Source organism: Lactuca serriola, chromosome 5, assembly GCF_051521515.1.
Source record: "Lactuca serriola cultivar US96UC23 chromosome 5, Lser_US96UC23_V15, whole genome shotgun sequence".
In the NCBI taxonomy this organism is placed as follows: Eukaryota; Viridiplantae; Streptophyta; class Magnoliopsida; order Asterales; family Asteraceae; genus Lactuca; species Lactuca serriola.
In genome coordinates, this window is record NC_136412.1 from 266,410,407 (window position 1) to 266,482,495 (window position 72,089).

Genomic DNA, 72,089 nt, shown 5'->3' on the forward strand with positions numbered 1-72,089 from the left:
GAGTGCTGGATTTGGCCCTATTGCTCAGCTCTTGTCTGAGTCTAACCGTTGTAGGGACGAGTCTGTTACTCGAAGGATTATCCGAGCCTCATCACATGTGATGGTATCCAGGTGATGGATAATTGGCATTACAAGGAGGCCTTCAACAGTTGGGGACCGGTTTGGGTAGGGCCAAAGATTTTCCCTAGAGTAAGCCTAGGATGAGGATAGCAGTGATCAACAGTGGTAAAAAAAAGGAAAAAAAAAGGGATCTGGTGGAGTCAAGGCAGTCCTTGAAGAAGGTACGGATAGATGTGGAAGGTAGTATGGGCTCGTACTACTGAAAGCAGAGGATCCGTACCCGAACTGAGGAAGGCTGAGATAAGACCAGGGAACTTGTAGTAGATGTGATCCCTCAAGAGGTACCAGTATCACTAACGGTTGTTATTATGTATTGTAGAATGGTGGTACTACGTTCGAGGCCAGCAGTTGGCAGCTCAGGATAGGGATCGGGATCAGGCTCGGGATCTGGTTCCGAGCTAGTAGATGAGGGGCTACGTGAGTTCATAGCGTCAGAGATCACCAGAGGTATCCTTGAGTCGACCCCCATCATCTTCGGGTCGATCAAGGAAGGGATAGTTGAGTTGATGGAGGATCGCCTCAGGGCGTTCAGGAGTGACCTGACATCTGGCCAGTCAGGATCTCGCACACTATCCTTCAAGGACTTCAGGGGTAGTGGTGCGCCGGGTTTTCATGGGGCGAAGGACCCCATAGCTGCCAGACGATGGATTGCAGACATCGAGTCTGCACAGTTGACTAGCTTCTGCCCCGAGGGGTCGAAGGTGAGGTTTGGAGCAGGGTGTTTGAGAGACAGAGCTAGAGACTGATGGGAGTCTGTTGGTGACTCATTGGGAGCCTCGGCTGTTGAGGCTATGTCATGGTCAGACTTTGTGACCAGGTTCCGAGCAGAGTTTGCGCCAGCTGTGGAGCTTCAACAGCTGGCCAGGGAGTTTTTGGATATGAGGCAGACCACGGAGACTGTGGCAGAGATCACCGCCAAGTTTCGGGAGAGGGCGTTGTTGGTGCCCCAGTACGCGGGTGATGAGGATATGAGGAAGACCCGCTATCATGACATGCTATGAGCTGATATTCGGGAGCATGTCGGTTTTTCCGCTTGCCCTACTCTGTAGTCCATGATTGCCAGGGCCAGGGAAAGGGAGATCGACCTGGAGCACATCCGGAAGAGGAAGGTTGAGGAGGGGTAGGCTACGGGGGCTTCGGGGAAGAAGCCCAAGGGACCAGACGCAGGGTCGAAAGGCCAACAGGGCGAGGCCGCTGCAAGAAATACGGCAAGACGCACGAGGGAGCGTGCAAGTTGGGATCGTCAGGCTACTATAAGTGCGGCGAGATGGGGCACTTCAGCAGGGATTGTACCGCCCCTGCACCTATGATACAGACATCAGAGTTGTTGTGTTTCCACTACAACCAGAGGGGCCGCAAGAAGGCCAATTACCCCAGTTGACATCAGCAGTGCCAGTGAAGGCGCCAGCTCCAGCGACCCTGCAGATTACTAATGGCCGACAGGGCAAGGCAAAGGCTCCAGTGGTGAGGAGCCGGTCATTTCAACTGACTACCGAGGAGGCACGCACTACACCCGATGTGGTGATTGGTATGATTCTTTCCCTCTGTTTTATTTAGATGATGTTATGATGTTGATATGTGCTCTGTGTATATGCGTTTAGGATCATTCCATGTGAACAGTATCCCAGTTCAGGTGTTGTTTGACTCGGGTGCCACCCGATCGTTTGTTTCTCTTGCACTTAGCAAGAAGTCCACTGAGTCTTCGGGCATGTTGGACTGCCCTTTAGAGGTAGAGATTGTCGATGATCGATCAGTACGAGTATCAGCAGTGTTCAGAGATTGCGTTTTGAGGTTATTTGAGGAGCGCTACTTAGTGGATTTGGTTCCCATTCTGTTGCGTGGGAACAAGGTGATTATAGGCATGGATTGGTTAAGCCCTAATGGGGCGGTGATAGATTGCGCGCAGCAGATGGTGCGAATCAGGGCCCCAAGTGGGGGAAAGTTGGTGGTCCACGGCGAGAGGCCACAGCGTGGACCCACAGTATGTTCGACAGCGAGAGCTAGGCGCTACCTTCAGCAGGGTTGCGTGGGATATGTCGTGTATGTTATGGATACCCGGGAGGCGGGTAAGGCAACGGTGAGCGAGGTCCCGGTGGTGCGGGACTACGCAGACGTGTTCCCAGAGGAGCTTCCTGGGATACCTACGGAGCGACAGGTGGAGTTCAGGATCGACCTAGTCCCTGGTGCGGCTCCAATAGCCAAGGCACCGTATCGGTTGGATCCTCCTGAGATGCAGGAGTTGTCTACACAGCTGCAGGAGCTGTTAGACAAGGGATTCATTAGACCGAGCAGTTCAGCCTGGGGAGCCCCAATTCTATTTGTGAAGAAGAAGGACGGGTCCAATCGGATGTGTATAGATTATCGGGAGCTGAACAAGGTAACGGTGAAAAACCGTTACCCACTTCCGAGGATTCATGACCTCTTTGACCAGCTTCAGGGAGCATCTTGGTTCTCCAAGATTGATCTACATTCAGGATATCATCAGATGAGGGTCAGAGAGGAGGATGTGCAGAAGACCGCGTTTCGGACGCGTTATGGCCATTACGAGTTTGTGGTGATGCCCTTCGGGCTCACCAATGCTCCTTCCGCGTTCATGGACCTCATGAACCGCGTGTGTAGACCGATGTTAGATCGTTTTGTGATAGTGTTTATTGATGACATCTTGGTTTACTCCAAGACGCAGGAGGAGCACGAGGAGCATCTGAGTGAAGTTTTGGAGACTTTGAGGAGGGAGAACTTGTATGCTAAGTTCTCCATGTGTGAGTTTTGGTTGCGCGAGGTGCAGTTCCTCGGACATCTCGTCAACCAGAATGGGATCTTAGTGGAACCGGCCAAGGTTGAGGCCATGATGAGATGGGAAGTTTCGAAGTCTCCATCTGAGATTCGGAGTTTCCTGAGATTAGCAGGCTACTATAGGAGATTCATTTAGGATTTCTCCAAGATAGTCGTACCTCTGACGCGGCTGACGAAGAAAGTCGTGGTCTTTCGATGGGGGCCTGAGCAGCAGGCAGCGTTTGAGACCTTGATACAGAAATTGTGCGAAGCGCCAATCTTAGCCATTCCAGAAGGCGTAGAGGATTTTGTGGTATACTGTGACGCGTCCATTTCAGGTTTGGGCGCGGTGCTGATGTAGAGAAGGCATGTCATTGCTTACGCTTCGAGGCAACTGAAGCCTCACGAGGCGAACTACCCGGCGCACGATTTAGAGTTGGGGGTGGTTGTCTTCGCCCTCAAGATTTGGTGGCGTTACCTCTATAGAGTCCGGTGTACCATTTACACAGACCACAAGAGTTTGAGGTACCTCATGGATCAGCTAAATCTGAACATGAGGCAGCGTCGGTGGTTGGACGTGGTGAAGGATTATGACTGTGAGATCCTTTATCACCCAGGGAAGGCCAATGTGGTGGCCGATGCACTTAGCCGCAAGGCAGCGCCGATCAGAAGCGTGTGCATGAGGATGTCAGTGATGACTCCGTTGTTAGAGCAGATCCGGGAGGCTCAATAGGAGGCTATGAAGGAGGAACATCGGAAGAGCGAGCGTATAGTGGGTCAGGTTTCCTCCTTCAATTATGATAGCCGAGGGTTATTGACACTACACCGCATGGTGTGGGTACCATATCACGGGGGTGTGCGCCAGGTCCTGATGGAGGAGGCGCACAAATCCCGATTTTCCATTCATCCCGGGGCGACGAAGATGTATAGAGATCTTCGTCTAGACTATTGGTGGCCCTGCATGAAACGTGATGTAGCTTGGTACGTTGAGAGGTGCTTGAACTACAGAAAGGTCAAGGCCGAGACGATGGACCCTCTTGGAAGAAGTTCCATGACGAACTGGGCACTCGTCTGCATTTTAGCACCGCCTTTCACCCGCAGACAGATGGTCAGAGTGAGCGGACCATCCAGAATCTGGAGGATATGTTGCGGGTGTGCGTGCTGGACTTCGGTGGTAGCTGGGATACTTATCTCCCTTTGGCTGAGTTCTCATACAACAACAGCTACCACGCGAGTATTGACCGTCCTCCCTTCGAGATGTTGTACGGGAGGAGGTGCAGGACCCCAATATGTTAGGGTGAAGTTGGCCAAAGGGTCATGGGGAGCACCAAAGTAGTGCTCAAGACGATCGAGAGGATTCAGCAGGTTCGGAGCAGGCTTCAAACTGCATAGATTCGGCAGAAAAGTTATGCCTGATGGGTTTTGGCCATAAGAACATCTTATGTGCTCATGCAAACCCTAATGCTTGGATCTAGGTTTCTCTATTGTACATGCAATTCATCCAAGACTTTAAACCCTAGATCTAGCATACTATTAATCATATTAACATAAGAATGGGGTTTAGATCTTACCTTGATTGTTATGTAGCAATAATAATCTCAAACCCTCCTTGTAATGACTTTAGAAAGCTTAGAGTCACAATTGTCACTCCTCTAATGGCTCACAAACACCAAGAGCAAGAGGATGAAGAATAAGGAGAAAGGAGGCTGCCCAAAACGTCCAGAAACCCTAGTGGTACTCTTATCCACGTTTTTGGGGCTTAAGGGTACTATATATACATGTAGGCTATTAGGGTTTTCAACTAGGAAACCCTAATATGACTGCTTAAGCCCTAAGCAGCCCATGGACCCTTTTAGAATATCCCTTGGACGATTTCTAATGGGTTTCCCCACAGAATTCGTCCAACCTATTATTCCAAGGTGATCCATAGCCCAAGTGCAATTATCTTATAATTACAGTTCCAGTCTCTTAAGTTTAATTAATCTCTTTTAGTCACAAAACTAATTATCAATTAATTCTTGACTAATATTAATTAAACAATATGATTTCTCCTTTAATATATTATTCTCATAATATATTAATAAATCATAATTAATCTTCTCTCTCCATATCAAGTTGCTTTGGTGAAGGCAACCCAAAAGGACCATGCACAATCGGGTCTAGTACATACCAAAATACTTATGGACTTAGACACTAATCCAACAGTCTCCCACTTGGATAAGTCTAATAACTATTATGCATATGACTTCAGATCCTGATCTGCAATCGTAGATTTCAAAAGCCGCTGTCAACTCTGATCTTATCAGATACGCGTCCTTTAGATAAGGGATCATATATTCCTCCATTCTAGATATCGTATAGACTGAGACATGGATTTAAATCATTCTCTCTGTCTATGTATTGTTTCCCGATTTCCGATTTATGACGAATGACAACAGACTATAATTGAACACATCAAATTAGTCTCGGCTTGGCCAAGCGCTTAGGTGCCATCACTAAATCATCGAGGGGCCCAAAGATATCGCTTTTATCCCACTTTGGATAAAAGGAACGAAAAAACTTTGATTCAATGCTTGCTTGCACTCACTTACCGAATCACACACAACAATATGTTTTATGACACCAAGTTACTGGTGCGTTTACATATTATCAATGTGTAACCAACTCGCAAGATACAACTCGCACATCTCGGTTTCAAGAATATAAGATGTTATCGTCTCACCAATCACTCGTGATAAAATCCATGAAGTGATCCAAGTGAGCGTGGGTTTAATCCATTGCTCAAATCATATTCATAAGCACTCATGAATGTTGCAGCAAACATTTGCTTATGTATAATACACTTTAGACAATCCACACACATGCACAATATTCTTCATTCATACCTACTTCCAACATATGAACGACTGTGGTCCGTTCGAATAATTTGATTGTTCTGAACCAATTTAATTATTCAGGAAGTCAAAACATGCAAAGTGAAACACAAGAATAATATTAATCCTATATGGTCCCAAACCTTTGAGTATAAATAAAACATTTTATTTAATCACCATATTGATTACTCATTATTTGTTGTTTCGGGTAATCAACTTCTTTCTTGAATTATTACTACACTTGTCCCATGCTCTCAGCATGCACACAATGTTTACTTATGGTCCTTACTTTGTGAAACAGATCAAATGAACACATTTCCAACCATACTCATTTCACAAATCTCAATCCTTATCACAAGTGTAAGAATATCAAATACTTGCCACTTATAGAATATGCTAGATTCTAACATTTTATGCAATGATCCTTTCGTAAAGTCATAGCTCAAAATCATCAAGATTTGGCCAATCTCTATCAGAAACAATTCTATAGATATGATGTCTCTCACTCAAGGTACATTCCTTTGAACATCCTTCTTGCATAAAAGTTTCTAATCTAGACATAGATTCTCAATAATCGGCTCCCAATATGGAAATATTTCCATATTTTCCATATGACAAATCATTCTTAATAGAATCTTATCTATTCATAATAATGTCGATATGGTCCATCCAATACCATACTTCCAACTACTCACAAGCGACCAATCCTTAGCGAGCTTTGGATCGTCCTTTGATAGTTGTTTAATTATTTTAGTCAAAATAGATTCTTGTCCTTTATCCCTCAAAATGTGCTAGACATTTGGAAAATTTTAGAATGGTCAAATATTATAGCATTTGCAATCGATCCTATATTCAAAGCGTATGGGATACGATGCATAATGTCTTACATGCTATGTATTCTTGACTAAATTTATTAACATTCCACAACCTAAGTCTTTAGATTTGAAATGAAGCATAATATTCTCTCCCTTAATTATAGCAAAACAACTATTCAATCCTTACGACTTTGCAAAGTATAACTCTTGTTTTCTATAATTAATATTGCTAACTTGCAATACTTGCCTTAATAATCATACAAGCACAACATTTATGCTCCCACTATCATGATGATTATTATCATATAAGCATAACACTTATGCTCCCACTAGCTTTGACATGTATTCAGAAAACAACTAAACTTACAGAAAACAATACCTATTGAATTTCTTAAGTTTATATTTCTAATACCTAATGCTTTGATAATCTTTTATCAAAGCTTCTTAATTTATACACCTTTGCCTTAGATAGCTCATATGTGTGTCTTAAACAATTCAGACTAATTGCCAAATCTCACAATTCTAATTATGAAAGGGATACCGTAACCATAATCAAATTCAAGAATACAATTTTCACAATCACTATCTTCTTAAAATCTTTCTTGGTGAAAGCATTTCCTCACAGTCATCTTCATGAAAGAGGGAATCTTATGACATCTAGATTTTAATGGTGTATGTGTTCCTATCCATGCGAATTTTTCAAAACCAAAGTTTGCGACAAATCGAAACTCATATGGACCGAACTTTCTCAATCTTGATTTCTTGCCTTATGGTAACACGAGTGCCCACCATGTCTTCCAAGCACTTAAGCAGCTCACCCTTTCCTATCAATGTACTTTTTCATTGATCAAAGTGCTTGCCTTTTATGCGTTCAAATGAGAACTCATAGAACTTACATGCATAATTAACTCAATTGGAACGACACAGAAACAAGATAGTGTCAACACGATAGGTTGTAAACCTTAATTCGTGTGCCAATGATGATCGATAAGGTTTATTCTTGATTTGTTCTTGAAACCATTCAAGACCATTGAGACTCCCACTGACTCCTTGACATATAAGATTCTTTTGTCAATAAACATTTCTTGACAAACAAATATTCAAGAGTTAGTGTAGCTTTTATCCAGACAAAACACTTCACAAAATTGGTCCTAGTTGGTCTTTGTCTTATCCAAGACATCACAACTTTCCACATTTGATGAATGTTATAAACCTTCTTAAGACTTGTCACTCAATGTCACAATCTTAACTCTAAGACTTGTTTTTGGAACGAAGTATGATTTACTTTTTGATTTAACCATTTCATCAATTCTTGATTCCTCTTCTTAGACATACAATTGCACTAAGACTTACTTAGAGTATCAATTGAGATATGGTTCTTAATCATTAAGACCTATCATAAAAAATAATAAAAGTTACTATCCCTTCTTCTTAGAATAGAGAAACTTTTATCTTTCTACCTACTTGATTCTTCTTATTCGTTCTGCTATTGATTTGAACTCTTTCAATCAACTCAGAATTACACTTAATCTTATAAGTATAATCATATCTACTAAACCATGACGAATATCTTTGCCACTCTTGTGGTGGACTTGATCAACACACAACCTTGTGTTCTTGATCTCCTAGTCCTTCACTTGACACTTTGTCAATGAATTAGTCTAATTTCCAAATATGAAATTTCTCATTCATCATGCAACCAAGTTGCATGATTCCAAGTTTCTGTCTAATTGAAACTTGGGTGATGAGAAACTCTCCCTATTTGGTAGATTCTTGACATTTCCACAAATAACATAATTAAGAATCAAATCCATTATTGCTAATAATAGAAACATTCAAACATCAATTTTTCATACACGCCATTGCAAGGATAAATAAATAATATAAAATCAAATTTTATTTTATTGCAGAAAAATTAGTCCTTACAATGTAATTCATTGAAAAACTATGTTAATACATATTTCTCAGCAATCTTATTCTAACTCCAAGTAGTAGCTCAAGATTCTAATATTCAAGTAATGCGATTGAAATCCATTTCTTCACGATTAGATTCCGCTCACTTCTTCCCTTAAGCTTTCTCTCTTTTCTATGATTCTACAAAACACCAAATGTAATCTTATCACATCATGTATTAAGAATCTAGAATAGGAACTTAAAAGAGTTAGTTAATGGATTTTACCTAAAGCAGAGCCATACGTTTTGACTCTCCCATCTCTTAGATCTCTTAGGTAAATAGGGAAGCTTCGTCTCCAATGCCCCTTCTCTTGGCAATAAAAGCAAATTGACTCTTTTGGAACAGCACACGGAACTACTTCTGACTTTGCCTTTCTCTTATGATCAAACTTTTTGATCATGGCATGCCTTTCGTTGCCATTGCCTATATCCATAAAGGTCTGGAAGGCAGATCCACCAATCAACTTTGCTTTTCCAATGCGCCAAATCATTGTTGATTTAGCAGCAATAAGCATATAGGTGAGATCGATGAGGGTTACGTCGTGGTTCATCATATAGTACTCTCTTAAGAACTCACTATATGAGTCAAGAAGTGACTGAAGAACCCAGTCAACAGCCAACTCCTCACAGACAACAGATCCCAACATTCTTAATCTATCAATGTGTGACTTCATCTCTAGGATGTGTGCACACACTGACTTTCCTTCTTCATGTTTACTTGCCAAAAGGGCTTGAGTGAGTTTGAACTTTTCAATCTTTTGAACTTGTGGCTTAGGGAGAATAATAGGAGGAGGTGGAGGAATTGAAGCATGATCTCGTGTTCCTCGATTGAATCGTGGAATATCATCTTCATGTGAAAACCTTGTTCCACGGGATTTGGGAAGACCATAGTTGTCATACTTTGACATCTACAAAACGGGAGAAAAATTAAATTCAAGTTAGTTGATTGATTGAGTCCTTAATAAATCACCCAAATGAGATATTAAGGCTAGGACCCAACACAATACTCTACAACCTAGAAAAGGGATGTCGTAATCTAGTTGCAGAATATTTGAAGGTAAGTGAATGACGATTCACTAATTTCCACCATGAAAAAACGAAAAAGAAATTTAAGTTTTAAACTTATTGAAAATTCCTAAATCTTTTGAGATTCATTGAACTTTTCAATGGCATGTTTAAATCTCGATATGCCCCTCTAGTTTGTGACTAGGATACCAAGGATCACAAAGCGGGTGTGAATAACCATGCAGACTTACATGGTGCCCCCACATGTTACAGTCACCTATTCGATGTGCCGGTTAACCACACACGCTCCACTAATGTCTTCGCAAGGGCACAAAGTGTAATTTCATGGAATTGCATCAATTCACTTTTGCCTAAAGTAACTAAGATTGGGAATTTGTAAAAGCATTTAGTTACTTTTGTACTTCATTATACTTATAATGGAAGGTTTCTGTCCTATCCTACCTGTTCGGCTAACGACCCTCCACTAGTCAAGAGTGCGGTGGGTAAGAGTGGATACCCATTCAATCGCCATTTTATAGGCAATTTCCTTAAACACCCCTTATAGACCAACTTCGTGAATGAGGCCTACTAACGGTAAGACTGACTTTTACTCATACATATATATTAGACTTTTAATGTTATATATAGTATAGGATGTATTTTACACTTTTAAAATAGTAGGTGGTCAAATTTAATAATTATACACTTTAATTAATTAATAAAACCATAAGGGTGTGATTTAAACTTTTCAAAACAATACTAGGGTTTTAGAATTTAACATTTCTAAAATAAACTTTTAATCAACTTTTAAATTCCAAAACTTGAGGGCAAGTTTTGAAACATTTAAAAACATTAGGGTTTCAACTATTTAAATTTCAAAACAAAACCTTTAAGTTCAAATTTAAACCATAAAACTTGCATGGGCACAAATGAAACTTTTTCACAACACAAGGATCAAATAATAAATAATATAAATTAAACAATTAATTTTGTCATTATTTATTTTTGACCTAATTTCAATTTCTTGCAAGATAAGTTACCCAATTAATACAAATAATCAATCTTTAATCATATAAGGAAGTTATTATCTAATCAATTGGTAATTATCTCTTGTTTAATCAAGGATGTACTCAAATATAAGATAAAATTCGAATATTAAAGACCCAAAACAGTTAAGGCAAGTATCCTAAAAAAAAATAGCAAGAAATCCCGAAATCTGTTGTTACTGACGCTCAAACTCGTCGAGTTCCTCTATGGACTCGCCGAGTAGGAGCAATTCGTCGAGTCCACATTGGAACTCGCCGAGTTCATCGGTCAGGGAGCCAAGAAATCGATTTTTTTGAGGCTTGAACAAATAACCAAGGCATCAATACAATAGAAACCAATCAAGGATCTGATACCACTGATGGGTTTTGGCCATAAGAACATCCTATGTGCTCATGCAAACCCTAATGCTTGGATCTAGGTTTCTCTATGGTACATGCAATTCATCCAAGACTTTAAACCCTAGATCTAGCATACTATTAATCATATTAACATAAAAATGGGGTTTAGATCTTACCTTGATTGTTATGTAGCAATAACAATCTCAAACCCTCCTTGTAATGGCTTTAGAAAGCTTAGAGTCACAATTGTCACTCCTCTAATGGCTCACAAACACCAAGAGAAAGAGGATGAAGAATAAGGAGAAAGGAGGCTACCCAAAACGTCCAGAAACCCTAGTGGTACTCTTATCCACGTTTTTGGGGCTTAAGGGTACTATATATACATGTAGGCTATTAGGGTTTTCAACTAGGAAACCCTAATCTGACTGCTTAAGCCTTAAGCAGCCCATGGACCCTTTTAGAATACCCAATTGGACGATTTCTAATGGGTTTCCCCACAGAATTCGTCCAACCTATTATTCCAAGGTGATCCATAGCCCAAGTGCAATTATCTTATAATTACAGTTCCAGTCCCTTAAGTTTAATTAATCTCTTTTAGTCACAACACTAATTATCAATTAATTCTTGACTAATATTAATTAAACAATATGATTTCTCTTTTAATATATTATTCTCATAATATATTAATAAATCATAATTAATCTTCTCTCTCCATAATTCATCCTATCAAGTTGCTTTGGTGAAGGCAACCCAAAAGGACCATGCACCATCGGGTCAAGTACATACCAAAATAGTTATGGACTTAGACACTAATCCAACAATGCTGACAAGCACCGATCAGACCTGGAGTTCCAGGTCGGGGATATGGTTCTCCTAAAGGTGTCGCCTTGGAAAGGCGTCATCCGATTCAGGAAGCGGGGCAAGTTGGGCCCAAGGTACATTGGACCATTCAGGGTTACAGCCCGGGTGGGCAAAGTAGCGTACAGGTTGGATCTGCCAGCCGAACTCAGTCAGATCCATAGCACCTTCCACATCTCCCAGCTGCGGAAGTGCCTAGTGGACGACTCAGCGGTGGTACCCCTAGAGGATATTCAGGTTGATGACAGCTTGAACTACATTGAGAGGCCAGTGGCAATCCTCGACCGGAAGTCGAAGGATTTGAGGAACAAGAGGTTGGAACTCATTAAGGTGCAATGGCAGCACCGGAAAGGGTCGGAGTGGACTTGGGAGCCGATGGAAGAGATGATGGAGCACTACCCCGAGCTGTTTCAGGAACAAGCAGCAGACTTCGAGGACGAAGTCTAAAATAAGTGGGGGAGATTTGTAGCACCTGGTTCTTGGTACGTATTCTTTGTAATTAACTCTTTAAATATTTTCATTTTTGGCCTTGGACTCGGCAAGTTGAAGGACCAACTCACCGAGTAGAAGCGGGATAAGACGCAGGACTTAAGTGATGGACTCGGCGAGTCGGGTCCCGGACTCAACGAGTAGGTACTGTTCGGACAAAAACCCTAATCCGCGGATTTTCACCCTATTTAAGCAATGTTATGACGGCCATATTGTCCCTTATGCTCCCCAAAACACTTCTCATTGAAACCCTAGCCATTTGTGCTTTGTTGAGGCCATTTTTGGTGTTCTTGTGTGGTTGTTAAGCTTGGAAGGAAGGAAGGAGCTTGGAACTTGAGTTGGGACCAGTAGATCCAGGGATTTTACTTCATTTTCAGCAGTTTCAAGCCGGAGGATTTTTGGAGCAGCAACAATAGATAGACAGTTCCCGCGCAGATCAGCAACTACTTCGAGGTGAGTTACCCTCCAGTAGCGGTGGGTCTACGGCCACAATGTCGACTCATTAGTAGGAGTTGTATGATTACATGATTGTCTATGTGATATTCATCTAGGTTTGCTACTACCTGATATGTTTACGTGCTAGTATGATATGATGTTATGTGCTAGTGACAGTAGGGGAGATAGTCCCCAGATTTCCGGTCGATAGGGCCGAAGGGGCAGTCATGCCCAACCATGCTAGATAGATTATGTGATATGTGTTATGCGGTGGTAGTAGGGGTGAAATAGTCACCAGTATCCGGTCGAGAGGACCGAAGGGGAGACCAGCACCCAGATATGCTAGTCAGCATCCGGTCGAGAGGACCGAAGGGGAGGCCAGCACCCAGATATGCTAGCCAGTATCCGGTCGAGAGGACCGAAGGGGTAGGTCGGGCACCCAGATATGTCTGACAATATATGTATGTTATGTGGTACGATGTGGGAACTCACTAAGCTTCGTGCTTACAATTTTCAGTTTTGGTTTCAGGTACCTCTTCATCGAAGGGGAAGGAGCTGGCGCGGTAGCGACACATCATACACACACACTGTTTTCCGTTTTACGAACTTGTTCTGGGATTTGTACTCTAATATTGGGTTGTTTTCATATTTCGGTTTTTAGACACGATGTATGTTATGAAATGGCTTGATCAGACAATGTTTTATTTACAAATGTTTTTCAAAGTATTGATTTTAAAAATGAAATTTTTGGGTGTGAAATTTGGGTCGTTACACTTATATATTTTCTCCATTGCAATGGCATCAGAGTACTTTTCCTTCTTCATTTGTTCCATGTCTTCCTTCACCTTCTCTACTGCGGTCTTCAATGTTTCTAATTCAGCTTTCATTCCCTCCACCACTTCCATTAGAGGCATTTGTACAAGTTCTACATCCAACCATTTCCAATATTTTCAATTACCCTTCCACACAAAAAATTCAAAAGGAGATTTCAAATCTGGAATAAATGAATCAGAAAAGAGGGAAAATTCAAGTGAAATTGCTTACCTCATTGCACACCATGAAATGCCTCCCTGGATTCTTTGGTGTTGTTGATGTTAGAATACGTGCAGGGAACCCACAATCACAAGTTTTTGGATCATTCACTGTGGATTTCTTGCTTGATCGATTGAGGGAGGATGAGAAGCTGTAAGAGGAAGCCATCGGGTATTAGGGCATCGGGGTATTAGGGCACAATAAAGGAACAACATACGCCCCTCCTTTAATAACAATAACCCTACATGCCACATAGGATCAAACTGACATGTAGGATCAATAAATCCATTGAAACCGGCAAAAAACAGTCGGAAGGGGAACATTAGCACAATTCAACAAGTTAAAGGGTTAATAGAGCACGAAAAAAAGTTCAATGACCAAATGTGACCAAAAGCAAAAGTATGTTACCCTCTCAAGTCATTATCCCTAAAAGGTAAAGTAAATAAGATTTCATATGTTCTAATCTTTTAGACCAATTGTTTTTCCTTCACAAACTAAGAGGGTGTTTGGATAGGAAATAAAAAGATGATTTTTGCTTATTGCTTACTCTCATCGTAATAAGTTAAGTTTAAGTGTTTGGATAAAAATTCTTAAAAATCAGCTTATTGTGGTAGGGATAAACTAAATAAGTTGATTTTAATAAGCATCACCCCCTTGCTTATTGCTTATTGCTTATTTTAATAAGCTAATAAGCTAATTTATCCAAACACCCTCTAAAAAAAACTAAGATAAAAATTTGTTCATCGTAGGTTCTTTACAATTCAAGGTTGCATTACATAATATTCTACTTTCATATTTCTTCTTTTGCAATTTATTACATATTTTATTAAGAGTTATATTATTATGAGTTGTAGTTTTTAACCAGTTTTTTTAATAGTGTTTTGTGTTGGATTAATCGGTTTATCATAAGAGGAAATCTGGGATAATTTAGTTTTAAGGGTATTTTAGAAAACATTCATTTTATGCAGTTTTTGTGTTAGAGTATGAGTCTAGTTTTATTAGTATAAATATGATTAATGCTTAGGATGTTTAAGTTAACTTTTTCCAACAATAAAGTTCATCAAGTAATTCATCGTTCTTGTTCTTTTCTTCTTTGTTCAGTTCATACCTTGGATACCAAGGTAATATCAGGTGATATACCTACACTTGGTATCAGATCCTAGGGCTCGTGAAGACATAGGGCGGCCGGTTTGAGAGTCATTTTCAATAAATTGTAGTCTTTCGTTGCGAGGCAGACGCAACGGGAACCAGGTTCGGTTTAAAGGGGTGTGGATTGTTTTTGACCGCGAGTTGAAGCATCTCAACAGCAGCCCCAAATTTTCTTGATCGGGCTTGTTCTAAGGTAGAGAGAGACCAACCGGAGGCACAGAATAAACGGATGGGAAGACGTCAAAGCAGGTGGCTTTGATTTGGTTCGTTTTGCAGATGACGGAAGTCGGTAAAGGTGGTCGTGACCTTGTCTTGTTGTTCGGTGGAAAAGTGCTCTCGAAACAAGTTTAATTAGGTCGGGGTTGTCAAAAGGAGAATAAGATGACGTTGGTTAAAGAAGGAGGTTCAATGACGTTTCAAGTTTCGGTTTTGACTCCAACAAATTATTCGGTGTGGGGAATCAACGTCAAGTTGATTATGGATGCACACGACATATGTGAGAAGGATGAACCAGGGCGTTCGGTGGAAGAATCTCTCGGAATATGATGGATCAACAAAGGTATGGCTGTCAAGACAAGAAAGGAATGGACAAACTACACTGTGTGAACATTATGGCGGTGGAAATTCAAATTGGGTGGCTTTGGATGTGGTCGGGTAGAGGTCGTTGATTCGGGAAAAGTCGAGATGGTAATGAACATGTCCAACGGGATATCATGGTATATGTCACATGTGTTGTCACCAATTAACATGGATTGTTAGAAGACTTTGGATTTGAGCGAGATGGAGGTCGGGTGTCCGGAAAAGTCGAGAATCGAGATGGTACGAAAAGAAGGTGATTAAACATTGTTTTGAACAAGTGGCCTGTATGGCTAAACCGATTATGGGGGTGATTATTAGATTAATCGGTTTATCATAAGTGGAAATTTGGGACAATTTAATTCTAGGGGTATTTTAGGAAACATTAATTTTATGTAGTTTTTTTGTTAGAGTAGGAGTATAGTTTTATTAGTATAAATATGGTTAATATTTATGATGTTTAAGTTAACCTTTTCCAGCAATAAAGTTCACCAAGTAATTCCCTATTCTTGTTCTTTTCTTCTTCTTTGTTCAGTTCATACCTTGGGCACCAAGGTAATAACAGGTGATATACCTACACTTTTGGATTTACAACTGGTACCTTACAAAATAACAAACAGTTGCTCTATTCACGATTTATATTTTTTCTAGTTTTGTTTAGACTTTTGAGTTGATATTTCAACACATGATTTTGGAATAACGGGGCTTACATCATAATAATTAAACTTACCGGACTATTTAATAAAATTTCTAAAGCTAGCAACATTTTCTATTAAAAGTCCTAAAGCTAGTTTTATTCAATGTACCGGTAAATTGTTTCAAGTAGATGACAACATTTTTCGTTAAAAGTCCTAAAGCTTGTTTTGATCATATAAAAAGTAAAGTGAAATAGCTTATTGAAAATACTGTTGCATAAAATATAATGATTTGATGATGTGGAATATAAGAACGAGCACAATCATGAAGATGTATTTGGTGAACAAGATATTATATTCAACTATCAGGAAATTACAAAAAGAGAAGATTGTAATCTATCTTATCTATGTTAAAGAGTCTCAACTCATTCAAGGACCAAATCTTGTCAAACACACTAAATGAATACAATATGTCTATTTATAGATAAATACACAAACCAAGGTAATTAACTAACATGTCATAAAAGGAGGCCTTTGTCATCATCCTTAAATAACTTTGCATCCAACAGATATATCTTGTCTTTATTTAATCTTTACTGGAATTATATTTAATAAATATTGGTTTAAAACTTAGGGTCCGTTTGATAGTTGTTGTTTGGGAAAATTGTATGACTGGGAAAGAAATCATATTGTTATTTGTTTGATTGTACATTTGACTGACTGTGCTGAATGATGAAAAATTATCATTCAACTAAAAAAATATGGTTTTGGAACTTTCTGGAAAAGCATAGCTTACTGGAAAAACCATTTTTTTCTGCAAATCAAATGGTTTTTCTAGTTCATTCGGTCAAAAAGATCTGTTTATACCTAAAAAAATATCTATCAAAGATGTTAATTTTTTTTGTTTGTTGCAGTAACATATGAAACATGAGACTGAGTGCGTGATATAATGACTGTGGCTAGCCTAAGGATACATTTTGGGCGCTGGAGATGGGCTAACTAAAGTAGGCTTTGAGCTAGAAGTGATATGAGAATAATGGTTTGTGATAATATGATTGTCGGCTAAGGAAGCATTTTGGGCTCTCTAGATGGGCCAATTGACGATAGTCATGGACCTAAAGTGAAGATAGGTGTTGAGGGAAGCTATACAGATAAAAGTTTTATTCAATGTGTATATCCAATTTTGATATCTGCATCTATATACAAAAAAGATAAAATCAAACCGAAATGTAATGTTAGACTCGTTATTTAAAACCCAGACACATTATGGTGGACTTGTTATATAAACCAAAAACAGATCAATCATGTTATGGTTTGGGAGGAAGGGTCGTTTTTTAAATCGAAAGTTTTCATTGATCTGCTTGAAGGATTGTTTGATCACTTTCCAAATATAATAATTAGACTTTATGTTTGGGTATCTAGAAATCCATATTTTGGGGGTAATTTTTCAAGGAATGGTTTCAAATCAAAACACTAATGAGAAACTACAAACTAGAGATTATAGAATTTGAATTCTTCTAATTATCAAAGATAAAAGAGCAAATTAGCATTAAATTTTGATTTTATCACATAAATAATGAATGACAGATTCAAAGATAATCATAAAAAATATATTATGAAGATAATATTTTCTGTAAAATTTTCTTATTTTTTGGAACGGGGTGCTACCTCTCGGACCCCGCATGGGGGCGCAGCCCTTTGGCCCCCACCATTTTGTCGAACCGAGATCAGACTTGATTAAGTTACAAACCAACATTTATTATATATCATCCAAGTGATGATTGAATAAAAACAAACAAATATATATATATATATATATATATATATATATATATATATATATATATATATATATATATATATATATATATATATATATATATAAAAACTATTTCACTCTACTTTTTATATGATGAGAAGCTAAGATAGAATTCAATTACACTAGAATGATGAATTGACATCGCCAATAAGTCAAACCAAAATAAAAAACAAGTTTTGAGTTTCAAAATAATAAATCTATAAAATCAAAATTTAAAAATATTAATCTAATGGTCTTATTCGGGTTATTAGTTAACCCGAATTTTCAGAAAATCAACCGAATCTAAACCCAATAAGGTTATCTTTATCCGGTTAACCAAATCCAATAACCCACAAAATACATAACTCGAACCAAATAAAGTAGACTTGTTTTGGGGTAAAAACAAAAAAGAAATTAATTTAAAGCTAGAGGGAATGAATATTTTATTGGGGAAGGTTGAGGACTCACCTATCCTTATAGGAGTTTTGCTCATTTTCTAGTTTAAAATGACATCATTAGATTAAATTACATGATTCAAATGAAGACAAATGACAATGTTCAACTGTTACATGGTTGATCACTTTATCATATGAAGCATGCTTCGTATGAATATATGCCGATTATTCGAAGACAAATTACAATGTCCACTTATTCGATTTAAATTCTATGAACCCTTGTTAAATCATACATGAGTAAGTAATCTTCTGGTTTTGTAGAAATGCATATTGATAAATCACTTACCACCGGAAGACTCCCCTATTACCCCATACAGCTTAGTATCTTCAACAGAGCAAAACACACCACAAATAACCCAAGGATAACCATTTCCAAGACTTTCATCAAGTTGGATTTTTGGTTTTAGCTTGTTGATTTTATTTGTGGATATTATAAACTTGTTTATTTTCTTTAGTTGTGAAATCTAACATTCTGTGCTTCAGACTCTACATATTCTGTAACTTAATGCAATTGCTTTTCTAGAATTACTTTCCCAATCTTAGTAGCTTTCTATCTATCTAATGGTAGATAATGAGCATGAAGAACCTAAATAGGAATCTCATGAAAAGCATGTCTGACTTTTCATACTTTAATGTCTTTTTAAATTTCTCTCGAGTCAAATGAGAAACAGGAAGAACATAGTCAAACAAAATGTATGCACCAAATTCAGTCTTGTTGTTTGATTCGAAAGAAAGAATCTTTGTCAAATCAATAGCTAGATATCACAAAATAGATATGATTTTTTTGGGTAAAAAAAGAGAGAAAAACCATTAAACAAAAAATGTCTGAGCCCGGGTTCGAACCGGGGACCTCTAGTGTGTGAGACTAGCGTGATAACCGACTACACCACCCAGACTGATATGTTTTAAAATTGTATTAACTATTGATATTCGTTCAACCAACTTCCTACTGTTACCAACCTACACCTGAATTAATTATTTGATTCCAGTATAAACATAATAATAAATTTGAATTGTCAGTTTCATTCTTATATCATTTTATTTTGTCCAGATAAACATATATATAATATATCTTTCAATGTGCTTGTATTCATTTTTTGTGTTGTTTCTTATTAGTCTTTACCATCTATCTTCGTTTGATCCTTGAACTTCTTCGTGCACATTTCTTGTTGAATTTTATCACTTTTAGCACATGCACACTTAATTCAAAATAATATCAAAATTGGGCAATCCTTAACTAAAGTTGGTTGTTTTCTAAAGAATTAAAGGCTAATAAATATAAAGTAAAATCGTTGGATCTTTACATACAAAACACAGTCGAATCAAAATCACAATGAATAACCAAGAATCACACTGCAAATATCATACAAGTACATAATATAATATATAGAAACTTCAAACCCTTAAATAGACCCAAATACATTGCCTCACAACTATTTAACAATAATAAATTCTTAGCATATGGTCGAACAGTGCAATGGTGATTTATCTCGAAAAAAGCATTCCCGAGTTCACGATATTTGTATCTATTTTTGTGAATAACTCGAAATAAAATCATATTTGTTATCATTTAAATATAACAAATTTCAAATTTAAACACACATTATTTTCAAATTATATACCTCAAGTTTGTATTCACTTCATAGTCCAATTTGGGACTGAACCGGTTCTTTTCCACAAACCGAAGCAATACCAAACCGGTTTAAACCAAATCGCCAAATGATCAAAAAAAAAAAGCAACTTTTTACTAACATCCTGTATTGAAATTGTAGTATATGATTCTAAGCCATTGACTCGTTAAATACATATAATTCATATATCACAATCAATAACCTTCAAAAAGAATTAACTTACAAAAACCACACAAAGGTTGTAGTCCACACCCATAAATAACAGCCCGTGGGTCGACCCAATATGGGTCTCATGGTTGACCAATTCCCTTCTTTAAAAGCATGTCATACACTCTATCAACCTTAGTGGGGTCCACATTAAACAAGCGATGCGCATCCGACTTTTGAGATATATGACCATTCAAAATCTCTATAGAAAGCTTCTCCAACATACTCAAATAATGTACTGGAAGCACCCTGATCTCCGTGCACAACCGCTTTTCCTACACCCAAAAAAAAATGTCATTTTTTAAGTTATAGTAGTTGGGAGGAAAAATGAAGGGCAAATAAGTAAAATACTAGTGTCGTTTTGTCTAGATTAAGTTGAAAAGATAGAAGTTCTTACAGCTTCGTTGAGTAAATCAGCGCCCAAATGACCGGTAACATCCCAATCGTCCAGGCTGGCGATGGCCAACCCTCCACCTGTCGAAGAAGAATCTTTTCCGCCATGCGGACTGCCATCAAGATCACTTTTCAAATGATTTGCTCTTTGCAAGAATTTGCCACTAGGGCCAGGCTGTATATTACTATTACTATTATTATTATTGATATTATTAATATTGTTGATATTATTGTTATTACTATTATTATTGATTCTACGGGCGTTTTCTTCAGATTCTCTTTTTCTCTTTTGTTCGATGTATCTTTCGGCATCTGCAGATGTGCGACAACCAGCAGCTCGTGCCTCCTAAACACGTATTACAAAATTAATATTAAAAAATAATAATAAGGATTAAGTTTAGAAAAGAAAAAAAATAAGCAACCTGTAGATCCTCAATTCGTCTTCGAATGCGGTGTTCTTCAATAACAGTTTTAAGCAGTTCTTGGTGTTCTTCTTTTGTATGAAAACGCATGAAGACTCTGTATCGACGACATATTTCTTTTTCTTCAGGGGAAAGACCCTGTTCAAAAGGGTCAGCATAAAGTAAATTTCTTTCAAGAATGAAGTCTTTCCTGCGTTTCCTCTCATCTAGCCTGAAAAATATTATAAAAATAAATAATATTAATAATAATAAGAGAAATGAAGACATTCAAATTGGATTTGGATGGAATAGAATGAGTCATCATGTTTCATCATCATGTTTAATTGGTCTAAAAGAATGAAAGTAAAACATTAAAAAAAAAAGCTCAGTAAAACCATATTAAAATTAAGACATGTGTAAATTACGTTTTTGGTCCCTGAGTAAAGTGGAGTTTTTGCAAGTTTGGTTCAAAAGAGTTTTTTGTCCTTAATTGAGGTTTTTAATCCTCTTCTGAGTAAAATGAATGTATCCATTCAGGGACCAAAATTGCAAAAAATGTTGTACTCGTGGACCAACAATGTAATTTACTCTAAAAAAGTTATTTTTAGAAAAATATATATATATATATATAGTTCAACTAAAGTGATGCAATTCTTACAAAAGATTTGTCAATAAAAACGGGTTATTTTACAATTTTTCATTCCATTCTAATTTGAAATGAAAAAATAAAGGGCAAATGACATAAAAGCCCTTAAGTTTGGCAGAAATGTTCGGTTTTACCAGGTAAGCCTGCAAAAATGGTAAAACTGAAGAAAAAAAAAATTGCAAACCTCGGACTTTAATGAACCTAAAATACGAAAAAGGGTAAATCCACACATTTCTACCAAACTTAAGGGCTTTAATGTCATTTCCTTAACTACATAAATGCAAATAGAACAAGTGATGGTTGACCTTTTTGAGTATATACGCAAGACACGAAGTTTAAGTTCACGTTCAGCCTCAGTATCTGTTTCCTTAAATTCCATGTCAGCAAGTAATTGTTCAGCATCATTATCATACTCAACTTCAAATTCTTGTCTCTTAAAATTATAGCCAGTTAATTCAGTAATAGAAGGGACTTCTTCTACTGATGTTCTTAGCTTTTTCTCTCCAAAGCTTCTGTCTGCATGAGAATCTGGGAATAAAATAAATTATTATAGAATAAGTAATGTCTTTTTATTCTTCAACTACTTATATAACTGTTGCTAGTTTTCTTATTCAAAATTCACCTTCTATTTTGATTCCATCACCACCTTTGTCACTTTGGACAATGCTTGATGTTCTCTTACCTGCCCCTGTTGATGGATTAACAGTGCTAGAACCTTCAACCCTGACAAATATTACCAAAAAAAAGTAAATAAAGCTATCAAGAAGGATTTATGAGAGATATAGAGGTTAAAAAAGTTTATCTTTACTTGATTCTTGCAGAAAATGGAGATTCTTCTTTCACCAAAAGTTCCCCTCCAGTTGGGAGTCCTGATGCAAGTTTTAAAAAAATCAATCAATGTGAACATATCTCCAAAAAGAGTTAAAATCCCAAGAAACAGAAAAAAAAAATCATAATGCAATTATATACTAGGAAATAATGATAATAATAACCTTTTATGGCTTCACCATGCCCTCTGGCCATTGCAAGAAGTTCTTCTCTATTCTTTCCCATAACATGAGACATGTCCTAAAAAAGGCAAAAAAAAAACATAAGATTCTGCTAATGTACTATAAAAATAATAATAATATAAAAATGAAACTATTTTTTATACCGGAAGTGGGAAGCAAGGTGAATTCATGTATATGGTATTATAATGTTCAATACAATGTGATTTGCTTTTGGTTCCAACATGTTCAGCAACTTCATTCCAGTTTGCTAGCCCATACATTTCTATCCCCTGTTTCACAAAAAAAAATCATTAGAAAATCTGAAAACTTTAATAACAAAAAAGTTGAAGGTGGGTATAGGAGAAAATACCTCAAGTAGCAAGATCTCTTCATCTGCATTCCAATCAGAACAGAAGAGAGGAAATGACAGATTATCCTGTAGAAAAGAAAATCTTTAAGGCTTGGATAAATTCAGATGTGAAATTACTACAAATAGAAAAGGTTGTGAACCAAATCACAAAAAAAAGTAGTAACAAGAAATTACTAACCATAACTCTATATGAATGATTGCTTTTATGAGGATGAACCTCAGCACCAACAGAAAAGCACTCAACACATAGATCAAAATCAGAGCAACAAGCACATTTGATACGAATCTTTCCTGAAATGTCCTTGTTGCAGTAGTTACAATGGTACAAAGCCTTTTTCCCTTCACTCATCCCTTGGCCTATTATCATACAATAAAACAAATTGAGTTTTTAAAACTGCAAAAACATCATATATATATATACAAAACTATCACATCATTCTTCATTCTTGTAATCAAATAGATACCTGAAGTTGCAGCCTCTAGATTCTCTAGATTTGAGGTGGTTCTCTTTCTCTTTGATCGACTAAATAAAAATGAATGACAGTTACAAAAGGATTCAAATCAGAATACAATGCCAAAAATAAAAGTAGCAATACAGATTAACCAATAAAATGAACTTATGTTCATATCAACCAAGACTATGGAGGCGAAATATAACGTGTAACAGCCGCTCTAACCTTCACTCCTTAAGCCCAAAAAAACCCTACTTCATTAGTATATATAATGTGGAGATGAGAAATTACCATAAGAGTATGCACTGAAAAAATGAAAAGAAAATACAAATATGATGATGCTTTTCACATTTTTTCTACTCTAACATGCATTTATGCTATCTCATTCTAGGCTGCCTTTATGAATTTTCCACTTACAGAAAGATGTTGAATTTGGATTCTATTGATTTGTATATGACATCATTTCATTGAATGAAATTGTCAGCATATAACACTATATTACAACATTTTGCTTACTTAAAGACTGGTTATTCTAAAGGCATTTAATTCTATAAAACCATTCATTCAAACTACAACTTAACTCAACTCATACCATGTAAGGGACAACAGATGGATATAACTAAAATACAAGTAATAAGATGTGTTCATTTAAATTATGGCAGGCATTATAGAAAGACCCTCATACAACAATACATACAATGGATAATGTTCACTTTATCAGCTGATGAGAAAGAGCTAGATTTTGACTTCAGATGATAAGGGTTTAGAAATTGTGCTGACCACATTGATATTTATCAAAATGTACCATAAGTGATAATTGGTTTGTAATAAATTTGATAAAGTATGGAACTTGATATCAATTTAAAGCTGTATTCCTTTCCAGAATGATGGAAGATTATCCAAAAACTTAAAACGGGGGCATAACCACGGAGTCCAAATGGTGAAGCAGGCGAGCTTAAAAGATTTTGAAGTTGTATTACTGCACATGGTTTGTCTTCGATTCATAATCGTAGCGAATTACCAATCAGATACTTCAGATTACATGAATGTAGCTAATCTAAGCCACTTAAATTAGAGAAAAAGTGAGTCCGAACAAAATTACCGAGTTACACATATTTAAATTAAAATATAATGCATACCTCTGGCTAGAATCCTCCTCTGCAGAGTGATTGACTGCGCGTGAACGACCCATTCTTCTACAATTCTATTGAATAACTTCGGTGACGAAACCCTAGAATTTCCAAATAAAGTGACACTAATTTTCTATACAAAATCGAGAATACTTTAGTTAAATTTCGAAGGGAGAAGACCAAAACTTGTTTGTGTGTGTACAGACGAGCACGTTGTCGGAAAATTTAGAGCAAAACCCTCCTGGATCGATCACCGGAAACATAAAATATCGAAGAAGTTCATTTTGATTTTATAAGGGAACGAATCAGTTTAGTTTATTTACATTCTGACCCATTGTGTTTTTGTTATGTATAACTTCACACCAACCGGGAGATTATTTTAACAATTTAATAATATAATAATATTCATTAAAATCCTACTATGGTCCTAGGATGGCAAAAAAAAAAAATAAATAAATAAATAAATAAATGGGAAACCGAACATTTTGGGTCGGATAATAGGTCGTTACCAGGTTATATATATATATATATATATATATATATATATATATATATATATATATATATATATAGGGTTCGTATTTTTTGTTTTGATTATCTATTGTGTGCATGTATGATTGATTCTGGACCAATCATTTTAGTTATTTTAAGAAAGTAATTAATAGATATTACATGTTGAAGATATAATGAGTATTAATTACATCTTCAGCATTTAATATGTATTAATTAGTTTTCTTAAAATAATTAAAATGATTGGTCCAGAATCAATCATACATGCACACAATAGATAGTGAAAACATTTGAACCTAACTCTCTCTCTCTCTCTCTCTCTCTATATATATATATATATATATATATATATATATATATATATATATATATATATATATATATATATATATATAGATATAGATATAGATATAGAGAGAGAGAGAGAGAAGTATGTTTAAATATTTCTCACGTCTATTGTGTGTTAAAATGCACTAATAATAATTTAGTAAAAAATTAAATTATTATTTAATCAAATAAAGATTGATATTAAATGATTTTCATAATTATAATTTTTTTTTATGGAAACTAATTAAATTAATTATTAATGTTAGCAATGATATTTTTTCAGAATGAATTCGTATCTAGAAGAATGACATTGTATTCTAAAAGAATGAGAGTGTATTCTATACACTTTCGTTCTTCATATTCCATGCAATTTTATTGTATTTTAAGTGAGTGTGTCCTAAAACAAAACACGAATCCATGCAAAAAAATTAGATGCGAATTCATTCTAAAAGAGTGTTATTTGTGACATTAACGACGAATTTAATTAGTTTCCATAAAAGAATAATTATATGAATGTCATTTAATATACACTAGGTATAAAACTCATATATTATACGGGTTGATTAAATATTAAAATTTAAATAATAAGTATTTTAAAAAAATGAAATAAGGAATAAAGAAACATATTAATTACAATTTACTATCATATTTATTACATTTAATACTTTACATACATAAGTAAAAGTATCATGTGGCTTTTAAATTTTAAAAATTGAAAAACCCTATAAATTAAAATGTGGATATTATTTATTTAAAAAATATCATAAAATGACAAGTGTTAAAATTGATAAGAGATTGACAAGTGACAAAATTATTTTCATTTATTAGGGAGAATACAATTATAGAAATAATTTAATATCTATCTTTATTTAATTGAATAATTATTTAATTTTACTAAATCTATATTGATGCATTCTAGCACACAATAAATGTAAGAAACACATTAATCTAACTATATATATATATATATATATATATATATATATATATATATATATATATATATATATATAATGTTTGAATCGTTTTGATATTAATTGCACGTATTCAAAAATATAATACTTACTGTGGACAATCCTTTTAATTATTAACAATCTAATGTAATGATTTCTTTTTATGTTTTAACATATTACATTAAACTTAAATCAAATAATTTTTAATATAATGTTCAATTTATTTTATTAAAGTGATTCATCATATTTTTATTTTAAAACGGAGGTTAGAACATGTATTTTTTTTTAATAATGTAACTTTTTGTAATATTTTTATAAGACATGGTGATACCCTAAACTGGAATAAAGATTTCGTTATAAATTGTTATAAACCCGATAAGATATCTGAAACCCAATGGGAAAACTCAAAACCCGATGAGGTGCCTCGATAAAATGCACAAAAGATATCGGGCGGGTTTGGAAAACCATGCCCCGACCCATTGTCATTCCTAACTATGGAGTATATTCTAACTATGGTGTAAAAGAGTCGAGTCGATCTCGGTAGTGTCAAGCTCGAAACTCGAGTCGTCTAAAATATTCGAGCTTGAAGCTTGACTTAAACTCATCTCGAGCCTAAATTTAATGCTCAGACTCGACTCGTTAAATACTCGATATTATCAAGCCCGGCTCGATTAAATTTAAAAAAAAAAAAGTTAAAATCATCAAAAGTTAAAAACATTTTACATGTTTTTATATTGTCCAAAATAACAAAAAAAGTTACAATAAATCATATAATGGCAATATAGCATCAACCATCTATGCCATTGTATTTTACATACATTCAAAATGTTAAAAAGAGATATTATCAAAAGTTTTGAAATGCAACTTAAGTCCTTACTCATTAACGGCTTAGAATATTTTAGTAATTTAAAAATATATAAAATGTAAAAAGGTAATTTTATAAATACTCGATTAAGCTCGCGGGCTTTATATAAATTACGTATTTTGAATTCAGACTCATGACAGCTCCATCCATCCAACTTTCAGATTAAAAAAAACGATTGGTTTGTTTAAAAAAAAATTTCAATTTGGTCCAAGTTGATCTTTTTATGTTTTCTAGAATTTAATTTCTTATGATAAATAGTCTTTTCCACTTTTTTACATCTTTTTTTTTTATAGTTATGTTTTTACAAACTTGAATTTTTACAGATTTATTATTTTTACAAATTTATTTTTAAGTATATTCTTATTTAGATCTTTACTTTTAAAAAGTTTTTTTCAAATTCATTTTCTACTTTTTTACATATTAGTTTTCATATAAAAACGTAAAATAATTAGTTTTTTTAGATATTCTCTTTTCACAAACCAATATGCATTTTTATTTATAATTGTTTGTAATTTTACAATATATTATATGGAAACTAAGTAATCTAATTATTTTTTGGGTGTTTTTTTTAAAATGTAACCAAGTTTTTCATTTTGAAAACTAACCCCCAAAAATTGGCCCAAGCATAATATTGTAGCCCAATAGTCTATATATGGGGTTCACACATAAAAAATCTCAAATACGCGTTTCAGAATTTGCAAATCCGAAGCATGATCTATGTAACACCCAAAAATTTCAAACCAATTTAAATTTTTTATACATATCACGTTCATCAAAACATTACAACTTTGTTTTCAAAATATTAGTTATCAGAGTTTTTCCCAGAAACATAAATATAATAGGAGGTGTTGTACGATCACGCATTCGCCTTGCCGCGATCCTCTGATGTACCTGAAACAATAAACTGAAACTGTAAGCCCGAAAGCTTAGTGAGTTACCCCCAAAATACCGATACACATATAGTCCACATAGCAATATCAACATTAGCATATCATATCAATAAAATAGAAAAGCACGTAACGGGTCCACAACTCTACAGACTGGAATACCCCTGGGCCCACAGTGTGAGTCCGGAATGCCTGCCGAGCCCTCAGCTCACATCTGGATTGCCACCAAGCCCTCAGTACGAGTCTGGAATGCCTACTGGGCCCTCAGCTTGTATCTGGAATGCTCCCGAGTCCTCAGTATGAGTCTGGAATGCCTACCGGGCCCTCAGCTCATATCTGGTATACTCCTGAGTCCTCAGTATGAGTCTGGAATGCCTACCGGGCCCTCAGCTCATATCTGGAATACTCTAGGGTTTGTTGGCTACCGTATGGAGCAGTACAACCTCAACCCAACCCACATAACATATAACATAACTACTGAGCATGCAACAATCATATAACATCACAGGTAGTCCTACAGGTCTACCTAACTGGCATAACCACTAGCATGCAACACTAACTCATACTTAACATTTAACACTACTAGGATAGCATATCAAATGGGTCGGACTTGGTGCCTTAGACCCCTTAGTATAGTGAGGATAACTCACCTCGAAGATGTCAGCTCGGTAAATAATCAAAGCTCTCCGATCACTTGTCAAAGACTCCACCACCTATTACCATAATATGACATGCTCATAATTCCTTCACCTTATAAGGTGCTCCATAAACCACTAGTCAAACCCTGGTCATAGCCAAAGTCCCCAATCAAGGTCAACAGTCCGTGTTGACCTTAACTCGCCGAGTACACTTAGGTACTCGCCGAGTTCTCTGGAGCACATTCCAACTCGCCGAGTCATCGGAGTGACTCGTCGAGTTCCTTCGAATCTTCGATCAACCCTTAAGGCCACTCGTCGAGTTCCTTCCTTGAACTCGACGGACATACATGCAAACGTGTCCTAGTTAAAACTCATCCGACTCGCCGAGTTGTTCTTCAACTCGTCGAGTCTCATGGCAACCTTCAACAGACTCGCCGAGTTGTTCTTCCAACTCGTCGAGTTCACGACCATCTTCAAGTGACTCGCTGAGTCAACTATGCGACTCGCTGAGTTCATTTAGTTATTTTATTATGCAGACAACTTTTAAGCCATGGCAAGGCCCCAAATTGCAGATCCAACCACCTTAGGCCTGCTTATCACGTAAAGTTGCAAACTTTACGTGCATGCAAGGCTCCAATGTCTCAAAAATCCCAAACTATGCTTTAAATGGGGTTTTACACATAGGGAGGGGCTCAAACTTGCCAGAACTAATAACTTTATGGTCCCTTAATCCTCAAAGAATTTAGATATGAAGTTACAACTTCAGATCTTGTCTTATACCCTAGAAAATGATTTTATAATCCAACCAAGAACCCTAATCTCCAACCAAGTAGGTCTAGAACGAAATAGAAAGAGGATAATAGTTGGATACCTTCCCAAGAGATGATAAATGGAGTAGATCCGGATTTCCCCCAAGCTCCTTGCTTCAAACCACTTGCTTCCCAAGCTCTTTTCACCAAAATCCCCTTCCAAGGCTTCAAACACACAATTCACATGCACACACACGTATTAGGGTTTGATAAGAGACTGCAAAGAGGCTGAAAGAGGCTTGTGTTCCCTTAAATAGGGAGCACAACCCCGGGATTTAGGGTTTTAGCTGCCAGCTCCTACTCGCCGAGTCCCAACATGGACTCGTCGAGTAGGTCACTTAACCTACGATCCTTCCCACTGCTACTCGACGAGCAGATCCACCGACTCGTCGATTAGGGCTTAACCCTAAAACTCGCATTTAGACAATACCTGAGAATTTAGGGCGTTACAATCTACCCGTATTTCGGACCAAATTTTCAGCATGGATTCGTCAAAACAAGTAATAACTACTCTTTAAGTTACTTTGCATTTGATTTTATAAAACGATTTACGTATTCCGGAATTGTCCGGAATGGTGCGAAATACGAGAAACAACTCTGGAATATTATGATTGAATCCGGATTATCGTTTTTTTGTTTTTCTCGTTGTTCGTGTATGAATCTCATGTAAGTACTTTGTAGTGTGTTTTGGATCGCTTGTTTTAGTCTGGAATGAGGTATTGTATGGGTTTCAGAATGGTAATGTAAGTCCAAAACATAAAGAACGGGGTCCGGAAACTGTGACATCCCCAATTTCACGGCCAGAAAAGACCGGTTTAATTTATGCTTTTAAAATGATTTCAGAGTAATCCTTTGATTTAAAGAGTTGCGGAATTTGTTCCCAAACAAAATATGATAAAATTTATCAAAACGTTTCTCAAAGAGAACGTGTTTTCATTAAATAATAAAACATCGGGATGTCATGTTCCGATACAGACCAAAAGCATAAACAGTATAAAATAGACCTTACAACAGTTATTTATAACTACTGATCTATATTCCAAAATCTCTCGTCAAGTCCACTAACTTGTACTTTTGTGTCATTACCTGTAATGCAAAGAAAACTGAGTGGGTCAGGCTTGGGAGCCTGGTGAGCATATAGGGTTTTCAACCCACAATAAATAATTAATTTAATTTCATCAACCAATAATAACCCAATTACCCATTCCCGTTATTCTCACTTTATGTCCCTAAGACAACTAACACAAGGGACCTAGTCTAAGAATATTTCATCGGGGCGACAACACATGCTTCGGGGGTTCCTCAGCAATATAAGTCAAATAAGGCAACCATGAGGGGGATGGAATACAACGAATGAACACCCAAGTTCATTAACACCTACAGGTTATGAGCCTGCTAGCGTTCCACTAGACTGTCTAGAAAAGTTCGTGGTCGTCATCTAAATTCCGCCAGATGACTGGATTACAATGACATCGATGCCTCTCGTCCTTTTATCACAAGACAACTATCTACCCATGTTCTACCCAACATTTTATTAGATAAAATATACATTTTTAGACACGGTTTAAAACCCATATAGTATGTTCATTCAAAACACATTCCAGATAAAAGATGAGGCACATAAACATAACACATATTTCATAGAGAATAAATCATATCTATGAGATTAGAAGATAACATTGATACAATCACATAACACATATACTTAGTACGTTAAATCGATACTTGTATAAAATCGTGCATTTGAAAGCGATTAGGTACCCCCTTCAAATCAAGACCAATATATAAACACATAACACGTATTTCGTAGTAAATACTTAATATTTATGCGTTAGAAGAAAGTAACTACACACTCACACCAAACATATACTTAATACATTCAAACAATACTTGTATTAAAATCGTGTTTATGAAAGGAACTATACACTCACTTGATCAGACAGCACTACAGCTTGTAGAAGTAGTATTCTTCGGTGAAACCGGGATCACTTCACACACCAGGTTTCTCGCGGACAGAGCTTCGGCTCGGAAACTCTTTTTCTTCTCGGGATCTTCGGGCTTCGGGACTTGCTTCGGGTCTCGGGATGATACCGGGGCTTCGGGGGGTTAAAATAGGGCTTAGAGAAGGTATCGGGAGTGAGAGAGCAAGGGAGGAGCAACCAAAATCGGCTGACCCTTGATTTCTATTTATAGGGTGAGATTTTAGGGTTCACGTCGTGAGTTTTAAGGCTCACGTCGTGGGGATTGATCGTCACTGCATGTGTCACTCGTCCACTTGGGTCTGACAGCTCCGGAAGGTCAAATCTCAAAATTCACGTCGTGAACACAATGTTCACGTCGTGAACTCTGACACAGTACCGGGTTTCGTGCCCCGAACTTCAGAAATTCATAACTTTTGCATACGAACTCCGTTTTCGACGCTCTTTATATCGACGCGAAGGTGAGATTATGCTCTACAACTCTCGTTTAGGCTCCATTGGCTAATTTTGACTTTATTTATAATATATTATAAATATATTACTTTTAGTAGGCCGGGACAGGAAAACTCCGTTCGAAATTCATAACTCCTTCATCTGAACTCCGTTTTCGTCTGTCTTTTTATCATTGGAATAATATTGATGAGATCTTCAATTCTCATTGAGAAAGTTTTGGCTAAATATCACTCGACCTCAATCTCGAGTTTCGGGCTGCATACTGCTAATGCTGAAACTTCGAAAAATCATAACTTCCTCATACGAAGTTAGATTTAGACGTTCTTTTTATGCACGCTCTTGGTTTAACGTATTCTACGACTTTCATTTAGATTGCCAAGGAAAAATATCTCTCTAACATAAATTCACTATTTACGTCGCGCTGTGTCGTGTCGGTTCTGTCGCGAAACTTCGACAGGTCATAACTTCTTCGTTATAACTCGGATTTCGACGTTCTTTATATGCACGGAAACCTTGTGACATATACTAAAAATTGGTTAAGATTAATCCTTCTAAATAATCTTCCCTCAAAAAGTCATTTTTGATGTTTATCGTCTCTAAATTGACTAGTCCGGATCTACGGGCGTTACAGAAACCGATGAACTATTCTGAAATGATTTTACGAAATATCAATCCAGAATAACTATGCTTATAAGATTTTTCTAGATATTGTTTAATAACTCATGTTATGTAACACCCGTTGTTCAAGTACTTTCCATTTCAACCCCTAAGTATTTAATTTGTTGCAAAATTGGTCCCATAGCCCACTTTAAGTGAGGTGTGTATCTGTGTAAGTACGTTGGGCGTACCCAAATGTACGCAGAATGTACGTGGTTGGGGGTCAACCCCTAATTTTTAGGGTTTGAACCCTATTTAAGCATCATTATCTCCTTAAGACCTTTCCCCTCATCAGTGCCCACCTCCTAAATCGTCCCTTACAAACCCTAATCCATTGTGTGAGTATTTTTGAGCTTGATAGTGCATTTTTGGTGTTCTTGGAGGAAAAAGAAAAAAAAGGAAATCATCTTGGAAGCTCAAGGCATCTTGGATCCACAAGTGTTTCTCCCTTAAGCATCCTTTGAAGGTATAAAGTTTGAAACTTGATGCGTTATTTGCTTAGATCTTGTTAGCCTTGAGTTTGTGTACACGTTTGGTCCCATAGTTTGGTCTAGTGGAGTATGAGCTACTCTAGGTCCTTAAAATGTAGTTATTTGTAGTTTTGAGTTCATAGATTCAAAAAAAATGAGAGGTTTAGCATTCTCATTAAGTCATGCAAGAGTTTTGGGACTTTGGATGACTTTTGGACCAAGTGTTTGACTTTTTACCCTCTTGTATGCATGCAAATGGATAAAGTCCGAGACTTTATCCATTAAGACGTCCATTTTTACCTGGATTTGAAGTTTTATTTATTTATTTATTATTTATAAAAGGAGTAAAATAAAGTGGGCCCTAACCAATCTAACCCAATCCCTTTTAATTGATACGTCTTTTATCTTTATTCCCCCTCTCATATATGAGATAAATTGGAAAACCTAAACAACTTAGAACACCACCGCCGACATCCACCTCCAGGAACCACTCTCTACGGTATGCACTCTAAAGCCGCCATCAACCATCAAGAACCACTGGATCATCACCACCATTAACATCAGGAGCCTCTGGAACATTGTTCGATTTATGAACCCTAAATCATTGAAATCAAAAGTCGCCACCGACCATTACCAGACCACCGCCACCTTCTATTACCGGATCATCACCACTATTTTGCCCTTTTCATGGTCCAAAACCCTAAATCTTGACCAAAAGTCAAAAGTCAATGAAAGTCAACTGCCCAGCGCATACGTTGAGCGTACACTTCCTTACGCAAGGCATACAACACAATCAGAACCCATCGAGGGCGGAACCAGCTATGCGGAGCATAGCCAGAAGTACATACAGCGTACTCCGTTTGCTTCTACTTTCACCAACTTTGTGTCTTAATCCTTTAATACAACTAACCCAACCTCATATCTGACCATTCTAAGATGTCTTAATCCATAAAGTCGTTGAATTTTAGCCTTTGCATGGCTAGGAAGGACCCAATGCAACCAACTTTAACTTTTAACACACTCTAAGCTACTTTACTCATGCTTGATCCAAAAGGAATGATCAAGCAACCGTTTTTATGAATCTACATGTCCTAAAATGCATGAAAGGACAACTACAAGACCCTGGAGTGCTCCAAACTTATAAAGGTCCAATTTTGGGGACAAAAGCTCATAAAACTTCCATTATGTAGATCAAATGGAAAACTTATCAAGGTATAAACTTTATACCTGAGAAAAATGCACAAAGAGGAAAGGTTTCTTGATCTTTAAGCTTACAAGCAACCACTCCTTCTTCTTTAGACTCATTCTTCAACAAAATGCACCAACACCACTCAACAAGCTCATAAAACTCACACAAGCAACTTAAAATCAAAATTAAGGTTTGGTGAGGGAATGGTGGCTAATAAGGATGATCAAATGGGGATATAATGTTGTTTAAATAGGGAGAAACCCTTAAGATTAGAGTTCGAAGTCTGGGCTAGTACGCCCGGTGTACCACACATTTGCCCAACGTACTAGCGGATCATCCGCGTTCCAATAGGTACGAGTACGCCCAATGTACGACCCAAGTGCAAGCCTTTTTATTCTCAAGGGACCAATTATGCACTTTCTCATAAAATAAAAAGCAATAATAATAATACCTGGTATTGGGATGTTACATATTTAGTGTTTGATTTTTTATTTTGAAATAAGAACACAAGGTTGATTTTTATTTCAGTTTCAATTTATGGAACAAATTTGAAGTTTGGTTTGGTTGGTTTGTTTTTGATTTTGGTGTTGGTTTGATTTCTAAAATTAGAATAAGAAAACAAGCTTGATTTTGATATCAATTTTAATCTCTAGAAATCATGTTTGATGTTTGGTTTGGTTTGTTTATGATTTTGGTGTTTGGTTGTTTTTAAAAATTTGAAATAAGAATAAAGGTGGTGGGTAACGGAGGTGAAGGGTGGTGGTTGTGAGAGGGAGAGAGGGTGGTGGTCGTCGATTCTTTTAGCAACGTGTTGGTGGTAGTGGCCCCACTCATTCATAAATCACTTAATATATTTTGTATAATTAATAATTAATAAATTAATTAAAAAACAAAAAGAAGAAGTAAAAGGGTAATATTGTCTTTTCATTTCTGTGAGGGACCAAACACGCAACAAAATCATAACATAAAGACGGTCCGAGTGCAAAAAAAAAAGATGAAGGACTAAATGACAATTTTAACCAAATCATAGGAACGATTTTCAGTAATTTAATCTAGTATATATTATATATCGGTTTTTAAAGTGTCAAAATAAGTTCTAAAGAAACTTGAGGCTTTGAGGAGTAATATTTATAAGGTGGTGAAGGTAAGGTTTGAAAAATGGCTTGGGTAAAGTGGGAGCAAGTACCAGCTAGTTTTGAGAAAGATGGCCATGCATTGGGTAGTCTTTCGGTATTTAATAATGCTTTATTACAAAAATGGCATTGGAGATATGTGTCTAATGGAGACACTTGTTGGGCTAGGCTCTTGAAATCCATCCATATGGTAGATAGTGAATTTGATATGGCCGATGGTGGGGGAGAAGTTGGGTGTTTGGGCTAAAATAATTGCTAAGATTCCTAAATGGATGTTAATAATGTTGTCCTAATGAGAACACTTGATATGAGGCTTGGAAGAGAGAATTTGATATAATTTTGGAGGGATGTATGGTTGGGACAACAACCTTTCCAGATTTGATTCCATAGATTATATCAACTTTAACTTGATCAAGAATGCATGATTAGTGATAAATGGAGGGACGATCAATGAGTGTGGTATTTGAGAAGGTGGGTGCGGAGAGGTGTTAGAACCTTGGGGTATAGAAAGGCTTGGAAATTGTGAGAATCGTGTTGAACACTTTCAAATTAAAGTATTTGGGTGATACTCACAATCTTATTTAATCGGATAAGACTCAAAGAAACAAGAACAGAGAGTGTTGTGATGATATGATTTCGTATCTCCTGGAAAATGAGACCAAGAAACCGATTTATGATCTATTTCTGAAAACTATCATATTACAGTTTCAAACTGTCACAAACCACCAAAAAACAATCATAAAAGCGGGTATTTGGATAAAAGTTAAAATTGGGTCAATTCTAAAAAAATGGATTTAATCGACCCCAGCCAGGGGCTCTGCCCCTTGGACCCCGCCAGGGGTTGCCACCCATTGTACCCTACTCCCATGGGCGCTTCCCTTGGACCGCCGTTCATTCAGGGGCTTCGAGTCTAAAGGATAGTACACTTTGAAAACTTGATCAAACTTAAACAAGTGTGCACTCCACACCTCTCTTATTTTTTTTAATATTTATCAAGATCATTTTTGGTCAAAACATTAATCATATTACACTTAAATAACATTGATGATAACAAATCACCAACAAAGAGCAATTCAGTCTACTATTGGAAGTGTTATAAGGGGTGAGGGTCTCGAAGGCACCAAACCGGTTTTAGTGGTCTTTGGACCCGGTGGGAGACTTTTCAATAAAGGTTACAAGGCAACATATTGATGATGTTTCCTTGGTAGGTGGGAGTCAAACTGGTAGGTGGTGTCGTATACCTCCTAAATAACTAAACATATTTGTGTCGAGATTGATGTCAGACAGATTACCTATGAGATTCAATCTATCTAAAAGAGGTATGAAGTTACCCTCTATTGTGTGTCTGAGATATGGTGCGAGAAGTGAATCAAATGAACACCTTTTCTTTCAATGTGAGGTGGCATTGTAACTTTGGTTTCTAGTTACCCGGTGGTGAGGGTTGACCTTTCCCTCTTCATCTACGAATAAAGAGGGGCTCTCTTGGGTGGATGATCAATTACTCTAAAAAAATTATGCTTACAAGTGATTGTGGTGACTTTGTGTTAGATAATTTAGAGATTAATTTTGTGATGTTCGATAGGTCTCAAATTAGGAAAAATACATTATTTGATAGTATTGTTTTAAAGTCTTTTTCATGGTTGTCGAGCTGCCAAGTTTGATGTACTTTAAAATGCTTGGCTTTTGAGTTCTTTATAATTGACTATTTTTATTCTAACAAATTGCTAGAATTATAAATATATGCGTTTATAGTTGTTAAAAAAAACTTCTTGCATTTCCAAGGTAAAAAAAGTTGTATAATTTTGATCACAAAGCATATGCGTAATCAGGAAAAGAAAAAAAACAAATACAACAGAGTCGAGCACACACATATTCATGACTCTGATACCAAAACAAAAATCAGAGAAACTTATATTTGATAGTATTATTTTAAAGTCTTTTTCATGGTTGTCGAGCTTTCAAGTTTGATGTACTTTAAAATGTCTGGCTTTTGAGTTCTTTGTAATTGATTATTTTTATTCTAACAAATTGCTAGAATTATAAATATATGGATTTATAGTTAGAAAAAAACTTCTTGCATTTCCAAGATAGCTTTGTGATGCGGAATCAGGAAAAAAAATACACACATATTCGTGACTCTCATACCAAAACAAAATCAGAGAAACTCATATTTAATACTCAAATAACTTCTAACACTTCAATACATTTACAAGTGTAGCAACTTTTGAATATCACCAACTTGCCAACATCAACAACAGTCCCTCTTTAGAGTCTAGTCTCTAATCTCTTCCATCTATACATTTACAAGTGTAGCAACTTTTGAATATCACCAACTTGCCAACATCAACAACATTCCCTCTTTAGAGTCTAGTCTCTAATCTCTTCCATCTATCTGTAACAGCAAACCCAAGCCCATCATCATTGATTCAACTTCTTCAAGCCCAACTTTCTATTTTAACCCATCAACATGATATCACACATTAATAAGTTACAAGACCTGTTAATTAATCACACAAACATAATTAATAATTTTGTAAAAAAAAGAAAATACTTTGACACATTCAGATACATGATTGTATTTAGGATCATATTTCATTTAGGTCGTATATGATTTAAAGAATTTATATGCATTGTTAGTAAGGAGTGTGAAATACTTTCATAGATTGAACCACATTTGTAGAAAAAATAAGAATACTTTTTTGGAACTGGAACTTTCCTAACGAGGGTTTTCAGGCCAACTTTTACGCACCGAAAAATCCCCGCGGCAAACATGAGGCTGGAGATTAATCGGTGCGCGAAAACTGGCATGAAAACCCTCGTTAGAGAAGTTACCTTTCCAAAAAAGTATTCTTATGTTTTTAAGAGATATAACTTGAATCATAAATATAAGTTGGTAATAAACAACTCAAACTCATGTATATAACATTCTTTTTTATACATATGATGATCATAAAGATTTTTTTATCATAATGATGCCAATACCATTTTAACTAGTAATTATCAACCGGTACATACAAATAAATGTCAACTTTTTGTTCATTAATTTCATATACTTAGTCTGACCTTTCATAATGACTGAATGAGCCTTAATGGTTACATTGTTTTGTATGACCATGAAAATTTCGTCAATTATTACAATAAAATCAAGTTTTAGCGAAAATGGCGAACCTATGAGGTTTTCAAACCAATATGGTTGTAAATCCTAAAAAAACATAAGAAACTACCAAAAACATCAAAATAAATAAAAAATAATCAAATCTTACATTCGGTTTAACTTTTTATTTTTAAGCCACCTCTTTGTTAATTTTGGAATAAATAAACGCCACCGGTTGTTAAAGCAAATAAAACTATTGACACAATTAATTTCCATGAATCGGACTTGAGCCACACACACACACACATATATATATATATATATATATATATATATATATATATTGAGCCACACACACACACACATATATATATATATATATATAAATAAATAAATAAATATATATATATATATATATATATATATATATATATATAGAGAGAGAGAGAGAGAGAGAGAGTTAGATTCGTATATAAACCTTAATTATTGTATGAACGTATAACTAATTATGAACCAATCATTTAATAAAGGTAATTTCATAATTTTGTTAATTAAGTTAATTGCTATCTAAAATTAAATCCTTATAATTATGGTAACTAATTAAACTTTGAAGATTATAATTTTGGAAAATGATGTTCATGCTTGCATAAAAAGAAACTAGTGGTGGTGACATATCTTTTTTAGTCAATGATGTTAAAAGAAAATTTGGAATATTTTATATTTTTCAGATTCTCTAAGAATGTATTTTTTTTCAATACAAAGAATATATTCATTATTATTATTATTTTAGAATTCATGATAACATATTGATTTTTTTTTTTAACTTTGTTGTTTTTTTACACACAATGCATTATTCTTCCATAATGTATTAATCTTCCAAAATACATATGTATAGTTATGTATTTACTTCTTTTTCTCAAGAAAATATTGGCTAAGTGGTTCAAATACATTTATCAATTAATCAATTCTTAAATAATTAACTTTTGTTCTTAGAGAATGAATTCTAATTCTTCAAGGATATTTTAAGAGAAGGTCATTCTTATTCTTAACCATTATTGTCATTAAACATGTAACTTCAACTAACCAAATTGATTCTTTATCATTCTAAAAATGTTTATTTAACTAAAAAGTTGATTCTAATCATTCTAAAAAAATATTTATTTAACTATAAATATTTATTTTTAATCATTATCAAAAATCAATATTTAATATTCCTTAAGAATGTTTCTAATAAGAATGTTTCTTTAAGAATGTTTCTAATAACTGGTGATTTAAAAATTTGAGGAAGACATACGTTTAATTTGTTTATTTTTCTTATAAATTGTGTAATTTACAAAAATGTTTATTTAAATATTTATTTGTTTGATTTTTTTATTAATTAATTTGACTTATTTACCTAGAATGTAGTTAATTTCATTTCTCTCTCTTAATAAATTATCATATTTGTCATTATAGTTAACTAAGTGTAACTAGTGAATGCTAGTCCATATTAATAAAATGTACCCTTAGATCACTACTTTTTATTTTTTTTTTAATCTAATGACCAAAATTTAGTCATACATTCACACAATATTTATAATTCAATTTGATCCTAACCATATATATATATACACACACACACACACACACACACTAAGCAAATGCCCGCGCGTTGCGCAGAAACACCTATATTGTTGAAATCTTTACAAATATATGTTTTTTTAAATATAACAATAAAGTTGTTGTTAAATTTGATATAATAATTCATATACTAAATTGATATAATATATATATATATATATATATATATATATATATATATATTATTTTGAATTATATGATAAAATATACATCTATTATAACTACATAATCTCAACTGTTTGAATGACTTCTACCCGCGAGTTACTCATGAATAAAATTAAGTATAATACATGATTTAATGTTATTCATAGTTGTTGTTATTGTTAAATTAATTTTTAAAAATTTATTTGCTTAACGTTGTAATTTCTATCATTATAATTATTTAAAACATTAAACATTGTTTTTTTGATTTTAAAGGTAACAACATAATCATTTATATAAACTTATTTTTAATTATTGATATTTTAAGTTATTTTAAGCTACTTATTTGAAAACTTTTTAACGATTATAAAAATATATTTAGGAAATATTTTAGTTAAATTGAGATTATAATTTAGTTTTTGCATTTAGCACTACAATTTATCACTTTTAACTATTCACAAAATAATCATTGAGTTTTTAAAGTTGAACTGAAATTTATATTTAAGTTGACATTGTAATGTTATATTTAAAATTTAATAATTTAAGTATTTTGTCAAAACTGTTCAAAAGTTGTAGTTTTAAACTGATAGTGGTTTATATACCACAACATATTAAATATAACAAATTAAGTATAATATGTTAAAAGTTAAAGAAATAACTTTATAAGTAGAAATAAAGATATTATTTTAATATTGAAATTTAGTTTATTTATTATTATACTTTAAGTTTGATATTTATTTAACCTTATTAACCAACTTATAATCATTATTAGAAAGACACTAAAATTTATCACTTTTAACTATTTACAAAATATTATTTGAGTGTTTTAAGTTAAACTAAAATTTTTATTTAAGTTGATCCTGTAATGTTATATTTAAATTTATAATTTAAATATTCCATTGGACCCAGAAATGATACATTGGAAGAATCCGTTGGGTCTTCCAATATCAATAGGTTGATTGTTTCACTCTTGTATCTTCCAAAAGGAAAAAAGATCTATGAGAGTTCTTTCCTGAATCCGAAAGAGAGTACTTGGGTTCTCCCAATCACTAAAAAGTGTAGCATGCCTGAATCTAACTGGGGTTCGCGGTGGTGGAGGGACTGGATCAGAAAAAAGAGGGATTCTAGTTGTAAGATATCTAATGAAACCGTCATTGGAATTGAGATCTTATTCAAAGAGAAAGATCTCAAATATCTGGAGTTTTTCTTTGTATATTATAGGGATGATCCGATTATACAAATTGTTCAAAAGTTGTAGCTTTAAAATGATAATTGCTTACATCCAACAATATATTAAAACTAATAAATTAAGTATAATATGTTAAAAGTTAAAAAACATAACTTTATAAGTAGAAGTAAAAATATTATTTTAATATTAAAATTTATTTTATATATGATTACACTTTAGGTTTGATATTTATTTAATCTTATTAACCAACTTATAATCATTATTAGAAAGAAATTGAAAAGTCATGGGAGTTTCAAATGAATGTGGTGAAAGGAAAAATGCATGAGAGTTTCAAATGAATGTGGTGAAAGGAATTTTTTTTCCTTTATAAGTATACTAGGCGTAACCTCGCGCGTTGCGCAAAAATGCATTTAAGTGGTTAAAATAATTATGAAAAAAAAATAGAAATATGTTGAAATTTACGTTTTTAGTCATGTTTTGGGCATTAACCGAATTATCAAATGACATAAAAATTCATCAATTTATATTTTGACACTATCTAATATAGTCAATATCTTATAAACTTTACTTTTACTTTTATAATACCCAATATATATTATAAATTTTTGTATAACATTAATATAATCTACTATTCTTATGTCCGATAATATTTTTTGGATAAAACAAGAAATAAGTTGCTTTGAATGAGTTATTAATAAACAATATTGAACTAATAAACTTTGTATTACACTATTTATATTACACCAAAATATCTAAGGTTTCATATATGAACTTTCAAATATTAAAAATTGAAATTAAGAATGAAGTCATACAAAATATATCATTATACATAAATGTCATCAAGAGCTTTAAAATAAGTCGATTATTAAATATGATATTTAATTTTAATTACATATTTTGCAAGGCGTACGTTTGACTTTATGTTGGTGGGTCGAGAATCCTCTTCCTTATTTTGTACCTAAAAAATTAAGGTGAATAAGAATATAAAATAAATATTACTAAGCATTAATATAAACAATTAAAAAAGGTACGTGGATCTTCTACCATCGGTAAAGACAACATACCTCTCTAGTGAAATTGATTCCTATGTGAAATTGAAGTAATCATTCTATGTACACCTTGTTTTCTAATTACATAAATAAATATGAGTAACCAAACATAAAAACGTTATCTTTATGTAGGGAAAATATTTTAGTTAACTAATAAATTAAATAATATAAGTTTAAGAGTCAGAAGTTTCAAAACATTAATATTTTTATTAATCAATCAATTAAGTAACACATGTTGAAATTTTTACAATTATTATTAAAAAACATTTGAAATATTAGATTTTAAATGAATTTTGGTTGAAGTGTCTTAACCTTTATATATATATATATATATATATATATATATATATATATATATATATATATATATACCTCTTTTAATAAATAAAACCTAAAATTGACACGTGTCAGTTTTTTGGAATGTCTCTTTGATATGTGACATTTTTTTTTTATGATTTTTATTATTATTTTTTTATAACAAATCAAATTCAATTCAAACTTTGAAAATACAAAATCATATCCTAATAACATTATTATGTTTATTTTGCTTAACAAATTAATTCATAAGTTATTACAATCGACAATATCTTTGGTTTCTTTTTACATTTATTATTTTTTATCTATATCAAAATTTTAAATATACGGACCGTGGTTTCCACGGGTTATAACTTAGTGTGTGTGTGTGTGTGTGTATATATATATATATATATATATATATAAAGAGAGAGAGAGAGATGGAAAATATAACATATGTATAAGTTTTAATTAATTATCTTTTTGAAACGGTACAATTACAAAATAAAAAATACATATTTAAAATATTTAATTAAATATTTTCGACATCACCCTATATAATATATGATCAACATATTAACGATTAAACCACACTATACAACAATTGTATTAAAATAATCCAAAAACGAAGAAAATATAAAAACGAATTGATATAACAAACTTACAAATTAAAAGCTGTAATATAATAACATATCTCCAAAAGTGGTCATAAGACCTCAACCCAACACAAAAACCTTTAAGTTTGTTTCTTTCTGAAATTTGTATATGATTTGTATGGATGTCTTCTCAAAAGATTGATCTTTTGATATTAAACTTTTCACTAAATGCTAACTAAACATAATATAAGTTATAAAACTTTTGAGTGTTAAATCATAATTAAGAAAACTTTTGAGTTGCATTAGTTAAAAAATGGGGTTTCAAATGAATGTGGTTTGAGGAAGTTAAAAAAAGAGGTTTCAAATGCATGAGATTCAGGAAAAAAAATGCTAGTTTATAAGTATGTATGATATATATATATATATATATATATATATATATATATATATATATATATATATATATATATATATATAGACACACACTAGCAGCGTACCCGCACGATGCAGCGGACGGAGAATAGTTTCATTCTGGCGATTTGTTAATTTTTCCTAGACGACAAATTTTTGGTTTTGATCTATTTCGAGCAGCCTTTGACTGCTCTTTTTTCGTATCAGTCTTTTTTAATTCAGTCTTTTTTCGTATCGGTCTTTTTAAATTGTGGAGAAGCACATGTATGATACATGTGTATGTAAAATAAGCTATTTGATAATATTTTTTTTAAATAATTTATTATATAAAATATGAAAAAAATATTTAGTTTTATTATTTTTGTTTAATCCAAAGAACAACTTTTATTTGTCAACGCCTACTTTGTGGTCGAGTACTATGGTTAAATAGGACTTAAAAGTAACTAAAATATATTATTAGATATAACAACGATTTACAATATAAAATATGTTTTAATATTAAATGAATTTTATTTCACAAAATTAAGGTAAAATTGTCCAAACAAACCAGACAAAATTAAGGTAAACTGTACAAACAAATGTAAGAAAGTGCATTGCTATTTCTTGCCTTTAATCCAAATTAAATGCAAGTAAGAGAATACTATTGTCAAACATGTTGTCCCATTTAATGCATGTAACCTTAATTGAAAAAAATGTGTTGACAAAATGATCAACTAAAACATACACATTAAGAATTAAAAAGTATATAACTTACACATTACCAATGCAAAAGATCTAATGTTAACTACTCTTCAAAAGCTCAATTTTTTTACATCATCTAATCATTGTGTGTATGGTGCAAATTAATTCCTTATTTTTAATCTTTTTTTTTTGCAACCTTCCATCCTCACAAAAATTTCAAAGAAGAATATCTTTAAAAAATGAAATACCAGAATGTTGCAGCTGACAAAAATTAAAAATTAAAAAATAAATATAAATGAACAAAAATAAGATGTTATATTATTCAATAAATGGAAGTACATTGCTTCAGACAAGTAAAATTTAAAGTACTTTTTTATAGCATTTCAAACGGCTTCTTTACCTTGCCACCAGATTCCTAATTTAAAAAAAAAAAATCAATCTCTTATTTGTTGATGCTCCTATTTGGTTCATGTGGGTTGCTACTTGCTAGTTACCCCTGATCTGATACTTAATCACTTTGTCATACATAAAGAAAAATGTCAAATCTGTAACGAAAAAATACATCTATTATGTGATTGGGATAAAAAACTCACCCCAGTTATTTAGATTTCTTAATCAACAATAGTGGTTTACAATTGAGTGTTTTCAAAGTTATTGTGTCCAAATCAGAATGAGTGTTTTCAACCTCTGTAAAGAAGGTTTCCAAATTACCTACATTTTCCACTCAAAATCATATTTGACTTTTATTTTAAAACTTAAGTTAGAAAAAAATTAGAGTAAAAAATTGGTATATAATATACAAGAAAGTATCATATATATTAAACACAAACATACTATAAAAATTAATAAAAGATAGAATCTTTCTGCTAAGTTTTCATGTCAGTTTGATGTGCTAAACTTTACTTAAGATCCATAACTCACTATGGTAAAGAAAAGTCACCAGGAAAAAGAAATCCGTAGACTCAAAATTAACGGCAAAAGTCAAAATTAAAAACAAAACTTGGATAATTTTGTTAATAACCTTTATATTTTATGTGTATCGACATACTTCTGAACGTCTTTCTCCTTTTGTCTCAAGTAGACAAAAAACAGGCTGTTATGGTGGGTCATCGTGATGGTGATGGGGGGTATCTAGAATTTGGATGGTGGGGTGGTGGAGGCGGTTAGGTATTGGAGATGGATAATTTGGTTATTAACCTTTATAGTTTATACGTATCAACATACTCCTGAACCTCCTTCTCCTTTTGTCTCAAGTAGACGAAAAAGACAAAAAAACAGGCGGTTATAGTGGGTCATCGTGACGGTGATGGCGGGTATCTAGAATTTGGATGGCGGAGGCAGTTAGGTATTGGAGATAGTGGAGATATAGAATTTATGTTGTGAAGAAAGTGGTAGTGACAACTATAAAACAGATGGTGATCAAGGCCGTGGTGACTGCCGTTGACATTTAGCCACCGATTGGTGACGGAGATGGGGGCAACGACGATTGAGGCGATTGCGGTGTCCGTGATGGGGAGTAGTATCGGGGTTAGATAGTAAGTTAGGGTAGAGAGAGATTCATATTTGGATAATGGTGGAGGTTCGTTGCCGAAAAATTGGTGTGAGTGTAGACAGATGCTCGAGATAGATGTCAAGTGTGATAACTCTCAAAAGATTAGGGTTTATGGGTATTGGATTGAGAGAAAATATGAGTTAACAGTAAAATGGGAGAAATAATGTTATTGTTTAATTTTTTTTGAACCAATGAAACGGATACGTTGTATTTTTTTGAGTTAATTAAAAGGATACGTTATTAGTTATATGGCAAGTAAAAAGCATAACATGTTTGTGAATGATGTATTGGATTTTGTATCTCTTAAAATTCAAGAAATGTATAATATGCTATATATATATATATATATATATATATATATATATATATATATATATATATATATATATATATATATAGGGCTAGGTTATAATGTGGATGGACAACTATTGTGAGGACGTGTGGATAATGCTATTTTATGAAAATTATTAAGAGAATATGTTGTTTAGTAATGTGAACACGTTCAATCTCATAGAACTATTGTTATTTTATTGGATTCTCACTAATTTTAATTCATTTTTTTCTCATGCATCGTTTTTTATTTATTTTAATTCTTACAGAATACTACTCAAAAAACATCCTGATAACATTATGACAGAATGAGAATAATTAAAAAAAGTGTATAATAACCTTATAGACGATTTAATTAGTGAAAATGCTTAATAATTACAATAATTATATAAGATTGAACGTATTCATATTATCAAACAACATATTTTCTTTGTCATTTTCACAGAATAGCATTATCTACACGTCCACACAATAGATGTCAATCCAAATTTGAACCTAGTTCTTTCTTTCTTTCTTTCTTTCTTTCTTTCTTTCTTTCTCTCTCTCTCTCTCTCTCTCTATATATATATATATATATATATATATATATATATATATATATATATATATATATATATATATATATAGGGCTGTCAAATCGGGCAATTGGGTCGTGTTTTTGTCTGACACGACGCGACACGACAATGTTTTGTATAACACGAACACGACGCGATGTCGTGTTTTTTTTCATTGGGAAATCTTCAGAAAAGTCCCAATATTTACAGAAAAGTTACACTTTAGTCCCAAGATTTTTTTTTTGAACAAAAAAGTCCCGAAAACCGGCAAAAATTTGCAGTTTGACCCTTTTTGACCGGTTGAAACCGGTAGCAAATTAATTTGGGACTATTTCGTAAACTAATCCAAAATGTTGGGACTTTTTTGTTAACAAAAAATATTAGGATTTTTTTTGTAAACAAAAATATTAGGACTTTTCTACAAACAAAACCCTTATTATTATTATTATTATTATTATTATTATTATTATTATTATTAAAAATATAAATAAGAATACTTTTTTTGAACTTGTTATTACTAATATTGCTACTAATACATGTAAATGCATTGAAATGAAAAAAATAATATTAATGACATTGTTTAAGGGTGGAGGTGGAGGAGATGTTCATGCTTTTAGCATTAAAATCATGAATGTTTGCTCGTATATTTTTACTTTGTGTATGGTCATTTCACATTTGTTGTTATTGTTTTCAATTCAGAATAATAATACGTAATAATTTAAAAGAAGTTGCATATTTGTAAAATTGTTTATAAATAGTTTAAGCTAGAAGGATTTCTCACTTTGTATATAAAAATGTTTAAGGTAGAAGGATTATTTTCCAAATCCAACAGATCCACTACAAACATCTACATAGGTAGCCCATATAAAAATTCAAAAATATTAATTACAATATCCTGTTTAATAAAAAGTAATAGGACATCTTTTTTGGATTAATACTTTTGAATTTTGATTAATACTTTTGAATTATTCCTATTACTTTTTATTAAAAAAAAATGGTAATTAATACTTTTGAATTTTGATATGGGTTACCTGTGCAGATGTTTATAGTGGATTTGTTGGATTTGAAAAGTAATTCTTCTACTTTAAACAATTTTATATACAAAGTGAGAAACCCTACTACCTTAAACTATTAATATGCAACTTCTTTCAAATTGTTAAGTACTAATATTCTGAATTGAAAACAATAATAACAAATATGAAATTACCATATACAAAGTAAAAATATACAAGCAGACATTCATGATTTTAATGCTAAAAGCGTCAACATCTTCTCCACCTCCACCCTTAAACAATGTCATTAAAATTATTTTTTCATTTAATGCATTTATATGTATTAGTTACAATGTTAATAATAACAAGTTCAAAAAAAATAGTATTCTTATTTATATTTTAAATAATAATAATAATAATAATAATAATAATAATAATAATAATAAGAGTTCTGTTTGTAGAAAAGTCATAATATTTTTGTTTACAGAAAAGTCCTAATAATTTTTGTTTACATAAAAGTCCCAATATTTTGGATTAGTTTACGAAATAGTCCTAAATTAATTTGGTACCAGTTTCAACCAGTCAAAAAGGGTCAAACTGCAAATTTTTGCCGGTTTTCATGACTTTTTTATTCGAAAAAAAAATCTTGGGACTAAAGTATAACTTTTCCGTAAATATTGGGACTTTTCTAAAGATTTCCCTAATAATAATAATAATAATAATAATAATAATAATAATAAGAGTTCTGTTTGTAGAAAAGTCCTAATATTTTTGTTTACAGAAAAGTCCTAATAATTTTTGTTTACATAAAAGTCCCAATATTTTGGATTAGTTTACGAAATAGTCCTAAATTAATTTGGTACCAGTTTCAACCAGTCAAAAAGGGTCAAACTGCAAATTTTTGCCGGTTTTCATGACTTTTTTATTCGAAAAAAAATCTTGGGACTAAAGTATAACTTTTCCGTAAATATTGGGACTTTTCTAAAGATTTCCCTAATAATAATAATAATAATAATAATAATAATAATAATAATAATAATAATAATAATAATAATAAGAGTTCTGTTTGTAGAAAAGTCCTAATATTTTTGTTTACAGAAAAGTCCTAATAATTTTTGTTTACATAAAAGTCCCAATATTTTGGATTAGTTTACGAAATAGTCCTAAATTAATTTGGTACCAGTTTCAACCAGTCAAAAAGGGTCAAACTGCAAATTTTTGCCGGTTTTCATGACTTTTTTATTCGAAAAAAAAATCTTGGGACTAAAGTATAACTTTTCCGTAAATATTGGGACTTTTCTAAAGATTTCCCTTTTTCATTAACACAAAAACGAATCAATTAAAACACGACAACATGACACGACACGACAAATATAATATTAAATAACTATTAGTGTATTTCGTTTATACTTCAAGATATATAACATGACAAAAACGACAAACACGAAAAACATGACAACCACATGTTTAATCGTGTCGATTTATGAACACGAACACGACACGACACGACATCGTGTTTTTTAATCTTGACACGAAAACGACATGAAATGAATTCGAATTTTGATTTCACCCCGATTTCGTTTCGTTTGGTTTCGTGTATTTTTGTCGTGTCGTGTCATAAATTGACACCCCTATATATATATATATATATATATATATATATATATATATATATATATATATATATATATATATATATATATATATATATATATATATATATATATATTGAATGGACAATTGATTTTATACCGAATGCTACTTCCATATTCAAGCTGATTACATACATAGCGAATTAAAGCGTATTTCTTTTTGAGAGGACAATTTATATTGAATGGATAATTGATTTTATACCGAATACTACTTTCATAAAAATACATTATCTAATTAACTATAACTTAGTAAATGGAAAAAATTCACTTGGAACTTCACAAAGTTGCATTGCCCGACTCACCAGTGACGGGAAAAAGAAGCTTTTCCAAAGTTCTGGTTTTGTACAACTGAATAAGGTCATAACCAGTATAATTTATACTGGTCCTAACCTGTTTCAGTACGTGTCCGGTTTTCCATTGCCAATGCTCATCCCTACCCACAATAATGCGTGATAATGTTATTGGTACATAAAAATTGACTAATTATGCAAATCAAATAGCTAAACCCGCCTTGAATGAAAGAAATAATTATCATAGCATTTTAATGCAAACTACATTTAGAACCATATATTTTACTTGTTTTATCAACCGAATGGACAATTAATATATCTTTAAAACTTATTGGGTATAAAGTTACCTATTCTGCCAAAGTGAAGAATTTTTGGAATCAGTAGGACCATAGGCAGATGAACGGTAAGGCCATTATTACAATTTACAGCTGCAAAACATGTTAACTCATCTATCTGCATACAAAAGAAAATATTATAAACACAAAAATTTGACTGGAAAGTGTAAACCAAATCAACCTGATAAAAACATGCATAAAAATAAGACTTTTCCAATGTAATATGATCAAGATCAGATTCAAGAAAGCAACCAAAACTACAAGTTCTGCCTAAATAAACTAGCCAAAGAGACAGAATTGCCCTTGACCCATATTATCACAATTAGTGTGTCCACCAACAAATTGAACATGCTTAAGAGGAAAAATTCATTTCACAGCCTGTAAAGTAAAAAATGAGATAATTTAACATATGTCGAAATCCTAATTAACATTGAAATATAGAAATAAATAAAAGTATATAGCGGGGAAAACCAAATATGACAAAGAATAGTACCCATAAATTACACAATTATGATCAAATTATGTTCCCTAACACAGTTAAAGTTGTTACCTTTATTAACTAATTTGGAATCTCGCTAATCCTTGCTCTAGCAATTTAATGATCATAAACTACTAGGTAAACAACTTCATGCAATTAAAATGGTCATTCAACTACACTTAACTTGAATCCTAGCAACAAAGATTAAAACTTTAGCATGATAGGTAAATAATCATACTCAAGCTAAACCAACTTCATAAAATCCATGTAAACTAGAAACTAACACATACTATTAGGGTTCATCTACACTAAACGAAAACCTAATGATTTAATTCCTCATTGCAAAAAATAAACACATAAAAACACAAGAATTTAAACTACACATGATTAATCTTAATGCAAACTGAATGATTATAAGTTGTTCTTCTTCTAATTATCTTTAAATCTTGATCTCCAAACGAATTCATAACTTCCAAGGGTTTTCCAGAGGGTTTTAGTCGCAGCTCTTGTCTTAATTCACAAGCCGACTCTCGAAATTCGACCTAAGGTTCAATATATATAGTTTCCAAAAACTGGTTGCCATGTCATGGGAGTTAGGCTCCAAGCCATGGTCATCACTCAAAACGCGTATGCCCCAAGTCTCGGGAAGCTTTTGTGTTAGTAAAGGTGGCCACGTCGTGGCCTTTAGATTGCCATGTTGTGACATGCATTCTTTTGCACACTCTTCTTTCTTCTTCTCTATTGAATGGTAAATTTGACCTCCAAGTTTCCAACAATCTTCAGTTTTGGTCATTTTCTTCGAGATTGTCCATTTTGGCTACAAAATAGAATTTAACTTAATAAGTACCAAATATTTTTGCAATCAACCAAAATATAGCTTAAAATGTATTAAAATAATGCCTAAAAATATGTATAAATACGACAATATCCAAATACTCCACACTTGTCTTTTTCTTGCCCCCAAGCAAACTGATTTTATAATTATCATACTATCACATCAAAACCTTAGCTACCAACATCGCACAGGACAATCCATTTTGAGCTCATCCATTACACCGAAAGCACAATGCATGTATTTGTGTCTAATGAGTCCTAAATACTTCCTCAATCCTAAATACAAGCGACAAGGACCCGCAACTCTCGAAGGGGCCACCAACCACCCGAATCACTATAGCAAACCCTCCCTTGACTTTACTCAATGGATAGCGCTTATTCTCTTTCAATCAACAAAATGCATAATCCTCATAAACACTTCCCCACTTATTTTGAACAACATTCATTTTATGCATGCCTCTGAATAAATCCTTAGAAATCTTTCTTAACCTCAAGGTAATTTTTGGTTAAGCTCCCAAGCATACATATGGAAAAATAACCTAGAAAGAAAAATTACAATAAATACTATAACTTTGATTTTTGGCACGTTTGCCTTATTCTTCAATTTCTTTAACTTGAGTCTTCAATTATTGAAACTTTTGAACTTTTCTTCATAATATTTCTTAATCTTCATAACTTTGTAAACTCTTATTGAATCAAACTTTTGCAACTTTTATTTATTTATTTATTTATTTATTTTCACAATTCACTTTTTTCACTCAAAACTAAAAATCCTAGAAAAAAAATATAAGAAAGGGAACTTAACTTCAACCCTTATTGGTTAAAGGTATTAGTCTAAAGTGAAATGACTACATAAGCTTTCCTAGATACATTTATGGTACACGATGATAAACATATTTTATCCCTCAAACTAAACAAGGTTATTTTTTGTCTCATGATTTCACTAGGAAAAGGAAGCCAAAAATACACTAAAACATACATTAGCTCAATTAAACATCGAAGCTCACATCGGATCGTCCCACACAACACTAGCAACCTAAGTCTCAACACAACAATATAACAATTTTTAACTAGATTTCAAAATCAGACCATTATTTCAAGTCTTTATACTCTAAATTTTTTAAATCCTAGTCACTTTTATTTTTTTTAAAATCAATTTGCTTGTATTGCTATATTCGACCCCTTACCCCACACTTAATTCATGCAATGTACCTATTGCATACTTAAAATAACTAAAGCACATAAAAGTAAATAAAGGAGAGAATAAGGTACAAACTCCCCTGGGGTAGTAGTAATGAGATTGAATCTGATTGTGGTGGGAAATCTTGAACATCTCAATTTGTATCATCATAAAGATCACAATAAATTTAAACTTTATAAATCAACCCAAATTCATAAAATGTTTACAATCATAGTTTTCAAAACATTTTTCCAACATCAGAGTCTCCCAAAAATCATAAACCATAAACAAGAGGATGTGTACGGTCACGCCTTTGCCTTCCCGCGGTCATCCGAAGTACCTGAAACATAACCAAAAACTATAAGCCAACGCTTAGTGAGTTTCCCCAAAGTACCACCGGGTAAGCATAAGCATAATAAAAAGCAGCATGTATACAGAGCCTTTAGCCTGACTGGAACGCTGTACCAGCCTACAGACTATCTGGAACGCTAACATAAACTTCAGCATGATTGGAACGCCTCACCGAGCCTTCAGCCTATTTGGATCGTTCTCTAGGCCTTCGGCCTGACTGATACGCCTCTCATTCTTGTAGTCTATCCGGGACGCCCTGGGTCTCTTGGCCTTCAGTCTACACTGGTCCGCCTCAACCCAACCACGCACAACATGTCGACATATACATAACAAATACGCATACATATAACCAGTCAACAGACAATCTGACAGATCTTACAAATCAATAAGCATAACATCATCCTATATAACAGGATACCGATCTAACAGATCACGACAACACGATAACATACTATCACATAATAAGATATCTAATCCAATGGGCCAGCCGTGGTGCCTTCGACCCATAAGTACAATGAGGAAAAGTCACCTCACAAACTGGAAAAAAGTTGATGAGGTCTTGACTCCGGATCTCATCTCTAATCGACACCTATTCCAACCAAATGACCAATCTTAATCAAAATCTAAAAATACCCAAAATACCCTTAAGGTAAAACTTGGTAAAAGTTAAAGTCAAACTGGTCAAACCAATAGAGTCAACTGAGTCAACCCAATTGAGTCAACTCAACCGAGTCACCATACAGTAAGTACGTGGGGCGTACTCCGAAGCTACGATGGACGTATTCTCATGTTGAACATCATCGGGGTGGTTAACCTCGTATGCAGGGCGTACTCCAGGTATGCAGGGCGTACTCCCAAAAGCTCAAAATCTCAATAAGTGCTTGATGGCTTAAGCACTCACATCCATTTTTCAGATCCATGGCTAAAATATCCTCAAGAGGCATAAAGTTTCCAACTTTATGACTTTTCATGTCGATTAAGTGCTTATCTCAACTTATTAATCCAATAAGACCTTCTAAATGATGCATGGAGCAAAACCAACCAATTGGAATCTATTTTTGTGACTCAAGACCATTCCAAGGGTCTGAAAGGACATCTTAATTGGTCAAGAACATGCTATGTTCATGAATCATCATTTTGGGACCAAAAGGTGACTTTAAAGATCAAAAACCTAGATCTACAAGATGGAGTGGTAAAGATGCAAGATTTATACCTTCAAGATGTTGCAAACCAAGTAGAAATCCCAGATCCAAAATGCACTCAACTCCAAGATCTTTTCACCGCCTTCTTCTTTCTTCAAAACCACTCCAAAACTCACTTAAAGGCTCAAAATTTGCTCTCTTTTGCTCTAGGGTTGCTTGAGGGTCGATATCACAGATGGAGGCTAGGTAAGAAGAGGATATGAGTCCACAAGGTTGCTTAAATACGAGCCAAAGCCCTAAAATTAGGGTTTGCATGCATTCCATGTATGCCCTGTGTACGAAGTGTATGCCCAACATACTGAGGCATGCCTTAGTACGCTCAGTGTACACATACATACGCACGACATACTCATCCCATCCCAACTTTCACCAAAATGCCACTTTGGGCCCTTTTTCGCTTTTTCTTAACTTAGGGACTAAAAAGCAACATAATAAAGTTATAGAGTCCAAAATTATAAGTACCTTAAAATCGGGATGTTACATAATTATATCTGGAAACTAGACCCTCTACTTGTGAAGGTGCCGAATAAATAGAATGAAAAACTTTGACTTCGAAAAATATGGTGTGAAATCTTCTGGAATATTCACTGTAGCCCAACCACGACGTGGGAAAGCATACGCCACATCGTGGTCTCCATCTGGATAACTTTTTCATTGGTAATTATAATAATTCCCTGACGTGGTAGTTTGAAAGCCACATCGTGAAAAAATGTGAAAATGAGACCACTTAAATCATGCAAAAGATGGATTTTAATAAGGCCGAAACACAGCTTTAGCAAAAATGCACTTTTGGGAAAATTTTCAATTCACTTAAATCATGCAAAAGACGGATTTTAATCTTCTTTATTTCCATAATTCTCACAAACTCTTGAGACGCACCCTACACTTATTCAAAGTTATGGTTCTCGATTACACGCTTCAACTCTCACGACGATTAATTTTTCACTCAAAAATATCCCTCAACCATGCACAACCAAAAATAAAACAAACTTCCTAGGTAATAGAAGAAAACAACATCATCATTCGGTTAAAAACTTAAATAAAACACACCAAAAGCAAAACAAATAAACAATCTAAAAGAAACAAACCTCACCACACATAAAACATAAAAATAAAAAGAAAACGGATAACTGTCACACTCCTCATCATCATCCACCGCCTCGCTAGTCCCGACTCCATCGTTTCCGGCTGCCCACAACTCTTGCCAAGTCGGTATGTGTAAGTCCCCAATTTGCGTGTGTATCGATCAGATCCGTTTGATGGTGCGGAATCTCAATCAAACGGATGATGTCAGATCAAATAGAAGAGAAGGAGAAGAAGAATAATATGAATCTTCAATGTATTGATGAATGGAATGACACTCCTTTACATGAGATTCACACACACACACACACACACTTAAGCTCCCATCTCTCTCTATTCTGTTCATCAATCTACTCCTCACCCCTTACACCTATATTTATACATAAGAAACATGGGCTTGGTGAACATGGTCCGTAAATAGGTTTACGACTGTAAACTTGTTCACGACCGTAAACTCAACTGTAAACACATATACGACCGTAAACACCAAGCTGTTTACGGTCCAAGACACAAAAATACATTTTTCTAGAAACGTAAAGTATAAACCATATTTTTGACCCAACAATCTCCCCCTTGGTTTATAACTTTCTTTTCTTATTTGACCCAACAAGCTCCCCCTAAAAAGTAGCTGGCTTTTCTTGTCAATATTCATCGAGAGCTTTGCTTCAACATTAATCTTCAAATTCATCACAACTTCAAGATGAACATGATGAATCTTAATTGAATGACCTCATCTTAAGCAGTTGTGTTTTTCTTCAGAATTTGACATTGAACGCACATTGGGTGAGGATGTTTGATGTACTGATTCTTGAAAGATAGCGCTTTCAGCTTGAGAATCTTCAGAGAGAACAAATCTTCTGGAACACTTCAGTAGGTTCATGGAAGCAGCAAATTGATTGAGGAGGCTTCAATGCAATCTGTCACATAATCTTCAAGTACAGCTTCACCTTGCTACTAGGGTTGAAGGATTGAATGTTGAAAGAATAATCTTCATTTCTTGCTCCATCGAATGAGAATTCTTCGATGATCACGGATGAAGCCTTGGCTCAAAAAATCTTCAATACAGTCTCCACGAGTCTTATCTATACCTAAAATCACTTTTCAAGACAAAACAAAACTAAAAGAAAACTTAAAACAGAAACAAAACAGAAATAACACTATTTTTGGATTTTTAATTTTCTGATTTTTGTTTGATTTTTTAATTCTTCCCCTAAATTTGTGCATAGAGGAAAACTATGAACAAATTTAACAAAAACAAAAAAATATTTGGGATCAAAGTTGTGAGACAGCATGAACTTGTTTATCAGTACCTTCACCTTCATGAATAGATCTGATCAATTGTTGGTATTGTGGTCCACTTAAACACGAAGAATATTGACAAACTTGTCTAAATACACCATTTAGCTGACGACGACCACGTGTATTGTTGTTCACTTAAATTAAGCAGCGAGATCTACGGACAACCTCTAAATGGTTCAATTTTAGTTGCACTAGAACGTGTTCTACAATTCCCGATATACCTTGGTTATCAAGAACTTCCTAATGACTCCTTACTTTAGATGAGTAAACAATTATTAAGGAGGAAGTCAAATTTAGAAATAGGTGCATATGTTGTGTCCCAGGTCGGATATATTTCAATCACGCGGAGGGGACAACATATGGCTAACTAGGATAGAGGGATTGAGAGGTAAAATGTTGCATATGTTGTGTCCCAGGTCGGATCTTTTGATCACGCAGATGGGACAACATATGGCTAACAGATAGAAATAATTCCATAGATAAAGAAGTGCATAGAAATAGAGTTGCATATGTTGCATTCCAGGTCGGATTGTAAGTCACGCAAAGGAGGCAACATATGATTGACAGATAGAAAGCAAGAAAATAATTTCTACAAACCTACTTTATCAGAACCCCCCGGTCGCCCTATCAGATCCAGAATTAAGGACATAAGTCCGTACATCAAGGAAAATTTGAACCACAGTTCTAGATGCATATTAATTTAGTGTATCCCGTGGGTTCATGTGTTTATCTCACTGCTCAATCTACCCGAGCGTCGTATGGTCAGTCCAAACAATCCTATCTAAATCCACACTTTCAAATCCTTCGTGCCTACCAGCACATTGAACACAGAGTCTAGATAATTCAGATTCAGTCCTTTACACATGTTTTAGACTGCCCATTATCACATTCTTGATATCACTTCCCAATAATAATCACTAACGGAAAACTATTAAGAAAATGAAAAATTGTCTTTAAAACGAATCAGAGTAAGATAAACTCAGGAGTATAGAGAAGAAAACGCAAACCGTAATTCATCGATTGAATTCACATCCAGAAGGTCTGAGAACAGCACACATAATCTCAGAACAGATCCAAAAATTATTCATGTCATTAAGCACTAACCCCATGAATGACCCCTTCTTTTCTTCTTTTTCCTGCAAATGACACATACTCTCAAAGAAAGTTCTGAATGTTGTACAGTTAAGAGATGCCTCCTATCATGTGCTAGGAACAGCCACTACCGACAAACCGAAGTCTGATGATATGCCTCCATAGCTGCTCCGACACAGAGCGGGATCAGTTGGTCTTTGGAACCAAGTCCATTTTGAAACTGGGTCAACCTTTGTCATCATTACAGGGTACTCTCTCCCATGACATATCATGCTTATCACAAACAGAAGATGTAGAAATATTAGAGTCATTAGTTGATTTGGGAGATTGAGCCTTCGGAACCCATCTATAGTCGGGTTTAACCCATTTCTTGTTTGAGCGGATGGATGCCTTAGTACTTGCTTTTGATCTTGATGTCGATCGCCGAGATGACTTTGACCTAGCCGGTCTTGGTTTCGCTGGAGCATCTCTTGGATTTGGCTTATTGGCCGACATTCCCTTCTTGCCCGTGGGATTCGGATTCTCGGCCTTGTGGTTTTGATTCTTGGCCTTTTGCGCGTTCTAGTCACCATTTTCTAGAACGTGACCTTGAGGGGTTTCTTTTGAAGTATCTCCTTCTTGGCGCGTTCTGCCAGCCTTGAGCATAGTAGGGAACGTATGTGCGATTAGGACAATTTATGGCAATGTGTGTGACAACCCGAAATTTCCATTCGGTCAAACCCTAAAAGTCAACCACTTCATATCATAAGTCAATGTTATTATTTCTTATTTTTAAGAAATATAAAGTTTGTTTGATTATTCTAATATTATTTTTAAACGAACGGGTGAAAGAAAGTGTCGTCTTGGGTTTTGAATATTAAAAACCGCAAACACCTCGCGTATTAGAAACACCCGACCAAACTTTTATGTTTTGGGTTGAGAAATCACCCAAAACCGTGAACTCATACCTATGTATGAGTTTACTCCCCAAGAAGTTAGTCATTTGTGTTTACTCCCCAAATGTCAAAAGAGTAAACTCCAAAAACTCTCTCAAGTATCATCCTAGATTTAATTGTAAATCTTCAAAGTTGTAAGTGTTCTAACCATTTCAAGTTAGTAAAACACTTAATCTAGTGTTTGTGCATCTATTCATCCATTCATTTATGTATTTTGTCTAGATTTTCCAAAACACCAAGAACACCAAGAACACACACTAAGTGTTCTTGGCCTTTTAGCTCAAATCAAGCCTTCTAATAGTAAGTACTTCCATCCTTGAGTGTTACTGAGCTAGTATTACACCTAAACATCAAGAAATTATGCCAAGAACACAAGGATATAGGTGTTCACGGTCCAAGCAGATGCTTGGGCCGTAAACACCATAAAGGGCACCAAAGTGTGCCTAAGTCCTTATCTAAGCCCTAGTTTGATGTATAAGCCTTCCTTGATATGTTTAAACCTTCCTTTGATGTGTCTAAGCCTTGAAAAACACCAAAATCCAACATTTATAGGTGTTTACGGTTTGGGGATCTCCCAAAACCGTAAACACCCTAAAGTGTGTCTAAAAGGGTTATTTTCCTTCCTTAGGCTTAAAAACTAGCTTAGATACTTACCTTGTTGTGTTAAGGACTTGAAAACATGGCAATACCCTTTTCCATGAGGGTTTACGGTAGTAAACCCAAAGGGAAATGTCCATGAGGCCATAAACTCCTCCGAGTGTTTTTGATGCCCTAGTCCCTTCTAAAGGCCAAATCACTTAGTAGAAATGCTTCAATAGGCTTGTTAAACCACAAAACAACACTTGGTCAATAGGAATAGAGTTTACAAATGTAATCTCTAGAGTTTACTACCGTAAACTCCCTAGGTTATGACCATCAAAACCGTAAACTCCAAGGGAGTTTACCCTTGAACCCCAATCATACTAGCCTTTCCCTACAACACTTAGATGCACTCCTTAGCACTTATAACACTTATACAAAGTGTTTGTCATGAATTAGAGTGTCTTGACTTTGTTTATTAGTTGTTTAAAGACTAATTGTTTATATACATATATCCTTATATGTTATTAGGATCTTTGTGCGTGTCTAAGTCTTCACTTGACACCAAGCACTTATCCGACACTTCCTTCCGATCCACTTGCTACAGGTGAGTTCATTCCCCTTAATCATTGTTTTAACTATTTTTAAGTCTTTTATGGGGGGGGGGGATACAAGTAGAATCATGCTAGTTATTATTGTTGGATAAGGTGTCTAAGTCCATAACTATTTCTGGTATGTACTTGACCCGACCCGGCATGGTCCATTTGGGTTGCATGGCACCATGCAATTGGTTAGACTAAATGAGAGAAATAACACTTGGAGATTATTAATATATTATAAGTTCTAATATATTAATAATATTATTTGATTAGTTTGATCAATAATTAATTTAGAATTAATTAAGTGGTCAAAAGAGAACTAATTAAATATATGGGTTGATTATGTAAATCATCCATATCTTGTATAGTGGGCTAAGAGGCTCCATGGATTATCAAGTTGGGTTCTACCCATAGGATGCTCCATGGATGCTCCATGGGAGTTACAAACCCATGGGTTATGGAAATGAAGAGTCATGACACATTAGGGTTTACATGGTGTAACCCTAGATGTGTCAACACTATATAAGAATCATATTCTCCACCAAAATCGGTTACACACTAAGAAAACAAGAGGGCTTGGCCGATTTTAAGAAGTGTGTGTTCTCTCATAAGTTTTCCAAGAGCATTTGGTGTTGTGTGAAGCATTTGAGGCATCACATTTGGGGTGCTAGGCTCACAAGGTTTCAAGGAACACACGCAACAACAAGGTAAGTTATTCTATCTATTATTCAAGTTAAAATTGTTCCCCATGTATGCTAGATAGGAATATAGCCTTGGAATTCAACTTAGCATGATAATTAGACAAACATAGATCCAAGGTTATTAGGGTTGCATGTACACTTAGGAAGTGTTAGAATGCTCAAAACCCATCAATTATATCAATCACTTGTGATTAATAAACAACATTCAAATGATTGGCTACTCATTAGCCGTTTTACCAAACAGTTTCCTTCAAATGTTTTTCATAAACATTTTATATGTTTAAAACTCCTTATGAAACTGTTCATTTTACTATGTATGTTACATTTCAAACTTATTTACAATTGTGTTTCAAACAAATGTTTCTTTATACTAAACTGTTTTATCAAACCCATGCCTTCAAACCGTTTTATAGATTGACATCAAGTCGATCTTTTCTTACATAATAATTATGTTCAAAGGTTTTACAAAACTTATTTTATGCTTTTATATTATAAATTGCACGCCTCTATATGTATAGTTATATAAGAAATGTTTAAAAGACTTAGGAAGGCTATCCACCCTGTTTCCTTTTCCTCGATTTGGATGTGGTCTGGTGGGATTTCGGGTACCCGTCCAAAGGTCGTTTAAATATTAGTTATATATCATGTGTACATATATAGTCATAAAGGTCCTTCCAGTTCAGCCAATGCCCTTGGGTAGCAAGGGTATACATCCATGTTCATACGTACCAGTTAAATTACTAGTAAGCTACTATATGGGTAGTTTAGGAAGATACTATAACTATTACTAGAACGCGATATCATACAATGAGTCAGTTCATTCATGAGTCAAAACTTATTACTATGAGAACATATACATTACATTACTATGAGAACATATACATTACATTACTATGAGAACATATACAACTATACTAGGAGAAGAACATATACAACTATACTAGAGGAAGAACATATACAACTATACTAGAGGAAGAACATATACAACTATACTAGAAAAAGAACATATACAACGATACTAGAACGAGTAACAATACATTACATATACATATATACATTGACAAAATTGTGATCCACTATATCGGATCATGCCTTAAATGTCATGGCCCGAGTTGTAGCCTGAGTCTCTTGGAGGTAGAGCATGGGTTTGCGTATAGATCTATACTGGATTGACTATCCTACACCTTGCTGCTAGCTACAGCCGGACCTGCAGGTCTGCGGGTGCCAAACGTCATTTCTTTTTACGACCATACCTTTGCGTTGTTACTAGTTGATAGTATGGTACAATTAATCACATGATACCTTAATGTAAATCCGGTTTAAGGTAGTTAGTACAATAGTAGTTCCTATAATACAACACTACAGTACTACATTAATTTCCCCTTTACATATATTTAGTGATCATTTCACTTAAACATTAAATGTACAAACTATATTTTGTTAATGATAGTTACACTTGGGAAAATTACACACTTTTACAAAGAACGAACATTTAGAACAGTTAAGTCTTGGTAGAAGACTACATTGAGAACAGTTAGGTCTTGGTAGAAGACACCCTTATATAATAGTAGAAATCATAGGGATTTCTAGGGTTTTTCAAACGTTTACAGTCGTTTTACAAACATTTTTACACTTACAGTTCATATACATTTTCCATACTTACAGTTCATATACAAACAATTTCTTACATATACATTAAGACACTAAAATACTTATGATCTCACCAGCTTCAAAGCTGATACTCTCTTTCAAAATAACTTGTATCCTCAGGTCAAACATAGACAGGTACCGATGAAAGGTTTAGAGAAGATGGAGCTCGTTCAAGACTCATCTTTCTTTTTGATTTATGCTTTAGTGTTTATCAAAATTTGACAGAACACACTTGTATAATAATTATATTATTAATGCAATGGATGATGTTGTTGCTTGTTTACTACTTATCATTGTTGTGATACTGTACATGACGTCCTACACCCCAGAACGTTTCCGCCGTTCTTGGTTTTGGGGTGTGACAGATTGGTATCAAAGCATTGTTTATAGTGAATTAAGTATATCAACCCATAAAAGATATACTAACTATAAATACATAAGGGATTAAAGATACTCTGACCAAGAGTTTATTCTTTAAATAATAAAATATTTAATAAAGTATACGTGCCTGCATTCATACTAAAATCAGTGTCACTAGGACAATACAAAAGAATTACGATTGTTGGGCAACACAAGTGGACTTAGAGACATATAGTCAAAACTGGGAAGATATAGCTTGATCAACTATATTATCTGAGGGTTGACTAGCATGTGCCTAAGTGTAGTTGTGTGGTTGCAACAAATCTAAAATCTTACCAACCCTACCACAATGAGAACAATAGAACATAACATTAAACTTAAAATACTATAGGAGTATTTGGTGTTACTATAAGTACTTTATACTTGAGAACTAAAACGGGATCTTCATTACTAAGTTGATAGTTGCTAAGTGGATATACTAAGGATATATGTAATTAGGATGTTATAGACTTAGAATCTGTGAAAATTTTACTTCACCCCTATTCTGTGTGAATATGGAGTTAAGGTCACTTATTCGAAGGCCTATCCTGTTTCGATTACATATAACTAGTATGCACTTCACAAATAGCGATGTAACTGATGAAGATTTTCTAAATAATTATCTAGATAGTTCGTCTAATAATTATTTTCTTACCCCAATTCTCGCATAGATAACATGGTTGGACTCCATCCCCATGACAACCAGTATCTTCCGAACGAAGTCATTGCTGGTGGGTTTGGAGAAGAACCAGATAATGATCATCCTATCCCTCTGAATGATCACCATGATGAAAACCTTTCGGACGACGGTAATTCCGAACCCGAGGTTGAGAACCTACCCCAGGAAGCTCCTGTTCCAATTCCTAACCCTCGTCCGGCTTTTCGTGGCCCGACGCCTGAGTGGGTGGAATGCTTGGAAACATGGAACCAAGGACAAGATCAGCCCATGCCATTTAATGGTGATCGAAGCTTTTACGACTTGAGCAGTGGGGGCTCAGCAGACAGAGTCTTGCCAATCTTGGTCCGCAGAGTGGCCCGAAATGAGATTCAAGGCAGGACAACCCTACATCAGATCACCGAAGTTGTCGCCGATGTGAGAATGCATACCCTCCGCACCATTCGTCTAGAAGATGCTCGCGAGAGATCTGAGAGAAACCATGAAACCCTGCTTCAAGCACTGGCTGAATCACGAGCCGAAGTCATAGAGCTCCGAGTACGCCAGAGGGTGTACGAAAGACACCTACTTGACATGGAACGTCAACTGGCTGAACTGAGAGTTCACCAGAGGGATGACCGTCGCTAGTAGTAGACGCTTTACTTTATTTTCCTTATTAAAAGGAATCGTTTTTCTGTCTATGCCGGATGTGGCATTTTCTATGAAATTATCTGGTATTGTAAGTACTTTTGATTAGGTCTTTATGCTGTCAAGAACTATCTTCTCAGGATATGATGTAAGACCTTTTACAAGGTCATTTTCCCGAATCTTTACGTCGTGAATATCAAAGATATTGACAGTCGGCTAACTTCCGTGTCCTTCCTTATTCAAGTACTCTCATCATACTTTCGTTGGAGTCTATTTGAAAGCTGCTTTAGTCAATTCATTGGACTATAGTAATTTAGCTCCGGAGACATTTCCAAGTCTCTTTTAGTGGTTGGATCTTGTTATTCATCAACCCACGATACCTCGGCTTGAACGACAAACGTCTTGAGACCATTCTACGAACTTACTTCTACCCATTAATAGGACTGCATCATAGGGATGTAGGTCAAACCTTCGCGAACATACCTCCAATCCGTACTAGGACTGCATCATAGGGATGTAGGTCAAACCTTCGAGAACATGCTCTTACTCTTTTCTGAACAATCTAAGCACATATAGGGTCAACAAGAATCGCTCACAAAATCCTTATCTTTCGTATTAACAGAATCATGTCGTCATCCAGAAACAATCAGCCGAGCAATGAAACCCCTATCCTCCATATCGACGCCGCTACATTACAAGCTGCAGTAGCAGCTGTTGTGACAACTTTCCTTACACACATCAACTCAGGCAAAACAAGCCAGACTGATAATGGAGTCGAGAGTTCCAATGGTAGCACCAAACCGGGAAACCAACAAATGGCAACAATCATGGAATTGTAAAGCCTAAAGACCGAAAGGAAGAGACGATATCGTAAAGCCCTAAAGGAGTGCAAGAGAGCCCAAAGACTTGCCATGCCACAGCCACATGTGGCAACTCCTGCAGAATGCTTTAGGAAGCAATTTCCAAGGTGGAGTAATGAGGAAGGTGTTGGATTAATTTCTAAGTCCATAACTATAATTGGTAAGACTTGACCCGACCCGACATGGTCCATTTGGGTTGCATGGCATCATGCACTTGGATAGACTATAATGAGAGAAATAAGACACTTATGGTTATTAATATATTATAAGTTCTAGTATATTAATAATAAGAATAATAAGATTATTTAATTAGTATTGATCAAGAATTAATCTAGGATTAATTAAGTGATCAAAAGAAGACTAATTAAATATATGGGTTGATTGTGTAAATCATCCATACTTGTATAGTGGGCTAATGCTCCATGGATAATCAAGTTGGGCTAAAACCCATAGGATGGTCCATGGATGCTCTATGGTGTATTTGAACCCATGGATCCAAGGAAATGGAAAGTCATGACAATTAGGGTTTACCCTAATTGTAACACTATATAAAGATCTTATTCTTGACAAAATCGGCGACTAGTATGATCTAGAGAGGGCTAGCCGATTTTCATGAAGTGTAGAATTCTCTCAAGTTATTCCAAGTGTATTTGGTGTTGTGTGAACCATTTTGAGGTGTCACACTTGGGGCACTAGACACTGAAGCTTCATGAAGACTTTCTATATCAAAGAGGTATGTATTCTATCTTGTTATATTTATTGTTTTGTATGCTAGATTAGGATAATACCTTGGAAAGTTCTTATTTGCATGTATAATAGAGAAAACATAGATCCAAGGTATTTAGGGTTGCATGTACACTTAGGAGTGTTAGAATGCTCAAAACCCAACAGTGGTATCAGAGCCAAGGCTTGTTTTCTCTTATACTTGATGCAAATTGCTGAAAAATGCTGAAAAACTCGATTTTCTGGCTTTCTGGGCACTGGACTCGCCGAGTCCACTGATGAACTCGCCGAGTCCATGAGTAAAGTCATCCTACTCGTGGAGTAGGTTCATGCACTCGACGAGTAGGAGCCCCAGACAGCATATTTTAGAGGTTTTTGGCTAGAAATGGACTAGGAACATTACCCTAAGTTGTTTTTGAACTTATAAACTTGTTTTTGATGTGGTAATGTTCATGCTAATCCAATTTCTAAGATAATTGTCAATAGATTCATGTTTTGTATTAGTTTAAGGTTTAGACTAATTACATGAAAAAGTTTGATTTGAATTATCTTGTTCTTATGAGTTGCTTAGATTAATAGAAAAGTTGAGTGAAATAGTTGTTTTTCAATCCATTTTAATCTAAGAGTTGATTCCAAAGTGTGTTTTTGTAACTTGTCCACAAGTTATATGAAAAGTCACATTTAAGAATCATAAAACTCATAAAAGTTGGCAAAGGTTACAAAAATGAAGAGTCTAGTTCTAATTAAATGGTTTTATGACTCCATAACTTGTCCTCAAGTTATGGAGGACCAAGAGTCCCTTCATTAAATAATAAATAAAAACAAGTGTAACCTTAATTAATTCCATAAGTTATAAAATAAAGAAAAGTTAATTCTTTTATTAGTTTAAAGTCTTCCATAACTTGTCCTCAAGTTATGGAACTTGAAGAGTTTTTGGATTAAAACTACTTTAAACACATAAGTTATGGAATTAATTAGTTTTGAATAGTTTCAAAACTTTCCCTCAAGTTTTGGAATTTGTAAAGTTTTCCCCATGAATACTTTAATTCCAAGTTAGCCCTTAGAATTTTAAAGAGTTAAAATTCAACCCTTATACTTTATAATATTATAAGTTAATAATATATATATATATATATATATATATATATATATATATATATATATATATATATATATGTATGTATGTATGTATGTATAAGAGTAAAGTCAGTCTTACCGCTAGTACGCCTCATTCACGAAGTCGGTGTATAAGGTGGGTATAAGGTTGTTGCCTATAAAATGGCAAACCGCTTGCTTGACTGGTGGAGGGTCGTTAGCCGAACGGGTCTGACAGGACTAGAATTCTCCCTTCATTAAAAGTATTAATGATAAATACTAAGTAACTAAACTCTTCACAATACCCAATCTTAGTTACTTAGGAAAATGTGAATAAGGTGCTAATCCATGAAATTACACTTTGCACTTTGTTTAAGTCGGTTAGTGGAGCGTGTGTGGTTAACCGGCACACTAACTCGTATTTAACAAGGTAGGTAAAGGGTAACTTAATGTTTATCATAGTATCGATGGAGCGTGTGTGGTTAACCGGCACATCGATTGAGGGGTAAACACTTAAGGGTACCAAGTAATTTGCATGGTTACTTCACACCTTTTTTTGTGATCCTCGGCATCCCAGTCACAAAACTTGAAGGGCACACTCAAGATTGAAACATGCCATTGAACAGTTCAATGAATCTCAAAAGATCTAGGAGTTTCAAAACCAATTAAAACCTAATAATAAATTTCGTTTATCTTGGTGGAAATTGGTGAATCATCATTCACCTACCTTCAAATATTTTATAGCTTGGATTACGGCATACCTCTTCTAAGTTATAAAATAGTTTGTTGGGCCCTAGCCTTAATATTTCATATTGGGTGTCATATTAAGGACTTAAGATCAACTATCTTGAATATCTCCCAAAAGATGTCTGGTTTAGACATTTATGATCTTCCCAAATCTCTTGAAACAAGCTTTCCTAAATGAAGATGATGTCCCATGGAAATCATACTTCTTTCACCTCCTCCAATTATTCTCCCTAACCCACAAGTTCAAGGTCACTCAAGCCCAATTGGTAAGGCAAGGTATATGTGTGGTCACATCTTGGAGATGTAGTCACATATTGACAAGCCGGGAGAGTTGGGTGTCAAAGTCTTGAGAAAGTTGGTGGTTCAATCACTTTCTAAGTCACATAGTGAGTTCCTTTGGGACACCTATGAAACAGACTATGACAAGACCCTTAATGATCTTATCTATTTGTTAAGATCAACTTCCTTAAAACTTGATGGACATTGACAATAGTGACACAAGAAATCCAGGAAAGCATTCTCTTCCCAATGGAAAGGGATCAGCCATAGTCAACTCGGTTGACCAAATGGTAAAGAGAAAATCTAAGTCTGTGATAGTCCCGTGTACCATTATCAAAGGGTCCATATGTTTATATTGCCAAAGAAAGGGGCATTGGTTGCGAAGCTGCCAAATTTACCTAAGGATGTTAAAGTCAATAAGTTTAACTCTACTTCAGGTAAAGTCCACTATCTAACTCTGTTAAGTTTCTATTATGAGATTCTTGATACATGATGTGACTGGGTCACATGGTGATGTTTTAAGAATCAAAGAAAAAGTGAAGAAACTTAAAGAAAGAATGTGCTGAATCTGATCGCATAGATGGATTTCTATCGTGTAGTTTGAAGATCGGATTCTTGAGCTACTTCTTAGGAGTTATGAGATATTGCTTAGGAATAGATGACAACAAGTTTTCATATGGATTGTAAGGATAATTTTTCCGCAAAGTTTAAAATAAAAGGAAAATTTTGATTTTATTTATTTTAAAATATCTTTACAATGGCATTTGAGGAAGAATTGTTGCTTATATGATTCCATTAATAGCAAGAGTGGAAATATGAAATTGATTCTTTCATTTGTGATAATGTCTAAATTTACCAAATAAGGAAAGATTCTCATCACCCAAGTTTCAATTGGATCGGAACTTGGAATCATGCAAGTTGTATAGCATGATGAATGAGAACTTTCAAGTATTGGAAAAATTAAGACTAATTACTCGGTCACATGGATGTGTGATTCAAGTAAAAGACTAAGGGATCGAGTACACATTCTTGTGCACTGATTAAGTCCCCCACAAAAGATTGATAAGACTATTCGTCATAGTTTACTAAAGCTCAGTAAATATGATTATACTTACAAGCTTAAGTGTAATTCTGAGACATTGGAAAAGGTTCTAATGTAAGGCAGAGCGAATAAGAAGAATCAACTTAGGCAGAAAGATAAAAGTTTCTCAAATCTGAAAAGATGGGAGAGTACTTTAGTATCAGTTTTGTGATCATCTTAATGATTAAGAAACCATAGCACAATTAGTTCTCTAAGGAAATCTTAGTGCATTCTTATGACTAAGAAGAGGAACTTGAATTGTTGAAATGGTTAAATCAAGAAGATGATTCATACTTCGTTCCAATACAAGTCTTAGAGTCATACTCCAAGATTGTAATTTGAGTGACATGTCTTAAAGAAGGTTTAAAACACTTGTCAAATGTAAGAGTAAAAGTTTTCTACTCTTGTACATTTGAAATTGGTAAGTTGTGATGTTTTGGATAAAACAAAGACCAACTTAGGCCAATTGTGTGAAGTGTTTGTCTTGATTAGAACCCACACTATCTCTTAAATATATGACAAGAAAGTCTTATATGTCAAGAGGACAGTGGGAGTCTTAAAGGTCTTGAAAGTCTCAAGAACTAATCAAGAGTAAAACCTGAAGTTCTTCACTAGCACACGACTTGAGGTTTATAACCTATCGTGTTGACATATTCTGTGCCCATCCCAGTTAAAGTTGGCTTTGCATATGAGTTCTTAGATTTCTCAATTAGTTGCACAACAACTTGGAAGCAATGGCAGGCCCTTGAGCTGCCAGGTGGCAAGAAATTAAGATTGAGTTCAATCCATATGAGTGTGGATTTGTCATTATCCTTGTCTTGTGTCTATGGTTTTGACAATTCACATGGATAAGAACACATACACCATTAAATCTAAGTGTCATAAGGTTTCTCTCTGATTCATGAAAATGATGGTGAGGAAACACTTTCACTAAGTAGATTTTAGCTAGATAGCAATTATGATATTTGCATTCTCAAAGTCGTTAGTGGAGCGTGTGTGGTTTACCGGCACACTAACCTGGACTTGTGAGAAGTGGCAAAAAGGTCTAACCATTATTATTATGGCATCCCTCTTCATAATTGTTTAGACACACAAGTGTGCTATCTAAGGGAAGGTGTATGATTTTGATAAAGTGTTATCAAAACAATCTAGTATCAGAAATTTGAACTTTGGTAAGAAAGTCAGCTGATTTCTGAGTACATGTCAAAGCTAGTGGGAGCATAAGTGTTATGCTAATAATCATCATGTTAGTGGGAGCATCATAATTATGATAAGTATTGCAAGTTAGCAATGTTAATTATAGAAAACAAAAGTTTCAATTGGGAAAGAGTTGTTTTGCTATAATTAAGGGAGAGGAAATTATACTTCATCTCAAATCTATAAGCTTAGATCATGAGGTTTTAATCATTTAGTCAAGGATATATATGAATTTCATGTTGGAATGGCTCAACATAAGGAAATTTTGTATATGAGTCCATTATTTGCGTTCTAAAATTCGATTATGATTACGACATCCCTTTTTCATAATCTGAATTATGAGAACTTGGCAAATTGAAATGGAAATGTTATAGCAAAAGACTGGTTTAGTCTTTATGTGAGACATCATGAATCGATTCCCATATGCTTCGGATATAGGATCGATTACATGTGCTATATTCATCCTTTCTAAAATTTTCCAAATGCCTGGGGCATTAAGAAGGGGAAAGGTTTAGAACTGGATATGACTAAAAGGATTAAACAATTGTCGAGGACAATCTAAGGTTTACCAAAGATTGGGTGCTCAAGGACAGTTGGAAGTATTGTGATAATTTTGGAAGGACCATATTGACATAATCTATAAGGAGGCAACTCCTGTTCAGAAGTGATAGTCAAAATGGAATATGGAAATGTTTCAAAGTTAGAAATTATTCAATCTGTGTGAGATTAGGAAACTTAATGCAAGAAGGATGTTTCCAAGGAGCTGATCTCCTTTGGAATACTCTGTAATGATTGTTGTCAAGTCTTTCTGACTTTGTGCATAATCATTACAAGAGGATAAATGCATATAAGTTTAGAATCTAACAGATTTCAGTAAATGACATGAATTTGGAATTCTTGTACTTGCAGTAAGGATTTGGGAGTGTGAAAAGAGAATCATTGAAGTTATGTTCAATGGATCTAGTTCACAAAGTAAAGATCATAGAAAAACATAGTATGCATACTTGGTGTATGGCATGAGTAGTGTTTAGAAAACATAGTGTACATGCTTGGAGCATGGGACAACTATTGTTTTAAATTCAAGAATAAAGTTGATAGCTGGAACAGTATACAATGAATAATGTGTAATCATATGGTGATAAATAAAAGGTGTTTTATTTATGTTCATAGGTTTTGATACCATATTGGATTCAATTATTATTGTGTTTCATTTTGCATGTTTTGACTTCCAGAATAAACTAGGTTATTCTTCCTGAATGACTAAGTTATTCAAACCATCCACAGATGGTCATATGTTGGAAGTAGATATGAATTAAGATTGTCATGGGTTGGTTTGTAGAGGTCTAAGGTGTTGGACAAAGGGCTACAACACTCATGGGTGCTCATAAGTTCTGAGTATTGGATTCAACCCGCGCTCATTGGAATCACTTCATGGATTTTATCACGAGTGATCATGAGACGATAATATCTTATATTCTTCCAACCTAGAGATATGAGTTGTTACTATGAGTTGATAGTACATTGATTGCATGAAAACGCATTTGGTAACTCAATGCTATAAAACGTGTCTTTGTGTATGATTCAACAAGTAGTAGAACAAGCCATATGAGTCAAAGTTTATCCATTCCTTTTTACCTTCAGGATAAAAGCGATATATGTGGGCCCCTCGATGATTTGATGATGACAAATGGAAGTGCTCGGCCGGGCCAGGACTGATTTGATTTGTTCAATTAGTCAGCTGTCATAAATCGGAAATCGGGAAACAACAAATGGACAGAGAGAATGATTATAATCCATGTCTCAGTTCATATGATATCTAGAATGGAGGAATATATGATCCCTTATCTAATGGACAAGTCACTGACAAAGGTCAGAGTTCATCTACAAGGTCAGAGTTCGACAGAAGCTTTTGAGAGCTACGATTGCCAGTCGGTTCCTAAAGTCATACGCAATATTAGTTTTAGACTTATCCAAGTGGGAGACTGTTGGATTAATGTCTAAGTCCATAACTATAATTGGTAAGACTTGACCCGACCCGGCATGGTCCATTTGGGTTGCATGGCATCATGCACTTGGATAGACTATAATGAGAGAAATAAGACACTTATGGTTATTAATATATTATAAGTTCTAGTATATTAATAATAAGAATAATAAGATTATTTAATTAGTATTGATCAAGAATTAATCTAGGATTAATTAA

At 34.5% G+C, this 72,089-nt stretch overlaps 1 protein-coding gene and 1 non-coding gene across 2 annotated transcripts; both read right to left on the reverse strand.

Annotated features, from left to right (window-relative positions):
- Nucleotides 1-19,172: 19,172 nt before the first annotated feature.
- TRNAV-CAC (transfer RNA valine (anticodon CAC)) lies at nucleotides 19,173-19,246 on the reverse strand. Its single transcript has one exon. It is a non-coding gene; the product is annotated as a tRNA-Val (tRNA).
- An 845-nt stretch (nucleotides 19,247-20,091) lies between these two features.
- Nucleotides 20,092-24,877, reverse strand: LOC145054217 (transcriptional adapter ADA2-like). The gene is made up of 13 exons (XM_079002358.1): nucleotides 24,756-24,877; nucleotides 24,579-24,670; nucleotides 23,452-23,510; nucleotides 23,166-23,344; nucleotides 22,988-23,053; nucleotides 22,782-22,907; nucleotides 22,621-22,696; nucleotides 22,437-22,497; nucleotides 22,251-22,351; nucleotides 21,934-22,156; nucleotides 21,004-21,214; nucleotides 20,586-20,927; nucleotides 20,092-20,463 (listed from the first exon to the last, which is right to left on the reverse strand). Exons 2-13 carry the CDS (start codon nucleotides 24,629-24,631, stop codon nucleotides 20,272-20,274), a joined length of 1,689 nt encoding a protein of 562 aa, XP_078858484.1. The 5' UTR covers nucleotides 24,632-24,670; nucleotides 24,756-24,877; the 3' UTR covers nucleotides 20,092-20,271.
- Between the last annotated feature and the right edge of the window lie 47,212 nt (nucleotides 24,878-72,089).

Coding starts and splice junctions, on each gene's coding strand:
- LOC145054217 (XM_079002358.1), bottom strand. CDS start 24,631: ATGGGTCGTTCACGCGCAGTCAATCACTCTGCAGAGGAGGATTCTAGC. Junction 22,697..22,781: donor CACCTTGCTTCCCACTTCCG/GTATAAAAAATA, acceptor TGCCTTTTTTAG/GACATGTCTCATGTTATGGG. Junction 21,215..21,933: donor TTGCGTATATACTCAAAAAG/GTCAACCATCAC, acceptor AATATTTTTCAG/GCTAGATGAGAGGAAACGCA.